The 72,089-nt window shown below is 33.4% G+C and overlaps 4 protein-coding genes and 1 non-coding gene across 6 annotated transcripts; 2 read left to right on the top strand and 3 right to left on the bottom strand.

Moving 5' to 3' along the window:
- The first annotated feature begins 9,244 nt into the window (after positions 1-9,244).
- LOC132033776 (probable cellulose synthase A catalytic subunit 3 [UDP-forming]) lies at positions 9,245-14,415 on the top strand. Of its 2 annotated transcripts, none has more exons than XM_059423853.1 (14): positions 9,245-9,645; positions 9,740-9,935; positions 10,026-10,177; positions 10,286-10,394; positions 10,481-10,631; positions 10,845-11,111; positions 11,196-11,541; positions 11,649-11,786; positions 11,894-12,019; positions 12,114-12,326; positions 12,418-12,685; positions 12,781-12,968; positions 13,049-13,399; positions 13,639-14,415. In XM_059423853.1, the coding sequence occupies exons 1-14, from the start codon at positions 9,565-9,567 to the stop codon at positions 14,221-14,223; spliced, it is 3,171 nt and encodes a 1,056-aa protein (XP_059279836.1). In that variant the 5' UTR covers positions 9,245-9,564; the 3' UTR covers positions 14,224-14,415. The 2 variants fall into 2 exon arrangements, with proteins under 2 accessions (XP_059279836.1, XP_059279835.1); XM_059423852.1 differs by having other exon boundaries at positions 10,026-10,198.
- Positions 14,416-23,274: 8,859 nt separating this feature from the next.
- On the bottom strand, positions 23,275-24,452 carry LOC132033775 (FCS-Like Zinc finger 5-like). The gene is made up of 2 exons (XM_059423851.1): positions 23,948-24,452; positions 23,275-23,636 (listed from the first exon to the last, which is right to left on the bottom strand). The coding sequence occupies exons 1-2, from the start codon at positions 24,280-24,282 to the stop codon at positions 23,462-23,464; spliced, it is 510 nt and encodes a 169-aa protein (XP_059279834.1). The 5' UTR covers positions 24,283-24,452; the 3' UTR covers positions 23,275-23,461.
- Positions 24,453-41,328: 16,876 nt separating this feature from the next.
- Positions 41,329-44,615, top strand: LOC132034884 (non-specific lipid transfer protein GPI-anchored 4-like). Its single transcript, XM_059425222.1, has 4 exons — positions 41,329-41,761; positions 42,569-42,707; positions 42,973-42,999; positions 44,398-44,615. Exons 1-4 carry the CDS (start codon positions 41,534-41,536, stop codon positions 44,613-44,615), a joined length of 612 nt encoding a protein of 203 aa, XP_059281205.1. The 5' UTR covers positions 41,329-41,533.
- A 1,015-nt stretch (positions 44,616-45,630) lies between these two features.
- TRNAR-UCU (transfer RNA arginine (anticodon UCU)) lies at positions 45,631-45,703 on the bottom strand. The gene has a single exon. It is a non-coding gene; the product is annotated as a tRNA-Arg (tRNA).
- Positions 45,704-49,107: 3,404 nt separating this feature from the next.
- Positions 49,108-57,813, bottom strand: LOC132033774 (uncharacterized). Its single transcript, XM_059423849.1, has 10 exons — positions 57,611-57,813; positions 56,573-56,865; positions 54,731-54,869; positions 54,366-54,487; positions 54,018-54,221; positions 53,714-53,773; positions 52,743-52,881; positions 51,858-51,976; positions 50,485-50,709; positions 49,108-49,302 (listed from the first exon to the last, which is right to left on the bottom strand). The coding sequence occupies exons 1-10, from the start codon at positions 57,777-57,779 to the stop codon at positions 49,108-49,110; spliced, it is 1,665 nt and encodes a 554-aa protein (XP_059279832.1). The 5' UTR covers positions 57,780-57,813.
- Between the last annotated feature and the right edge of the window lie 14,276 nt (positions 57,814-72,089).

Below are 72,089 nucleotides of genomic sequence, written 5' to 3'. Positions count from 1 at the left end.
AGGATACAAAGGGTTTTAATAGGTGATGCTCCTCTAGGTCATTTTAGGCCTATAAACAAAATGTTTGTAGTTTTGTTATTGATGTTAATTAGTCCACTCACATTGTTGCTCATATGAATCAAATGATTTCTTCAAAGTGAATGACGGTTATTCAAGGGTTATAGCTTCTGATGTATAACTTGTTTGTGATCCACACCCATTTCTTTTGTCATTGTTCTCTATAAAGTGATTTAGATATGCGCTTTATTATCCAAGTCATAAGCACCTGTTTAGGTGCTCTAAATTTCTTCTTCTGGATAGGAAAAAGGTTTTGTTCATTTGTCAACTGCCACTGATTTCCTGCCTGCACAAGAGTTTTTAATTGTGATTTATGTACTACTGTTGTGAACTTACAAAGAACAGATGAACTTGACTGGTAGGAGTCCTAACAACTCCTATAAAGTTCCGCAAGGAATTCATTAGCTAATTGATGAAGTTAGAATTTCCAACCAACATTTGAAGTGTTTTCTTCTGTTAGTGGATGAGTTCGATATACTAAGGAATTCTTAAGCAGCACTTTTAGAACATACAACTTCGGAGGTGTAGGAATGAATAGTTATGGAAATTAGTAAAGAGCCACAGTTCAATCTATATGCAAAGCGGATGTGTGCCTTTTGCTACTCTATGGATGCTAAAACATTTGCTACGTTGGTGGCTTATTATTACATTTTGTCTTGGACACAATTTGCAGTGAGGCTCTAAATCCAAACCAACTAAGTTCATCAACTGAAATCCATAAACAAAGCAATAAATTATACACCACAATTCAACATATGGTCCTGCTATATTTCAATTTTTGTCTTTTGTTTGCTACTGTATTCTTGTGTTATATAGTCTTGACTAGAACGGGTCTTGCCATGTATGCTTTGATGATGAAACAGGATCAACAACTCCAATCTTATCGAGTGGTTTTGAAGACTTGAGCATTTTACTTACTAGTTTGGTTTTCTTCATAATTTATGTAATGTGTATAAAGTGTCCAACTGTGACATATTCTATGCCCTTATCCGTAAGTTTTTATTGCAATGCATGTTTGACAGTGCTCTTTCTTGCTCCATTTCATGTCACAACTGATTCACAGTTATAAATTGATATGGCAATACCAAGGTTGATATCTTTATAAAATATCTTTACAACAGTCCTTCAAAGACCAATTTTTGCATAAATCTTTGCCCTTGTTCCTTTCTATCCAATTTTTTTGGATAATAGATTATTCCTATGGAAACAGATGGCAATGCAAGCAAAGGATTGTTACCGGTTTACTGAAAAAGTAATAACACTAGTGTCTTTATGAAAGTGTAATCAACTTAGTTGTTTTAGCAAATAAGTGTCCTGCCGTGTATTATTCGTATTAATTTATCAAATCTTCCTTCTCTTACATTAGTTATATTTTTGGTGAACTTCTCTATCTCTACAATCATTAATTTTTTTCACAAAAGTTTTAGTTGCCGCATTTTTTTTATTGCATTGAATCTTTGATCCTAAAATTTCTACCCTCAAGGAAGAAGGTGCAATGCGACTTCAGTTTTCAAATAGAAAGGACACTCAAATTTAAAAAAAAAAAAAAAAGGAATCTTTTGACTTTGTTTCAAAATTTTCGTTCTTCTTTACTTTCTATTTATTTTAGGTTCTTTCACTTCTTTTTTTTCTGAAGAAAATTCTGTAACACTCAATATGACATATGAAAGAGATGGTGTTTCATTAAAAAAAATGGTACAAATAGCAGTTGCAGAGGTATATGAGCTTTTAAATCTTTCTTTAGATGAAAAATTCAGATTTGAGTCTTGTTTTCTAATAAACTAATGTTAGTATCCCATCCATATACCTTCTTCTATATTACGTCTGTTCTCTTTCAAAATGTTTCATTACTCATCTCTTCCTTTCTTGTACCGTTTTCTTCTTTTTGCTATAAAAAAAAAAAAAACGATACCTTCTTGATAGCTTTCTTGTAGAAATGCAGCCCCAATCTCCGCCTAAATTTCAAAATGATAATCAGCCTCCTTGATTTTTTCTTATTCTCCCCCCCCCCCCTCGACCCTCGATCGACAAAAAAGAAACTACAGCATTTACCTTTGAATAAATATAAACTACTAGTACTTGGTCTTTGGATTCAGTTTGTGTTTAAGGTTTTGTATAACGTTCAAAGAAAATGAAGGAGAGAAGAGAGTTATTTACGTTGACTTCCCTCTATAGCATACACATGCACTTTCTTTCTCTACAAAAAAAATTTACAAGACTCAAATTTGCTCATCTCCTCCTTTCTCTGATACAAATATTGTACAAGACTTTGTCTCTTTACATGCTAACACCAAAAATGGCCACAAAGATTTTTGAAGACTCTCAATTTTTTTATTTTTAACTATATTCCAAGTTGAAAAAAAAAAATTGGCTGATATAGTGCTCATTCTGAAAATGGGTGTACTCCATTTTACAGATAAATTTTAATCTTTTTTGTATGTCTTTTTACGGAATTTTTTGTTTCGTTCTAGTTTCTTCACTAATTTTTCATCTTTTTTAAGCTTCATATCGCCATCTAATCTCTTCTACATTTCACTTCCAGAATTCTTGCCTAAACCCTAAGATCAGCGACAATGAGTCTAAATTATCACCTTACTATTGGCTCTCTTCCACCAACAAACCCCCCCTTCCTCCAAAGCTCTTCCACAGCCATACCTCTGAGTTATTTATTTTTGGCTTATTATTGCATTTTTAGATTTTGTTTACACTGTTGTTCAAGTTCTTGCAACATATTCTGTATTTAAAAAAAAAAAAAAAAAATCACAAACATAAGCTAAAGATTTCCAACAAGGCCATTTTTTTGTTTAACTTGGCTATAGAGTCTGGATTTGCCTTAAGGTGTCAATCCCAACAAACTACAATGTACTCCAGATACATAGTATCTTGACTACTTGTACTTCGTTTTTTGTTGTTATTTCTCTATTTTTGGACATTTATTTCAAAATTAAAAACAAAATATCAATTCTACCTCATGCATACAGAGTAATTCATTGTTGTATAGACTTTTCTACATTCATTGATGCATTATCTCATGCTTAATGTATCCAAATTTGGGCTACACTTGTACATTTTGGTTTTCATTTTGGTGAGACCCTAATGAGGTTTCTATGCCGAACGGACGGTCATTCATTCATTTCTTTATGGTTCATCCAAAATGATTTTTCCATCTTGTGCCAAGTTTTCTTTTTTATTTCACGTGAACTAATATAGAAATGCCACGTTACTTTTATAAAGCTCCACCAAGTCAACAGGTAAATCGATAGTCATGAGGATATCTTAAGCTAGAAAATAATAACGAGATATGTAAGTGCCCATAGGTGGATGAACTGTAATTTTAAAACGATTTTCACCCCTCAACTTTGCTTTAAAAATCAGACTCCCCTCTTAACTTTGAACATTAGTCATTCTTCCCCCTTTATCCTAATTGGCTTTTTAAAATTCTTATTTTATCCTTCTTTATCCTAATTGGCTCTTTAAAATTCCTATTTTATCCTTACATTATTAACTTTTTTTTTTCTTTTACTTATTTAAAACCATGATTTTTTTATCTCTTTAATCTATGTAACAAATTTTGTATAAAAAAATATATTTTTTATTTTCGAGAGGGAAAAAGAAAAGTGAGAAACACTAGTTGGGTATATAACTTGATGCTATTCTATAATGAAATAAATGAGAAGAATAAGAATTTTCTTTTACTAATAATCAAAACTCTTATATCTATTTATATTAGTAAAAATAACATGTAATAATAATTTTATAAATAAACTTCAATGAAGGTAATATAAAATAATTAATAAAAATAGAGGTATATTCTATAACAAATTCCTTCCTTAACTTTGAACATTAGTCATTCTCCCCCTTTATCCTAATTGGCTTTTTAAAATTCCTATTTTACCCTTACATTATCAACTTTTTTTTTCTTTTACTTCTTTAAAATCATGATTTTTTATTATCTCTTTAATCTATGTAACAAATTTTGTATAAAAAAATATATATTTTATTTTCGAGACGGAAAAAGAAAAATGAGAAACACTAGTTGAGTATATAACTTGATGCCATTCTATAATGAAATAAATGAGAAGAATAAGAATTTTCTTTTACTAATAATCAAAACTCTTATATCTATTTATACAACTAAAAATAACATGTAATAATAATTTTATAAATATATTTCAATGAAGGTCATATAAAACAATTAATAAAAATAGAGGTATATTTTATAACAAATTCCTAAAAGATTGTCTATTTATATCACAAATGAATTTTAATTCATAATTTAAAATATTCCATTAATGACAACCAAAACTCGTTGATATATTGACAATAGAGAATAAGAGAGAGGTGAAACTTAACTATACATATACACATATATACATACATATATACACACACACATATATGTAAAAATAAACGGTAATGCGTGTGTGTGTATATATACTTAATGCATGTAATATTAAAATATCAATCATAAAAAATAATATTTGACATTGTGATAAATTAATGGATTATTCTCCTTATAATATGAATTTAAATAAAAATGTATTAGTAAATTTTATATAATATAAAAAGGTATTACATAGATGGAGGATTGAAAATACCAAGGTAAAATAGACATTGCCTACGATTTTGGGGGGGGGGGGGGTGTCTATTTTTCATAGTTGATGGGGGAGTTTGATTTTTAAAGAAAAGTTGGGGGTGAAAATCACCATTTTAAAACACATCTAATAGTATATGAGAAGTTTTAACCTTTCTACGATACTCCATCCTTAACAAAGGTCTCGAGTTCGAGCCCCCTTTGGTATGGAGTCACCATTGTTAGGGAGCGCTTTCCCCCCATAGTGGGACTACCCAGCACGAATCCGGATTAGTCGGGCCCAATGCGGGTACCGAATACCTGATGGGAAACAAAAAAAAAACCCTTCTATGATACAAACATAATATAACAATTGTGGTATAAACAATCTTGTAATTGCTAGTTTCCAAAATAAGAAAATTAATCAAACATATGCCACAACTTATCTCAGAATTATAATCCCTTGTTCCACCAATTAAACGATCTAGCTATTCCACCTTCTATATGAGATAACTTATCCCACCATTTTAGTGTAACCATTATTTTGGGATTAGCTAATATTCCAAACCAAACATGGATAAAGCTAATCTAAAATTCTATCTCGAGATTATAATCCTTATTCCATATACCAGAGTTAGAAGCTTCTATGATCACTCAACTTTGGGTAAGTGGCCTCTATAGTCACTCAACTTTGTTTTATCTTCTAAAAGTCACTCAACTTTGGGTAACTTGTTACACTCTGTATCTTGGAACTAAGGTTAGACTCGTACCGTTAGAGTTTTAGTAGAAAAAACTGAAAGTTTGAACCTTTTTCGAAAATGGTTGACAAGCCTACTTCGAGCAACCATAACCCCTTGATTAGTTTGGAATTTGGGAAAGTACCCTAAATAAAAGTTGTAGTACGTAGAAATAACTTTCTAACCATATAAGGACCAGGCCTATCAGAGATTGGAGTAGGGAGATATGATCATCGCAATATGGCTAACAGTAAGGCGCTTAAGATTCGATAGAATTGGCTAAGTTTTCGATACGTCTACCTTCCTGCCCAATTTTGTGAAAATCCGTTGATAATTTGAGAAAACTTAAAACAGGAAAGTTGTATCCCTTTGAAATACCTTTCCAACAGTATATTGTGGAGCCCAAACAGTGCTTTGTACAAAGAGTTATGCCTATTTCTTGAAGGAAGTGTTGCGGCACCCTCGCGTCGCAAGGGTGGGGCGAGCGGAAGCAGTTCATGACCAAAACCTTGCCTTGTGAGGCACCTCTGCATGGAAAGGGTGGCACAGGTATCGTATTTTTCTAGGTTACGTATTTTACCATATATTTAAGGTCGGGGTTTATTTCCTCAACTTCCCGAAACAAGAAAAACGACCTATAAGGAGATAGAACTCGTAACAGTCCTCAAGAACACTTCAAGGTGAGTTCTAGCGATGATTCTAAGTTGATTTCAATTCCCCAATACCTTACTAACATGATTAAACCCTTCAAATCCATAGATAATCGATAGATACTTGGTTTTGGACGAAAGAACTCTGAAACTCGAATTCAAGAGGATTGTACATCAAAAAGGTAAAACTTCTACTATCTAATCAGTTATATATGTGAATTGATGAGTTATTGGGAGAATAATAAATGGGTTTGATAGAGAGTATCATATGAACTATGCTAGGGTTTTGGATTGTTGACTTGAGATTGTTGTAATCATATGGGTGATGGAGAATGATGTTAATTACACCTAATTGAGATTGTAGAATCACCTAGAAGTAATAGAATGAGAATTGGGTTAAGGAAACACTATTAATGAAGGTGGTGAAGTTTTATGCCCACCAAATGTTTGATAAAATGCTTAAATGACCAAGCATGAATATTAGTGCTAATATAGAATCTCTTTGACTTGTATTGTTATAGATTAAAGTTGAAAGGGTTGACGAACGTCGTATTACGCTCAGAAAGCAGGAAGTTAAGGTATGTGAGGCTAACTCTCTATGTTTGGGAATGTTAATGATTCTACCTACGCCACATTCGTTTACAACGTTACTAATTGCCTCAGAAATATAGTTAAGCTTAGTTCCTTGAATAGTTGCAGAACTTCTATTCTCTAGTTTCATAATTCATTCATGACTTTCATTCTAAACGTTGTGAGCTCAGTATGTAATCAATATAGACTTGTGTTTGATACCCATGAGTCTCAGTCTAGAACACTTAGCATGTTTATAAATAGTTAAAGCTTCAGTTCTCATAATCAGTTTATGACTACATGTCTGAGTGAATCATTAGCCAGTATGTCAGAGTTGTATCTTTCAGCATGATTCTCAATTATTTTATGTAAATTGTTTAATGATGCACACCTGTGTTATTGGGCCTAAGGCCGCAGTTATGTATATGTATACTTGGGCCCGAGGCCGCAGCTTGTGCACATACATATTGGGCCTGAGGCCATAGATTATTTACTCAGATAAACATGTGGTTCCTCATTCAGAACAGGGAGTATTCATATCTTTACTTACTTATTTCAGTTCAATTATCAGTTATCAGTTCAGTTTCAGTTTCAGTTTCAGTATTTACAGTTCTTTCTTTCAGTTGCTTTATATACCAGTGCAATTCAAATGTACTGACGTCCCCTTTTATTGCCCGGGAGCCTGCATTTCACGATGTAGGTAACAATTTAAAGGTTGACGATTCAGAGCGCTAGGATTGTCGTACCAGCTATTTGGTGAGCCCTAGTTCCCTCGGGGCGTTATCACACTGTACAGTCTTTTCAGTATTTCTAGTCAATCAGGTATGCCGGTGGCCTTGTCCCGGTAAACAATCAGACATTATTATTCTTAGAGGCTTCATAGACTATAGTTGCAGTCAGTCAGATGTTTAGCAGACTTTTGTGTTAGCCTTGTCGGCCACTTATTCAGACTTTCGAGCTTATTCAGTATTTCCGCATTTATGATATTTCAGAAGACTTTTAGTAGATTAGCATGTGTTAGTATTATTTCCATTTAGTATGTTGTGATGTCACATGTTGATTCAGCCAACCAGTTGGTTCGCTCGGTCATATGCAGTCAGGCACCGAGTGCCGTGTTACGCCCAGGCCATGGTTCGGGGCGTGACATAAGTGGCCTCTATAGTCACTCAACTTTGTTTTGTCTTCCAAAAGTCTCTCAACTATGGGTGAGTGGCTTCTATAGTCACTCAACTTTGAGAAATTGGCCTCCACAGTCATTTTAGCTGAAAATATAATTTCCGGTACATATTGAATGATGTGGCAGTTATAATTTATTTTTAAAATATATCTAAACAAAATTAAAATCAATAATTAAATTTATTTATTTAGGATCCAATTCATCATAATTAGTACATATAATACTAAAATTTAGGATATTATTCATCATTAATACATAAAATTAGACAATATATCGCTAGTAATATTGTAAGGCATAATTAATAAGAAAAGTTATCATAAGAATATAAAATTCTATCAAATTAAGATTTTAGGATCTTAATTTGGGTCTTCCATTTGCAGAAAGTAACAAGGCTAATGTGTTACAATTTGAGAATTTTTTGAGCAAAATGGCTGCTGGAGAATTCACGGATAAAGATTCTACTAGTAATAGCGAAGATAAAATTGAGGCTGGAGGAGGGGATAATGTCGTCGAGATAGAATTTTATATTCTTATAAGAACTTTTTTTTTTATTATTATTTATGTCTTGCAATATTACTTGACATATATTGTCTACGTTCATTAGTTTTATGTATTAATGATGAATAATGAGTATCCTAAACTTTATTATTATATGCATTAATTAATTATGATGAATTGAACCTAAATAAATAAATTTAATTATTGATTTTAATTTTTTACGATATTTTATTTAAATAAATTATAACTGTCACGTCATTGAATATGTACCGAAAATTATATTTTCGGCTAAAATGATTATGGAGGTCAATTACCCAAGTTGAGTGATTATAGGAGCCACTTATCCAAATTTAAGTGACTTTTGGAAGACAAAACACAATCAAGCATTATGATGGCCAATTACCCGAGTTATCATATAAGCTTCTAACTCTGGACCAAACGACCAAGTTATCAGATGCTTACTCCATTTTTTCGGGGCTCACTCTTCAGCCCGTTGAGTCTGCTCTCTGTATTTCCTCAATAATTCCGTATTTATTCATAACCAGTATCAAGCATCAAACACGACCACTATGAGCATAGAAAATAACGAAAATTCACTGTTCACGCCAACACACAGAGATAACGTAAGACGAGAAACACTTTCGAAAAAGATACTCCTTGAATCAAGCGGTACAAAGTAACCAAAAGTAGTGACGACATTGCCCGAGAAGATGATGTAAAATTGAAGTGTCCCTTGTGCCAATGACAACTATACACTTAATAATATGCCAAAATATAACTCAAGAATTTTGATGATAACAAGAGTCGAGGACAAGGAAAAACATAAGAATTCAAAAGAAAAAGAGACGTGAAGAGCGGCACAATACAGTTGGAAATAACGACATAACTTTTTGTCATTACTACTAGTTAACTTTCCATACTTACCATCTTCCTAATATTTGTCACTTTTTTCATAGTATTAAATTTGACTCTAAATGGTTTAAGCACGTTCCTAAAATGCACCATAATGAATGTTGGATAATTTTCATTTCTCAAAATTAGTCAAGTACAATAATATCAAGAAACCTTCAATAGATGAAAGTGAGTAATTCTTCTTAGTTGCAGTAAGTTTCATATAGAGAACAGAAGTAGACACACAAGTACAAAACAAAGGAAGTAAAAGAAAAAGGAGAAGTAGGATCAGCTAGAAACTACTATCTGTAAAATTTGGCTTATACAATAAATATATATATATCCACAGAGCTAACATCTGTTTCAACATTGAATTTTGTGTCAAATCTGTTACACCATTTAAGTCTTTCCATGGAGGTGAGTGCTGGTCTAGTTGCAGGCACTCACAACAAGGATGAAATAGTTATTATTCGTCGCGATAGTGAATTTTCTGTAAGTTGTCTACTTGACCAATTCATTTGTGTAGTTCTTGTTGCTGTGTTATAAATATAGTTATTGGTTAATCATGTTGAGTTATGGTCATCAGGCAAGGCCAATGGAGCAGCTGAGTGGTCAAATTTGCAAAATATGTGGTGATGAAGTCGGGTTCACAATAGATGGAGAGCCCTTTGTAGCTTGCAATGAATGTGCTTTTCCAGTTTGTAGAACTTGTTATGATTATGAGCGGCGTGAAGGTAGCCAAGTTTGTCCACAGTGCAAAACTCGTTTCAATCGTCTAAAAGGTAACATATCCTTTTTTTCTGTACTGAAATGTTGAACTTATTTGCTACTGTATATATTATATATATTCTGATTCTCGAACTTTTTTATAGGGTGTCCTAGAGTACATGGTGATGAGGAAGAAGATAACATTGATGATGTTGACAACGAGTTCAATTTTGAAAATGATCACGTGAAACATGATTTCCAGTGTTATGGTTTCGAGCATTTTGACTCCAGCCACCAAATTCCACGAGTTCCCAGTGTTATGCATATGCCTTATCATGTTATGGTTCATTCAGTTTTTTTAATTTTAGCTATGATAACGTTTTCATGAAGAAGACTAATATAATGTAGGTACATTGTGTTGCAGGTAGATGATGATATCGATCCAGACAAACATGCATTAGTACCGATGAGGTCAGCAGGGCTCTGTGGCAAAGGGGCACTTTCCCTTCCCTACCGATATACCAACAATAGAGGTGATACTCTATAATAACATATTGAATCAAAAATGAGAATAGTCCTAGCTGCATGGACTGTGGATTCTTGAATTTTGTTTCTGCAGTGCAATCGCTGGATCCGTCAAAGGACTTAGCTCTTTATGGCTATGGAAGTATAGCTTGGAAGGAGAGGATGGAAAGTTGGAAACAAAAGATGACGAAAGATAGTGGTGACAAAGACGGGGATAATAATGAAGATGAATTTGATTTATCAGTGTAAGTACTCTGTACTCATATAGTTAATTTTGTTATGAAACTGCCAGGTTATTACTAGCTTTTGATTAATATGGCAGCAGTTAACAGCTGGTATTTAATATGCTTGTGAAAATATTGCTGCATTTTCTATCTATTTGATGTGACAAATAGAGATCCAAGCATTTATGAAATTGTCAAATTTGCTGATCTTTGTATTACTTTTTGTGAAATCAGGTTGAATGAAGCAAGACAACCATTGTCAAGGAGATTGCCAATTCCATCTAGCCAAATCAACCCGTACAGAATTGTCATCATGATTCGGCTGGTTGTTCTTGGTTTTTTCTTTCATTATAGGGTCACTCATCCTGTTACCGAAGCTTATGGATTGTGGCTAGTCTCTGTAATATGTGAAATTTGGTTTGCTGTTTCATGGATCCTTGATCAATTCCCTAAGTGGCTTCCCATTGAAAGGGAAACTTACCTTGACCGATTGTCCCTCAGGTCAGTAGTTAACCAATTTTCCTCTATCATGTTCACACTCCCTTTATTAATAGCTAGGTAAATTACATATATTATGTCTTTCAGATATGAAAAGGAAGGGCAGCCTTCTCAACTTTCTGCAGTGGATATATTCGTGAGTACTGTAGATCCACTTAAAGAACCTCCTCTGGTGACTGCAAACACGGTTTTGTCCATTCTGGCTGTGGACTACCCAGTCAATAAGGTGTCATGCTATGTATCGGATGATGGGGCTTCTATGCTGACCTTTGAAGCATTATCAGAAACAGCTGAGTTTGCTAAGAAATGGATTCCTTTCTGCAAGAAATTTAATATTGAGCCTCGCGCTCCTGAGTCGTATTTTTCTCAGAATATGGATTATCTCCAAGGCAAGGTTTTGACTTCATTTATAAAAGAACGACGAGCAATGAAGGTAAATAATCATGACTCCCCAATCTTGTTCCAAGGTTTTAGTTAAACGTTACTTCCTTTGGTTTTTGGTTGGTGTTTATTTAGAATTGAGCTTTCCTGATGTTGTAGAGAGATTATGAGGTATTTAAAGTACGCGTAAATGCTCTGGTTGCTAAAGCGCAAAATGTACCTGAGGAAGGGTGGACAATGCAGGATGGAACTCCTTGGCCTGGGAATAATGTTAGAGATCATCCTGGCATGATTCAGGTGCTGAAATTTAGATTTCATTATTCATTGTTGGAATTTTTACTTAATCTCTCGCTTTGTTCCATCATCTAGCTTTATTAATTTCTTATTATGGTTGTTATTTCCAGGTCATCCTAGGCCAGAAAGGGGGGCTGGATACAGATGGAAAGGAATTACCTCGACTAGTATATGTATCCAGAGAAAAAAGACCTGGATTCAACCATCACAAGAAGGCTGGTGCAATGAATGCTCTGGTTTGTAATGCATAGAGATTTATTTTCGCGGTAGCTTCTTCAGCTCTACAGATATGGCATGTTATTGTTTATAAGCTTAAAATCTATTTGACAGGTCAGGGTATCTGCTGTGCTCACTAATGCTCCTTACTTGTTGAATTTGGATTGTGATCACTATATCAACAACAGCAAAGCCATTAGGGAAGCTATGTGTTTCATGATGGATCCATCGCTCGGGAACAGTGTTTGCTATGTTCAGTTCCCTCAGAGATTTGATGGCATTGACAGGAATGATCGATATGCTAATAGGAACACGGTGTTCTTTGATGTAAGTTCAAACTTGTAAAATCAACGGCTACATATCTGCTTATTGTTTCTTTGTACTCAAGTGAAATTATAATTGCTTTTACATGAACCAGATTAACATGAAAGGATTAGATGGAATTCAAGGACCTATATACGTTGGAACTGGATGTATGTTCAGACGCCAGGCACTCTATGGACTCGATGCGCCCAAGCAGAAGAAAGCTCCGTCGAGGATATGCAATTGCTGGTTAAACTGGTGCTGCTACAAAAGTTGTTGCTGCAGAAGGAAAAGGAAAAATAAGAAGCCTAATTCAGAGGTCAAGCCTCTTTTAAATGACGAAGACTCCCTTGAATTAGTGGTCTCACAAGAGGGCACCCAAGGTAAAGTCGCATTTTTGATTTCCAAACTAATTCACATTTAATTGAAGTTCCTCAGTAGCTAGTTCAATTGTTTTATGTCAATGTGGCTTGAGCAGGTGACAATCAAGCTCGAATCTCTGACCACAAGTTAGAAAACAAATTTGGCCAATCTCCGGTTTTTGTTGTATCAACACTGCTAGAAAATGGTGGGACTCTTAAAAGTGCTAGTACAGCTTCTCTGCTAAAAGAGGCTATTTATGTAATAAGCTGTTGCTATGAAGATGAAACAGAGTGGGGAAAAGAGGTAATTCAGATCCATCTCTTAAAATTTAATACTTCCTACAAATATCAACCAACTTTTTCCTAACTACTTTGAAAATGCAGATTGGCTGGATATATGGTTCAGTCACTGAGGACATATTAACAGGCTTCAAAATGCATTGTCATGGCTGGAGATCCATATATTGCATTCCTAAAAGGCCTGCATTTAAAGGATCAGCACCGATCAATCTATCAGATCGTCTCCACCAAGTCCTTCGATGGGCTCTTGGTTCTATTGAAATTTTTTTCAGCAGGCATTGTCCTCTCTGGTATGGATGTGGTGGTGGTCTCAATTGGCTCGAACGTTTCTCATACATAAGTTCCACCATTTATCCTTTCACATCTCTTCCCCTTGTCGCTTATTGCACTCTACCTGCTGTATGCTTGCTCACAGGAGACTTCATTACACCCGAGGTACAAAATCTCTAACCATAAAAAAGACTTCCTGAGTTACATTACACTCATCAAGAAAGATATTTCTTTCTGCTTATATACAAAACCTACACACTTATTATGTATATTATATGTATTCAGTATGTATATTATATGTGTATTTATGCTTAATATTCAAAACCTATGTATTTTCTGGCTATTGTTCTTTTGAGTTATCCAAAATGTAGTTATCCCTTTCTTTTTCTTGTTCAATATTGCAGCTTGACAATGCTGCTGCCCTATGGTTTTTGTCGCTTTTCATTTGCATTTTTGCAACAAGCATTCTTGAAATGAGATGGAGTGGAGTAGCGATACATGAATGGTGGAGGAACGAACAATTTTGGGTGATCGGAGGTGTTTCAGCACATCTATTCGCTGTGTTCCAAGGTTTACTAAAGGTGTTAGCCGGTGTGGACACAAACTTCACAGTAACATCAAAATCCGGGGATGATGAAGAATTCTCAGAGCTTTATGCATTCAAATGGACAACTCTTCTCATTCCACCAACCACATTGTTGCTACTAAACATTATAGGATTTGTTGCTGGTATCTCCAATGCTATAAACAATGGGTACGATTCATGGGGGCCGTTATTTGGGAAGCTATTTTTTGCTTTCTGGGTGATTATTCATCTCTATCCATTCCTGAAAGGACTTTTGGGTAGAAAGAATAGAACACCGATGATCATCATTGTCTGGTCAATCTTACTTGCTTCCATATTTTCACTTTTATGGGTAAGGATTGATCCATTTTCGGCGAAAACGGATGGTCCACTTCTTGAAGAGTGTGGATTGGATTGTAACTAGTATGGAAATAAGTTCAAACTCATAAATAGAAGAAGATATTTATGAGTTCCTAAAGTAAATACAGATTCTTGTTCTCTCTTTCCTGGTTTTGGCTACTTGGTTTCACAAGACCCTCCAAACATGTATGTATATATTTGTTTTGGCCTTTTTGGATTGCAAAACAATTTTTTCCTTGGGATTCTAAGGAGTGTATTCCATTGAACTCCAGCAAATGATCTTTTGCACAAAACATAATTAAAACATGATTCCATACTATTTAGCAAATAAACACAGAGGATTTAGTAAATTTGTTATAATATTACAATTATAGTCTAGCTTTTTGAACTCAAGCATCGGTCTGATCTTCGCGTATCACATTATACAAGTATTATGATATCCTACTAGCTCAAGAGGATTTATATTAAACTAGATTACATGCAATATCCTTTCTTTAGATTCAGACACAGGAAATCTATAATCTAATCCAAACAATATCAGAAAGAGAACTCGTGGAGAATTTCCAGCTGACTAATGGCTATGGTTTAGTCACGGCACCAAGTACCACAGAAGTGGTTATGAAGCTGTTTGCACGACAGTTTTTTAATTTGCAGGTGGTAGCCCAAAGGTTCTATCACGGGTAACAACAGAATAATTTCAAATTAAATCAGTAAGAGCCCAAAGGTTCACAAATCACCTGTTTGTTTTGGTGATAACAACAATTGAGAGAATAATTTCAAATTAAATCAGTAAGTCTCTAATTGACAGGAACTGATTATAGCACAAATGTGCAAAGTTCAATTATGCAATTCAATCGAAAGTCAAGGGCTTATGATTAACTTAAAAGCCGATGTACTTGGACCAAGGTATGGACTAGATGAAGGCAAGCTATGTTTAAAATGATCAATAATTCAATACATAAAATCGGGACATGCATTAATGTGCATTACTACAACCTTTTCTCTGAACATTTCAACAATTTGACAGTCCAAGAAAACATCGATTTCATTTATAAAGATCTGTCAGTGCAACTAAACTTTGTGACCACATCAAACGGTCGTGACATATAGAAGTTCATTATTGTCCATTAATTGTGATGAAAAAAATACTGATCAATCAGCTGGAAAAGACCATTCAGTAAATAATATTTTAGGAGAAAGTTCGATTCAGTCATTGCAATATTTATTTGACCTTATAGGTGATTGATGTCTACAATCTTTGAAACAAAACGCTGCGATATGATATGAAGTAAATGGGGAATTGGTGCATCTATTTCCTCGTGAAAACATGACACTAATTAAGGTTATGTTGGTGAATATAGCACAAATTATTACAGTTGAAAATATTAAAATGCTCTAACTCCAACAGGTTACTTAACACCACGTGTCCGGATAAATTTTCTTTTTCTGAAATTATAGAATCATGAGAATACTTGTACTGTGTAAGCTGATCTCAGAGAAGTCCCAAAATGTCATTAATGCAGTTATAATTCCAAGTGGAATGGCATATTGGTCACATGTACAAGAGCCAATATGACCACTTAACTCTCAGTTATACGATTGATAAAGGCATTATCACACAACCCCTAATCAAGAATTTGTATGAGATGAACATATACCAAAGATAAAATTTGTTGTCACATACATAGAAAATTAACCCCTTAATTACGACGTAGAGCAGTGCTTCCATTAGAATTTATTTTTTCATGATTGAGCACTAAGCTGTATTATCAGACAAGTGTAACTTTAATAACTGACCAAAGTGGATTCCAAGGTAGAAGAGAAGATAGAGTACCCTTTCTGGAGGCATAATTACATTGCCAATTAATTCCCATCCCATGTTAGTGGGAAACATATATATATGACCACTATCAACCACCAACACCTTTCAATTGGCAATTTCAAGATCTCATTCATTTAAATTGATCATTAGTAAAATATTACTCTCTTCAGATTGAGCATCAAAGATCCATTACATAATCTCTTTTTACTGGTGAAAAAAATTGAAGAAATTAAAGTCACTTTGTAATGAACGGTTAAATTTTAGGTCCGTGACCAAAGAAGTAAAAGGGTATCATCAATTTTTTTTTTCCTCAGTCTTCTGTGAGCTTAGGTTGTAAATAATATTGAAAGAAAGGTCTTTGATGGGATTAGAACATTACACCTATGTTAAGGCTTACTGAAAGGGCACTTTTAGTAAATCACATGTTTTCTATGTGTTCAATGAAATGTCTAGAAAAAGACTTTTGTGAGCTGGGGTCCATTCAAGTGAGTGCTTAGTTCACCATATTTTTATTCAATACAATATTGTTGGGTGTGCGAATAAAGTCCGACATTAATTCTTTGAAAAGATTGAGAAGCTACATATAAGGTGTATGATCTCTTAATTGTGTGAGGCCTTTTGAGAAAATTGTGCGGGCTTGACCCAAAGCGTATAATATCACACCATGTTAAGAGCCTCTTTGGATTGATTTAGTCCAACAACTAGTATCAGAGTCCAGGTTCAGCAGTACGAGTATAACGAAGACAGGTGGCTTGGGGCTAGGTTTACTTCTCCTTATGAGATTAGAGACACACACACGTACAAAAAGAAGCTAGTTGTAGGATCCAGTATCCATAAATACTCAGATGATATGGGTGACACACAGTGAATCTTAAAAATTGATCCGTGAATTATGGTAATGTGCCCCATAGAATTTACTTTGAGGAAGAGATCCATTTATCATAGGGCCACGTGGAACTTAGTTTAAGGGGGGAGATTAATGGGTGCGCGGACAAAATATGATATTAGCAGTTGAAAAGATTGGGAAGCTACATATAAGGTATTGGATCTCTTAATAGTGTAAGACCTTTTAAGGAAAATTGTGTGGGCTTGGCCCAAAGCGGACAATATCAACCATGTTAAAAATATATGGGCAATTTGCACAACTTCCCTTATTCGGGGATGGTTGGTCTTTAATTTTTGCCCCTCAAATTGCCAGTCTTTAATTTTTTCCCTTCGCCTAAAAATCCAAGAGTTCCGGGTTCGAACTCTGCTCAGTCAAATAACAACAACAACAACATACCCAGTGGAGTCTCACAATGCGGGGTCTGGGAAGGGTAGAGTGTACGCATACCTTACCCCCACCTTAAAAGGTAGGGAGGCTGTTTCTGAGAACTCCGCTCAGTCAAACATTAAAAAAAAAATTCGCAAGGCAGAATTTGCCTGCAAAACTCTACCTTAAGGCAGAGTTTGCTTTCAGGCATAAGGCAAACTCTACGATAGAGTTTGAATCCAAAACTCTGACTTTCGATTTTTTTATTTTTTTTTTAATTTTTAACTGAGCGGAGATTCGAACCCGAAATCTATAAATTCTTAGTGAAAGGCAAAAGTTAAAGACCAACAATTTGAGGGACAAAAATTAAAGACCATGGCCTTTGAAGGACATTCAGCGCAAATAAAATGAAAGTATATTTGGGTTTAGCCCCAACATAACTCCAATCCAAGATTTTGATTTTTTATGGGTAATTTGAACGACTGCCCTTATTCGGGGGTGGTCTTTAACCCTCAAATTGTTAGTATTTAATTTTTGTCCTTCGCCTAAAAACCCATGAATTCGAACTCCCGCTCAATCAAAAAAAATTTTAAAAAAAAAATCGCAAGGCAGAGTTTTGATTTCGCAAGGCAAAATTTGCCTTAAGGTAGCAACTCTACCCTTAAGGCAGAGTTTGCCTTATGCCTCTGCCTTGCAAATCCAACCTGTGCCTTGCAATTTTTTTTAAATTTTTTACTGAGCGGGGTTTGAACTCGAAACCTCAGGATATTTTTGTTACTTTTGTAAGTGAAGGACAAAAATTTGAAAATCAACAATTTGAGGGACAAAAATTAAAGACCAGTGCCTTTGAAGGGCAATCCGCACAAAAAAATGATTTTTTACTCACAAATTAGCTGATAGGGAAGTACATTTTACTAGAGCTTTTTCTCTGGTCATATATTGTTGCCAATATTGATTGATTTTTTTTTATTTTTTCTCTGCCATTGTTGACAAAGTGAAAGGCATTTTTCGAAGGAGACAAATAGCTTTCAAACAAGCTGTTTCTCATGAAGAAGAATCTAAGGGAGGACCACTCACTAATAATAAAGTCCAGAATGCCACAAATAATGGTTCTGCTGGGAGCAAGACCTGACACTGGACATTTCTTTTGGAAACCCAAGAAATATTGAGATGAATAAAAACATGTATATATTGGCCGGGTCTTTAATATTCTCCCCACTGATTTGTTTTTGGCAAGCTAGTTACTGTACGTTTCTACCTGCCTTTTCAAATTACGGATATTCGTGTCAAATGGGTGGATTGGATCGAATTTAGACAATCAAAATGGGCAAAGTTAATAAATAAATGATCATTAACCGGTCAAAAGTTATTTGAGCTGAAATGGTTATAAAGCGGATCATAACTCAACTCGCCCAATTCATACTAAGTTTAAATTTCTTTTTTTGTTCATTTATAATTTTTAAATACCTAATAAAAAATCTTTTTCGTTATTGTGAAATATATATAACATATTAAATAAAAAATATCTTTTTCGGAAATATTTTGACAAGGTTTCTATCAGCACAAGCTAATAAATGCGCAGGTCAATCTTAAATGAGTTGGACGGATCATATTTTTGTGAGCTAATGTTATCACTTGAATATTTTAGATGACATAAGCTAGGATTTTTCTTCATAATTCATTTTTTTTCTCTTATTTACCTTTACTGAAGAAACCAAAAGGAAGTGGATTATCTTTTCTCCCCCTTAAAAGTTGTCCGTAAAGTAAAAAGAAGAAAGAAAAGTAGATATGATGATTCATGAAATTAAGGAATTGCTTTCATGACGTAGTGCACTATAATTATATCAGTGAATGGTGGATTTTGCTTACGCAACTCCACTTTTCAACTTCATTAATTCTTCTGTGATGCATTCTGAAAATTATACTTCTTGTTTAGATGCCACATATGCTGATGAATGGTGTACTTGTTTTGACTAGGATATAAAAGACCGATTTCGGAGTTAATTTCTCAAATGATATGTTAAATTAATAATATTATGTGGAGTAATAAAGTTATATTGCTTTGTTTCGTCACAAACTCACAATACAGTCACAGTCACTTGAGGTGACCGTTTGAAAGAAAATGTTTACCATAGTTTTATATATTTACAGATTTTTTAAAATGAGATATTTAAATTCACCTTCACATCAGAATTAGATATTTAACCGTTGTGTTTTACACCTCGTAATTCCCTTCTAGAAGAAGATAGTAAAACCATGTCTTACGTAATATTTTTGGATGTCATTTTGAAAGAACCTCCATTAATTTACGCTTCTTTAGTAGCTTAGAGCGAGAAGAATCCATCTTTGAAAGAAAACGAAATAAAACTACTTAAGCCGGTATTATATTATTTAATTATAACTAAGTACCCTCTCTGATGCATATTGTATGATGTTTTTAGCTTTTGAATAATTTAAAATAATAATGTTTTACATGAGAATTTTACATGAGAATGTATTATTTTTTTAAAATTTATTTTTATTTAGATAAGTAATTTTTTACATAACTAAAAAATCTCACACTATATTAAAAATGTATTTAGGATAATTTAATAAAAATACCTCTCATTTTTTTTTGGGGTGAGTCAATTTTATAGAAGACGTGTCAAGCTAAAAACATCATACTATTATAGATTTAGGTGGGAGTAATAAATAAGGTGAATTTTTCTTAAAGAAATTAAAGCTGTCAGTTTTACATGTTCCCTTGTGCATGCATCTAATTCAGTAATGATTTTTTTCCTTGGCCAATGGATTGTAAGGAACAATTAAAAGAGGCTTTTGGGTTCAAAAAAGAAGTGAAGTACGAGTTTGTGCGTGAAGTAGTGAGACGTTATTGACTAAACAGTGTGAGTCTGACATAGATAGTACAGCAGAGAGCAGTGTGTCAGCCATTCACCGCACGAGCACATCCACTTAACCATTCATCCTTTCTTTTTTTTTTTTTTTACTGTTTATTCTTCATTTTCCTTATTGGCTTTTGGACCTTACTATGGCAGCTTATACGGTGTTCAAATGAGACCGAAAACCCATCCGAACCGGTAAATCGAATCAAACAGACTTAATAAATCGAAAATCGGCTTGATTTGACTTGATTTGATTTTAAATTTTAAAAAATTGATAATATTTAGTTTGGTTTGGCGTTAAACCAAAAAAATCGAATCAAAACCGAACCGATAGGTACATACATATTTAAAATATTATATATATATATATTCTTCAAAATTTTGGCTCATTCCAAGTCCAATACAAATTCAAATAATTAGAAAGAAAAGTTTAGCCCATTTAAGTTTAAGGTAAAATAAAAACAAATTTGCTAAAGGTAAAATAAAAAATTTCCCCTTATCCAGTTTTAAGGTTTCCTCTTTTACATGCCATCTGAATTACTACTTATAAGCTAGCATTTTATCCGTAACAAATTAAAGGGAAGAAAATGGCAATTGGAATTTAAAATGATTTGGTAGATGACTTTGTCTTTGTGTTTATCATTTTCTGTTTCAACTTCTGTGCTTTCTTCTCAATGCTTCATAAACACAATGAGTCTAGATAACAAAACTCTGGAAGGCTGCGTAATATATAAAGGCTACATGTAGGGAGGTAACTAGAATCATGAAAAGTAAATGTTATATTTTTGTAATTCCTATACCCATAACCATAGGCCTATATCTAAATAAAGTTAATGAATTAATTAAGAAGATTCTTAGATTTGAATGGATCACGGTCAAAGCCGTATTTAGTTACCATTTAATTCAAAGGTTTTTTATATTAATATATTCTTAAAATCCGAAAAAATCGCAAAAACCGAACCAAACTGATAGAACTTATACTATAATGGTTTGGTTTGGTTTAAATATTCAAAAAAATCGACTTAATTGATTTGGTTTAATTTTAACAAAAAATCGAGTCAAATCGGACCATGAACACCCCTAGCAGTCTCTATGGAGTATTTGATTTATGTGCCCGAAGTGAACTCTTTTTTCAATTCATTTTACTTCTTTATTTTCAAAAAGAAAAAATTACCTTGAGATGACGAGGTAAATTTCACAAATACTAGTTCTTTTAACTTTTATTGTTAAGGAAAAAAAAGAAAAAGATTTAACCGAGGGAGGTAGCACTCCTTACTCCCATTTGTTTAACCGAGAGAGAACGCCACTGCGTTAGGGACTCTATTCTACCTTTTATATATATATATATATATATATATATATATATATATATATATATATATATATATATATATATATATATTATTGGAAAAGTGAAATTGATGATTCTTGTATCGTTCATTTACTTTTATATTTTTATTAAAAAGAAAAGCTTATGATTTGGTCTCTTCAATTATTGACAGTTAATTTTCGTGATAGATCATATTTTTTTCCTTCTGCAATCTCCCTATGTGCTAGACTTTTTTTTTTCTATAGAAAATTATTTTTGCACTAATTGAAATCCGTTGTTTGTCTAACCAAGAGAGCTAGCGCCACTGCTTTAGTTATTTAAATATTCTACTTTTTGGTTTTTGAAAAAAAGAAGTAGATGGTTCTTGTATTATTTATTTACTTTTATACTTTTCTTGTAAAAAGAAGTTTTATAGTCTGGTCCCCTCAAATTATTGACATATTCTTATTTTCGTAATATCTCGCTCACCATCCTCTTTTTCTCCTCCCCCCCCCCCCCCTTCCCCACAACCCCAACTTTTTTTTTTTTTCTTTTTCTTTCTGCAATCTCCCAATGTACTAGACAAGAAATTGAAATAAATAAATAAATATATAAACAACTAAAGACAATTTTTAATGACTATTTTAACTTATTAAACTCCCTTATTTGTTCAGCCGAGAGAGTTAGCAGTTAGCACCACTACTTCGGTTACTTAAATATTCTTCTTCTATTTTAATGGAAAAATAAAATTGATGGTTCTTTTATTGTTTATTTACTAATATACTTCATTATTAAAAGAAGTATATGATCATGTCACCCTAATTATTGGTGGATTCTAATAATTGTAATATCTCGTTCACCATCTTCTTTTTCTTTCCTTCTCTTTCCTTTCGCTCCCTATGTACTAGACAAGAAATTCAAATAAAGAAACAATATAAGAAATCCAAACTAACAATAATTATTTTTACGCTAATTGAACTCCGTTATTTGTTAAACGGAGAGAATTAGCACCGCTATTTTGGTTACTTAAGTACATTTTTTTATGTAAAAACCGAAATTGATTGTTCTTATATCGTTCATTTACTTTATACTTCCATTATAAAAATAAAAAAAAAGTTTATGATCTGGTCCCCTCAGTTATTTATAGATTCTAATTTTTGTAATATCTTACTCACCATTCTCTTTTCTCTCCACTTCTTTTTCCTTCTGCAATCTTCCTATGTACTATAGTACCAGACAAGAAATTAAAAATAATAATAATAATAATAATAATAATAATAATAATAATAATAATAAGAAATAAGAAAAGGACCTTATAATACATTATTAAGGCTCAGAAATGACAATTATGAGGGGATTCCATTTTTATATTCCCAAATCCCAACTGGCTTTACTTTAGGTGGGGTTCCCATTGGGGTGCCCCAATCAGAGGGACGAGGTATCACCCAACTTCACAGCCTCACCAGGGAATCTCACTGTAGTTGTGTATTAAACTCAGCAAAATAATTTATTTTTTTGCAAAATATATAACCCACATCTTTTATTGAGAGGTGAAAAACAAAAAACAAAAAAGGGAGAAATAATCATCACATCATGCTCTACTAAGCTCCAACTCCAAAAAAGGGAAGGGAAAAAAAAAAGAGCTTTGGGTACCAACAAATAATAAAAATAAAAAAGAGAACTCATGGTTTTCGTAGAACATGCAGTTTTTGAGATTTCTTCCACTAAAGCAATTGCATACATAATCGTAATTAATAATAATTGCAATTAATTAAAATGGCTGCATACAAAGCATTAATTTGAACCTTGCAAAACTTGTTCACCATCCCAGAGAATTTTGTAGAGAGCGATAGAGAAATATATTTATATTAATCATCATGCAGATCTTACTCCCACAACATGTATATACATACATGATATACATATATAGCAGCTTTGATATGCATTTTTTGTGTGGGTAACGTAGTAATTAACCATATATCAAACAGTTGATATGTTTGATTCATCCATACGGACGGGGCCTAAAATCTCCACTACCTAAACGGCAGCGACGGTCTCGCTTGTGGCGGAGACATCAGATCCCTTTCCGCCGACTATGGCGGTGGAGTTCTTGAAGTCCTTCCTAGACACAACCAAAGAACACTTTTCCTTTTTCTCGTCTAGATTCATTTGCTGCTGTCTACACTCTAGGCTGCAAAAAGCACTATCTCCCCTGCAAAATAATCAACCAAAAAATATTTAGACTTAGTTATACCAGTACATGTATATTAGTGTCTAATAATTGAAATAAATTAACCAGGCATCAATCCTTAGTATAAACAACTAACTATAATTTGTTTGTAGACGATCTGATGATTTTTTAAACTATGAATGCATAAAAATTGAACGTATAGATGACTAGTTATATAGTAGAAGGAGCATGTAATAGCAAAAATTTTGAGGCCTAAAGCAGATGTTTTAGTGGGCTCGATGAAATAGTTAAGACGTATGTAAACTGTTGTGCATAAAGGTGTGTGATAGTACCTGTACATGTAGATATCGCGACCAGGGATCAAGTGACGTTTACAGAGGAAGCAAGCTTTCAAAAAACTGGCAGTTTCTACAAAATCAGCAGATTTTCGGCGGTTTCTGGTGGGTATAGTTTTAGATGTGGTTAATAAACGTTGTTGATCTAGCTGCTGGTTGGTGTTTGAGGGTACTGGGATGGGTGTGAAGGGGTTGTGAGGATCAAAGGGAAGATTATTATAATTATTAGAAATAGCAGAAGAAGGGTCAGGGTTGAGGTTGAGATCTAAGCTGAATTCTGTCATGCTTGTTGTTCTCTTCATGGGTGGCCTTGTCCTCTTCCCTAGCAACATTTTCTCTGCTTTTCTTTTTCTTCTTTTTTTTCAGCTAATGTGTTGTATGAGAGAGTGGTTATGGTAGAAAAGGTGAAAGAAAGAGAGGTTTTAGAGAGAGAGGTAGAGGAAGAAGAAGAAGAAGGGGAAGAGGAGTGAGAGTGGGGAGATGTGTTGGGAAGATAAAGCAGAGAGCCAAAGTGCAAGTAGAGAATCTCCACCCTTGATTGTGTATTATTCATCACCAATTTAATTTTAAATTTTTTTTACTATATTATTTTCTGAGATTCCATCTTTTTCAACCTTTTTATTTATTTATTTATTTCTCCCCTAGTATCTAATATTCGTCTTGGAGCGCGATTAAATTTGGATTCACGCCATGTAGACCAATTTGGGGAAAACGCTTTATGCTAAGATTTTTTCATACTCTAAACTCAACCCCGAAAACTCTAATTAAGGGATAAGCAACCCCATCTGCTACATCACATCCTTTGACGGTATCTCTTTCTACCCTTACTCCTCTATTTTCTCTTTTGTTTTCTCTCACCATATATATATAGAGTACTATTTACTTGTTTATTTATTACATCAAGGAAGAGAAAAGATATATGATAACTACACTATTAATGTAGTTTTAAGTGAGCTAGCCCTCAACCCTTCTACCTTATTCCTCGAATCCTTACCTTAAACTTCGTTTTACATGTTTTTGTCTGACGCACTTTTTTCTAATCTATTAAAATAAAAGAAAATACATTATTATTTTTGGCAACTATTTAGTTTTAACATCTTATTTTAGCGTCAACAACGTTACTTTTTGGTACTCGCTTGTTATTCGTGAGAAAAATAAACAAAATTATGTAACTCTCAGTCTCTCACCATTACTTAAGTAAAAGAATCATTTGATACTTTTGTCTAATATAAATTAAATAATTTTTAAATTATGTGCTCAATGCTTCACCTTATAAAATGAAATGGCGGAAGTACGTAATATTTATTTCCTAAATTTGATTCATTCGGTTAAAGGAAAGGATGAATAGAAAATAATCTCCATTAGTATTTTAGGAACAGAAATCAGAACCAATGGGCTTAGGCCTCCTATATCTGAAGACCTCTACGAGACTACGACAGTCAGATGTGATCCTTAAAAATAAAAGAGAAAATCAACTGTCTTAATTAAGATTGAAACTTCGATTCCGTCATAAATCTCTTCTTTCTTTTTAAAAAAATAAAAAGTATTTAATTAGGGGTCTGAGCAGCACAGTAATTCTTGAATTAAATGAACCCATCAAATATAAATTTTGATTTAACATAATATAAATAGAGAAATAGTCATGATGTGATCGATGTTAAATAGTAAATCTTGTGTTCCGTGGAAAATTTCTATTCATGTTCAAATCATCTCATGAAAACAATCCAAATGTCCATTATATACTTCTACAATGCCTTAATTATCAACCTGGTTTGTTGCAAAAGAAGAAAATATAATGTAATGAAGTTTCTAAATAAAAGGAATTATGACACTCATGAGACTGCGAAACTTCTAATATATGGTCCAATACTATAGTCCGCTTAAAAATTAGAGAGATGAAACAAGATACAAGCAATTAAAAGAGTCATTAAGGAATCAGTTGTTCAACAATATTTGATTACTGGAAGAATCTGATTATAATCTTTTTCAAACTCTTTGAGTATAATTGAAGTTGACTCAAAAGCCAAAACTCTATCTGTACGACATGATTCATGGCTATATATATGTTCGTGTTTTTTTTTCCCACGATCTATTAAAATACTCGTTTTTTTTAAATTGTTATAATTGCAACTTCACATTTTAAAAAAGAAAAAGAAAAAAGAAATCACATTTTACTAAATCCTTGATAAAGTATGAGTAGATCCTATCATCATCGGTAACTATTTTGTTGTTTCTTTCTAAATACTCGAAGTACATTTTTCCCATCATTTTTCTCTACCAATCGACATGATTCATCATTTCTTTTTTGCTTTATTTATTGTTGATAAACTCTTTTTATTGAATCATTCGGTATCAAAAAGCTAAATTTAATTCGCGTCGATTAAGCTTAATAAGAGAATAAAGCTCTGTCTCAAAGACAATCAAATGACGTGGTGCAACGGATAGGGCTATTTCTCTCTTAATTAAAGGTCAGTTCGAGCCCTAAGTATAGAAAAATACTTGATAGGGAGAGCTTCCTCAAAAATGGGCCCTACACGGTGTGAATTCGGATATAGTCGGACTTTAATGCGGGTACCAGACACCAGGTGGTAAGAATTCGGCGATTTCAACCATAACTGTAATTCCTATTTTATCTATTTCAACTTATGTGATTCACTTTTTTTTTAAAAAAAAATAAAAAAAATTCAAAAATATGATACAATCCTATGTATAGAAAAATGTAACATTAAGTTTTTCATTTTACCTTGAACGAGATAATTTATAATCTCACAACATTTATGACTTGTTTTTGAGTATATAACAACAACATACCAAGTGTAATCGCACAAGTAGGGTGTAGGGAGGTAAGAGTTTACGCAAACTTTATCCCTACCTCGTAGAGATAGAGAGGTATTTTCCCATAGACCATCAACTTATAAGTAAAGTATCTCAAAGCAGTTTCAAAAAGGGAAAATAAATTGAAAGCTTGCGAAATTGAAAGCAGTAACAACAATGAAATATGAGATGAAAAGCAGTACATCGCATACGAAAAAAAACAATAACAACAATAAAATAATGCGCTATGAAAAGCAATACATAACATAAAAGAAAGTACAATAACAACTTGATTTAGAGTACGAATTTCGAAATTCTTCCTTTTAAAAACAAAAACTTTGATGTTTCATTAGGATGTATCTCATAAATTAGGATGGAGTAATATTTTCTTGAGTAGCTAGGGGACAGGATCACCAGCTTAGTCAGCTTCCCATGAAATGGGTCCCATAAGTGCATTATAAATAAGGGAGATTCAATGGGTACTTGGTGAAACAGTCCCACTCAATGAATTCGTTTGTCCCCATTCCCAAATCTCAACCACAGAATTTCAGATTCCACTCTTTTACTTCCTTTTTTTTTTCATTCTTTTTTCCCCTTTTCTGTTTTTGTTTTTTTGTTTTTGCCTGTGTTTTCTCCTTATACATAGAGAGTACATAAATCTGATCCCAACATGGAATATTGGAATCACCTATATTTCTAACACTACTTTTGAAGGAAAATTTAAAAAAGAGTTCTGAGATGTGAGAAGGGCAAACAATAATACTTCCACAATACTAAAATATTTGGCGCAAGGAATGGGCCGTATAATTCTCATATATTTAGGGTTATTTAAAAAAAAAACAATTCCTTTTTTTTCTTTTTCTTTTTCTAACTGAAAGCTGTAGCAAGAGAATAATTTTCAACTTTTATCGACTTAATTGAACTAATACCGTTCGGATATTTTTGCTAACGCAGGAACAATAATTTCGTTGAGTCATATTTGATGGTGTGATTTGCACAAGTAGGATGATTTGAGGCCATTGTTGTATATTTTTAGCCATTCAAAGGATGTTTTGCAAAAATAGGATTGGCGCTATACATACAGAAGAGTGGAATAACATTTGTTCAATTGTTTTCAAGTTCGGTCAAATGTGACCATATTTAACCTACGCATCTTGTTAAATTATGCACAAGTTTTGTTGGATGAGCAACTCTTCCTTGTTCACAAGTTATGTCATGCAAGGCATACATAACTTTTACATTATCTTCATTTTATCTATATTATTGTTAATTTATTCACAAGTTTTACCAGACAAATATTAAAATCTTGCCTTGTTCACAAGTTTTATTTGACACGCAGGGGCAGAGCTAGAGGCCACAAATTCGACCGAACCCAATATATAATCCAGTATGTTTACAGAGAATAATCTTGTTAAATTATTCAAAATTTTTACCGTATTAATTAATTACTGGCAAATCTTGCCCGTGTTATTTTATTATTCACCCATTCAGCTGAGAAAGATCCTAGAAGTCCATTAACGCGCATCGACACAAAAAAGAAAAGACAAAACAACATATCACCAGTTTATAAAATTAAATTATTGGTCTGAGATATCTTAGAACACTATATATACCGAAGGAATACATAAAAGATTTGGAAGGCTCAAAGACGGTCACTAGTTGGCCAATTGGAGAAACGAATTTATGAGTTGGAATAAGGGTAATAAGTATTAGTACTCTATTCTTTATTTGATTCCCTCTTTCCTTGAGGATCTTAAACAATTCCCTCTTTCTTTTAATTATTAGCAAAGTGTTCGTATTTTTTAACATAACTTTTCTGCATGTCATGTTCCTTGGTTCAACTAATGGCAGTGTTTGAACTAATTTGCGTGAACCTTTACTGTTCATCAAGTGATTTTGTCTCAAAAACGGTACATGTATTGAATAATTGTGTAGGGATGGGAGATAGGTCTCTTTATATGGATTTGGACAATCACTTGCATTAATTTTTTGGGCACGAGATATATTCTTTAGAATAATCTACCAATTAAAATTTAGATAGATTAGAAAACTGACTTAATTAGCATTCTTTTGTCTCAATTGAGTACTATTATAGTAGGAATCTAGTAACGGTACATGTATTGAATAATTAGGAGATATTCCAATAAATCACCAAATAAATCAGTCCACCTGAAGCCCCTTCCTCCAGCGCCCTCACCTGATCCTGAAGAAGCAAGCGGAAAGTCGTATACTTTTGTTGTAGATGGAAGCGAAGTCATCAACTCAACCATTCGAATGGTCTCCCCTAAGATTGACCTCTTTTCCAAATAAATCGAACCTCGATACCATATTCGTCAAAAAAAGATAATCTCTCTTGGTTGCACAACCCGCCGCGGGCCTCGTAGTATCCGCATACGACGGCTGCGGGAGCTTTTCGGGTCGAAAACCCGTTCGACATCGAACCGATCTCAAAACCCTAATATCACCCTCTCGAAGAGAAAGGATACATCTATATCTATGCAACTAATAATTTAGATAGAATTAGGGTACTCAACAATGGTTTAAGAAAACTTTGACTTAATTAGCATTCTTACCCCTACGAAGTATATTCTTATGTCAGGTTAAGGTACAATACCGAGCTCGAGATGTTAGAAGGTGTAAAATCAATGGGTGCAGGAGCACACAAGGACTGCATAAATCTTTGGTCTGTCTATCATTGCCTATGTTGGGCTGACTCTTTTTTTTAGGCAAGAAGACCACTAGTTGAATTATGAAACTATATATGTTGACTAACTGAAAAAGGGTACTACTCTTCTTCCAGGCGCTGACTCAAAGGCTGATAGGATTGAACTCAAAGGGAAAAGGAAATAGGCCAAGCAAGAGGATTTACCATCGATCGTGTAATAAGCCTTGTGTTTTTTATGTAATAATTTTTTTTTTTAAAAAAAGTACTATTATAAAGTTCAGTTTGCACATCAAAGTTTAATGGAAGCCTTAATCACTTTTTTGATATTGCTTGGAATTTATTGTAATTGTCGCAATTAGTTTGTTGCGCTCATTGTCTCCTTACGTGTAGTTTATTTGTTTCATTATCCTCTTTTTCCCTCCCTTCCCTTTCAAAGTTTCAATTGAAAGGAAAGTTTTGTCGACTTTCGGCTTATACAAAACAATGCAAAAGGAAGGAAAATTATCGTCTAACTCTCCTCAGAAAATAGGTCGATTGACCACTTGATGAGCTTTCTAAAAAATTTATTACATTTTCGAGCGATGTGATGAGATTATCAATTAAATTATTAATTTACACTTCATTTTAGATAATAATTTACACCAGAGTACTTAGGTTGAATTTAATGGAGTTTCTTGATGCATGTGCTGTACTATAATGGATAACTTCTCAATCGACAAGAAGATCGTATTGAAAATTAGATCTGATAATTAAATCCTTGCAAGCGTAAAATTGAAGAAAAGCTGTACAATTAAATGTGGTACGTCACCTTACAACATTACTTAAACAATACTGGCCAGTAAAACGAACTATGTGAGAAGAAAGGGAATATGCCTCTAAATTAAATAAAATCCCACTAATCAAGAAAATAAAAAATAAAAAAAGCATGGTCCTCTAGCATTGGTAAAATCTTAATTTTTTGAAAGTATAATCACCTTGATGAGGTCATTGATGGTGTATCAAAAATAGTAAACTAATGGAGTATATCTAAGTATTAATAATACCTTGGAAATGAAATAAAATGTTAGGTTGCTTCCATAACGGGGTTTTGGGGTGTCTCTGCAGATTACAATCTCATTTTTGCCGTGGATGAGGAAACAATTGCCAAAAATATATGTACTTTTATTGTTGCCTTCGCAAAAATCTACGTACTTCAGGTTAAAGTTACGTCATTTTTACTACTGTAGTAATTGTACTTTGAGGCAAAAAAGAAAAGAAAAGAAAAGAAAAAGAACCAATCAGGCTGGCATCAAGTTGTACAAATGGGCACTTGTCTACTTCCAATGTTAAACTAAAATCATATTTTAGTACGTAGTTTATTAAGGTTTAATTTGATTAGAACAAGTGTGGCATTAAATAAAAATTTAGTCAGGTGAGCCGTGTCACTGACTCGAAAGATTCTTACTTAGTGTGACAGGGTCAGCTCAGCGCCATCAAATACTTAATTTTCTATCTGAATATTAATCTAAACTCTATAGTCTATACGATGTGTTATTTTGTAATGTTGATAGATATAATAATGTTTTCATATAGACTGTATAAAGGTATTTAAACGGGTTGATAAAGACTTCACCCATTGTCTTTGGTTATAGGTGAAAAAAACTGTCTTAGATTTATTATTTACTAGAACAAACTTTTGTAAAGCTTATTCCCGCACTCGTAAGTTCCTGTTTAATCCTTAAAAACCAAATAAGGTAGCATGTGCAACAGGATGTCGAGTTATATTATTGGGGGAAGTTCAAATGTGCTCTTCTATAACATAAAACATCTTAATTTATCCTTCATTTTCATTTTTTGAGTCATTCATATTTTCGTCGTTAGCAAATCGTCTCATATTTGTCTTTAATTTTAACGGAGTTTCAATGTGCATCGTGTGATTACATATCAAAATCATCTGAAAAAGATTTAAATTTGTCCATCTACTCTTGACATGTGATTTTAAATTACTATATTTGTCATACATCACGTTGGAGCGATGCTAGGATTAGTGAATAAAAACGAGACAATTTGCCTATGACTAGGGCGATGAATGACTCCAAAATATAATGAGGGTAAAATTTGAATATTTCATATGGTATCCTTTGGTATATTAAAGTTTTAGCTACTCCATCCACTGTACCTTTTGGCAAGGGCGAGAAAAAAGTCTTTTGTGAAAAAGTTAAAAAAAAAAAAGAAAAAAAAAAAAGAAGAAGAAGAAGAAGAGAGAGTGACTTCATTCATATGGGCAAGGAGTAATTTACGTCACAATTATCTTTCTTTTAATATTATATTAGTTAATTTAATTAACATCTAAATATTATTGGCAATCTTTCATAAAAAACTATCTGATTTACTAATATTATATCTTTAACATATATATACCAACCAACTGATCTTAATAACTTATGTTGTTACATTGTTTATGTCTATGCGTGTCAAATGTCAATCCTTCACTTCGAAACAGAAAGCTCAAGTTACATTGTTACCTATACAGCAAAAAAATAGAAGAAAAAAAAAAACCATAAACATACTTGGAAAGACTAGATCTCAAGCTGCCAATCAGAACTACAATGCTAATAACCATTCCACACAGTTCAATAATGCTTGATGTAACCTGCCTTCCATGGAAAATTAACATAAACACGTCATTAGCAACAACAACATCAATTATATTGTATGTATGCAAAATTAAAGACGTGATCCCTCCAGTAGGTTCAGGGCCAGTACTTTCATTTTCGTTTTGTCTACAAGCAATCAATCTTTTTCATCTTTGTTATTAAAATTAATGAGAAAGACTTCACACAGTATTATTTCCAAACCCAAAGACTGGTACTAATATTGTTTGTTCAATTTGCATAGGCGGATTGATTCGTTTCTCTTCATTTCGGTAAGATCTACGTAAAGATATGTATTTTACTTTTTTAAATCATATAGATGTTAAACTTATTCTAGACATACATTACTCGTAATAAATAAAATAAAAAATCCCCTTTTTCTTTTTCTTTTTTTCCTTTTTTTTTTTTTTTTTTTTTTTTTTGGGAAGAAATGCTATATCAATTTATTCTCAAATTCCACGGTCATATATAGTTTCCTTGTGATTGCTTTAGTTCTTTATTTTTGCAGGTGAGGGGATCCAGTGGGCTATATGGAGGTTGAATTGTCATATTTTTAATTTACTTTCGGTGCCAAAAATTCGTATAATCACATTCACATCTTGACATTTCCCCAAAAAAAAGTCATACATAAAAGAACAAGAGAAAGAAGAACAACATGCTGAATATGTGAAACACCAAAATCATCCATGACCACAAAACCAAATCTTGGAATCTTACTTGGAGAGTTATTGTTCTGCGTCATTTTAAGAACAAAATTTGTAGCTTTCCACTCAATTATTCGAAGTTGTTTATCTTTCTCAAAGGAGAATCTTTTTTGTTCTTTTCAAGTGTCCCATGGTAGTTGAAGGAATGGATTGTTGTGTATGATATGATTTTGAATAATTCTCGCCTCACAAGTTATCTTTTATTTAGAATTAAATTTGGCCCAAGCTAGTTCATTTTTCTTTAACAAAGTATTAGAGTCCGCCCAATCCTAATAACTTTTAGTCTCTCTTAACATAGTGTCAGAGTCTGCCCAATCATAATAATTTTTTGTTATACTTAACATGTTGTTAGAGTCAGCCCTATCCTAAAAATATTTTGTTACCCAATGCTTGACTCCCATCTTATGTTGTCCACGCTTCAAATATCCAAATCAGTAAGTGTAGGGGGCTAGAAGGGCATTAAATGTCTCACATTGATTTAGAAAATGAATTATTGCCTCTAGTATGTCCAAATAATCTTGATTTACGTGATGTTGGCGTTCATGCATGTTACATACACGAAATGTCTATTTTTAGCAGTACGACGGAGAGGGCAGGGGAGGGTGTTAGTGCTATTGAAGGAATGAGTAATCCCTTTACATAACTTTGAGCGATTCTTAATTACTTTCTGAACTAGTTGTTAAAGTTGAATTAGGACTAATGTCCAAACTTTTTACCAAGCAATGACTAGATCAACATAGTAGGGTCATTTGGGAGGCCTCACAAGTCTCAAATAACAATAAAAATGATAATTATAATAACATACTCACTTTTCTAACTTTACACCTAAGCAGCAACCTCTAACAATGCCACATCGCTAGTTTTGTCGTCAATGTCAGCCACTTGTTTCTTCCTTTCATTATATTGTACGTAGTTCTCAGCATTTTTTTTTTTTTTTTTAACAGTTCTCAGCAATTCAATTCCTACTTGTTTGCATATGCCCCACTCATTTTCTCTTTGGCTATTTCTGGTGACCCTTCTAATACTTAAAGGGTTCTTTTCTACTTTTCGTCGCATCACAAACGTACTATAAAATCTCTTTTTAAAAGCAAAATAATATTAACATTATATTTTGCCTTTCGCTTTCCACAAGACTGATATAATTAAGTGGGGAATACTCATTTTTATTTATTTCAGTTTTTTATGTTTAGATTGTCAAGCTTAGGCTTAGCAAACAGGCATCATTTGAAGGCCTTCTCATAATAAATGATGAAGTAGGTGATATATAACCAGTTATCATTTGTGAAAAATACCCTCTTTGAATTGACCAGCGACCTCTTAAGACTCTCAAGGTATACTTCTACTAATAATTAAGAGCGTTGTCCAAGCTTTTATTTTTATCTTTTCGCCAATCGATAACATTATATTGTATATTATAAAGTTGTCCAAGCTTTTATTGATACATTATTTTAAATATATCACTTTTGGTCCCTAAGATCTTGGTAAATCCGGTTTTTGGTCCTTGTGATTTATTGACTCTAATTAATTAAAATGTGTATTTTTGAACTCTTTATGTAAAAAATATGTTATATTTGAAAATTTATAAAACTATATTATGGTCAAATATGAAGTAATAAAACAAACTTAACATAACACTAGGTGGTGGAATTGTTAATAATTGTTATAAATTTGTGAATTTTCACATGAAAATGAATTAAAAGTGCATAATTTAATTAATTAACGATTTAATACGCTTAGCTCGATATTATAGGGATTAAAATTAGAATATACTAACAATTGAGGGACCGAAATGCTGTTAACCCAAAAAATAAAAAGATGAAAAAGAATCTTTCTTTAATAGAAATATAATGGGTAGGTTGATATAGAAAGCTAGTGGCAGTGTGACAAGCAGGGCTGGAGCAGTCCACATATTGGGGGACAAAATTTATGTGAAGTTAGGTGTTTATTTTTAACTTTAGCCAAAAAAATAATAAAAATAGTATATTATATATCTCAAAAAAGTGTGGCATCTGCTTAATATGATTGACATTTGTTCATGTGGCATAAATAAATTAGTTCTCAAACATGCATGTAGTGATGGAACGTAGATTTTTACTACTGATAGTCAAAATATAAAAAAAATAAACACACAAATTCAATATAAGTATATATCATATATGCATAAATTTCGACGTAGGGAAGTCCATAGTTAACACCCCTTGGCCAAAAGATGGATCCGCCACTTCATGTATGTTCCTTTTCTTTTTCTTTTTGTATAACCTAAACTACATGTTTGAGTTAGTTTTCTTTTACCACACTTTTTCAAAAATAAAAACTTACTCACACTCTATAGGTGATAATATGTATACTAATTAACCACGATGATAAAGATTCAATTCGTGTGCTCATTGATTTTGATGTAAATATCGAGTGTTAAATTAGGTGATCTTTTAATTCTCTTTTCCAGATGCCCTCTACTAACCTCTTCACTTGACAAGTTTGGGTTTTTCATATCGTTTATATCAGTGGACATAAAGAAATGAACGAATTTCTACTTAGAAAAAAAATGCAAAGTAATACACCTGGCCATAATTACCATATATAATGTTAAATCTCCTAAAGTAATTGACAGAAACACAATTCTTCTATGTGAGACAGCAATTCCAATTTTTCTTTTTGAAAATGAATATGTAACGAATAAACAAGGGTAGTCCGCACGAATGCCCTATCTTGGGGTGGTCTTTAATTATTTCCCCTCAAATAGCTAGTCTTTAATTTTTGTCCTTCGACACTTTAAGTAACATAAAAGTGGCCGAAAAATATCCCTGACATGAAAAAAATAAAAATAAAAAGTAATTTGGATTTGTGATCTAATTTCACAAGACAAATTTTCATAAAGTAGAAATGAAGTTATTAGGATAATTGACTTTGGACAAAGATATAGTTTCTATGTAACTTTACCCGACAAGGCATAGTTTCTATGAAACTTTATTTTGCGATTTTTTTTTTTCTGACTCTGCTGGGGATTGAACCCAGAATCTTTGGTTTTGTAGACTAGCGAATAAGGATACTTTGATCCACAAATTTTCATTAAATGAGTAGCCCGGACAAAATTTAATGACCAGCAACTTGAAGGACAAAAATTAAAGACCAGTCCGTATGAAGAACAATCCGCGCAAAAAATTGAATAAACAACCATTAAACAAGTAAAATTTACTTGGCATAGGCTTCCATTATTACCTATTTATGGAACATAACTAAACTTTTCAATAATTATATTTAGTAGCTAAAGTATAACATATTTACTCCACATAGCTAATCATCGATAACTTTCCACATTTTTTTAAATTTAAGCCAACAAAAACGTGCCTCTCTCTCCTATCCCACTAACTTCACGCCATTATTCACAATATCCCTAAATTTTCTCCAATTTCAAATCGTTTTATTTTCTACAACTTCCCTTTGTTATCTCTAATTAACTACTCATTAATTTTACTCATGATTCAAATCTAATTCCCAAAAAAGGTAAGATTCTATCTTGATTTTTTAATTTTCACCGTGTATTTAACCTATATTTTTTATATTTTTTTTTTCGTTTGAATCGGTAATGCAACTCTAAATAATTAATTATCAGTGGTTGTTCTTGTTTTTTGCTTAGATTCAAATGAAATGAAAGCTTCTACCTATCAGAAATAGAGGTATAGAACCCGAATTTGATATTCCTAATTTTCTTCGGGAATTTCTGAAACGCCATTGGCTAAACTTATCTTGAGAATCGTTAAAAAGAATTAACGATCCTAGGCGTTCGATTATGTTGATTCGAAAAAATAGTGAAAAATCAAACGGAGAAACAAAAAAGTGACAATTTAATGTTAAGGGAAAAAAATTGCTAAAGCCAAACATAATGTGGATGAGGATGATGATGCAGAGGTATATATTTATCTTATATTTTCAGGTATATTTAGTTCATTTTTTTTTTTCGTACGGTTATTACGTATCCGTTAATTAAAAATCTATTTTTTATGTGCAAAGTATATTTTCTCTTGTTATTTTTTTTCACATGTTTCTTCGTTAAGTCGTGTTTATTGTTCTTCACCATGTAATTTTTAAGATTTTTAAGTATATTCGTGTGTATTTTGTGTGATTATTACGGATACGTAAGTAAAATTTTTGATCATTTTTTTCGGGGATTGTGGTGTGTATGTGGCTTTTGCTTTCGAATACTTAAACTTTTCATCAAATTCGATGTGCAAGTATGAGATACGGTCACTTTTGCGACTATAGGATAAGTCAAACAACAATAAAGTGATAACGAGCAGCCTCCAAGACCAATTAGACCAGCAGTTGATTACGATGCAGTTGATAAACAGGATCTTGATTAGGCCACCAAGTCTTTTGTGTTTTTGATTTTCATGTTGAACAATAGCGTAGTTGGTTGCGACTTTTGTTGCTGTTTTTTAATTTTGGACATATCGTTTCATGTGCAGTAATGTTTTTTAGGATGATTAATGTTGAACACCACCTTATGGTTTTTATATTGTTGTTTCTTTCAAGTATGTTATTTTTTCAATGTATACATTCCATTTTTCATTTTCTGTGAAATGTATTCATTTAACAAAGCAGTATATCTAACCAGTTAAATACAGTCGAAATATACATAAAATATATCTGAGATATATTTCATAAGTCCATTTTTTAATGTACAGTGTGTTACAAAAGTTAAAATTTCATCTAAATACATATCAAATATATGTAAAAAATATATGAAATATAGTTAATTGACAGAAACGTAATAAGATTTATATACCGGATGTGACAAAATGCAACTAAAATATAGCCCAAATATATACGAAAAACAAATATTAAAAAAAATTCACAAGCGAGTTTAAATTTCGCTATCTTTTGAAGGAATTAAAGTTATCTTGGACCGCGATACTTAAACAATGGATACTTGGCATAAAAGATATGCGGTCTTAAATGGTCTTTTTGATAATTCCTTCACAAGTTTATCGCTAGTCGCATAAAAGTTTGTCCATTAAAAGTATGCCCGACACAAATTTGTAAAGGAATTACCAAAGTTATAAGTAATATACTTATGCAAATTAAAAATATAACTTTGACCGGTCCAAATAAAATAAAAAGTATGCCCCCACGCATAACTTGCTTTGTGAAGGAATTATCAAAGTTATCGGTGATCTTTCGCCAAATCCGCCATAAGGCATGGTATCGGGTCCGCATAAAATTTGTAATTCCTTAACTAATCATTGAATCTTTTATTTTTGGTTAAAAATATGAATGTACTTTTTTGAATTCAATTTTTTTGAATTTGTGTGTATTTGTTGAATGAGATATGGGATCGGATATGGAATGGGATGATATTTGCGTGAATCGGGGAACAATAAACCGATTTTAATTTAAATTGGAACGATTTTGTTTCCATAAATATAATTTCGGTTAAGCCGAAAATGGAGATAAAATTTGTAATTCCTTAACTAATCATTGAATCTTTTATTTTTGGTTAAAAATATGAATGTACTTTTTTGAATTCAAATTTTTTTGAATTTGTGTAATTGTTTGAATGAGATATGGGATCAGATATGGAATGGGATGAACAATAAAACCGATTTTAATTTAAATTGATTTTGCCCAAATATTTCCGCTATATTTGCACTATATTTTAGTATACCGTCGACAGCTAAATATAGATACATCCTATTGTAAATATATAACATGTAGTTATAGGTTGTTAGAATGAGCTAAAAAGTAGCTGTTTATGAAAATTTTACATTAAACAATGGAGTCGTTGAACACTCATTAGTATGGGCCCATTATGTGGCCCAACGTATTCACATTCCTATCCTAAAACACTGCTAATGACAATAGGGCCTACAGAGGTGCAGCCAAAAAAGTGGGCCGTGTAATAATTTTGACCCACTAAACAACACATATCATCCAACTCATACATTATCCAATCATCGATGCGAACAAAACATTTGCCAATTTGGAAACTTTCCCAAAATAGTACATAATAGACAAAATGTATCCCATGTGCTTACAATTTTTCATTTGAAGAGAAAAGAAATTGAAACATTATGAGCAACTAACATTTAAATACAACGAGAAAAGCTAGCAATTTAAGTTTCAAAAGAAGTGCTAATTAGAGTTAGCTAATCAGAATAGCACAATTTTATCCGGTCCTTTTTATTTTCTGCTAGAGTTCTTCTCTTTACTAAAAGAGATAAATTCAATGATTTTAGGGACCCAATCCGTATCAATTGCTTAAAAGTGATATAAATGCACAAATAAGAACAAATTTTCGTTGTTTCTATTTTTAACAAAAGAGTGATTTGGAGTTAACATGTATTGCTTATTTTAATTTCCTGAGATTAGTCTTACGACGTGATTACGGAATGTTTTACCTTAAAAATTGCAACTAACGTATAATACTTGCATAGAAGGATAAGCCTTAAGAGGGGATGTTCGTGTGTGCTGATGGTACAATAATCTTTTTATTAATAGTTTGGAATGACTATTCTATTTAAATCCTGGTAGTTAGCACAATAATTTACTTGTCACGCCTGATATGGAATTTTTCCAATTTAATTGAAACTCTGATTTTGTCTTCAATTTTAGTTAAGAGAATTACATGCACATTTTATGACACTTGTGTTTAAATAGCCACGCAACTAAATCGCAACTAATTACCAACCACAGTTGTCACACTTGACACTACAAAGAAGCTAATATTTTAAAATAAAATTAAAAACATGACTACAAATCTGGGAAAGTTTCTATCAGAAAACCATTGATAATTTGGGATCTTCAACAAAGATCGATGAAAAAACAATTTTCATGGATCCCCAGATTCTGTCCGAAGGTGAAGAGATTATTGGGATGAACAAATATCTCAAGTTTGAGTATTGAAAATAGAGAAACTCTTTACAGGATATACTTACCCTTTAATGGATCCTATAGAGTATAATTTGTTGGACTGGTTAATTTCGGGTACTAGATGATTCTGAAAAAATATAACTTTCACAAACTGGAAGAAATTTGGCAAAAGCAAAAGCAAGACTAGCTTCATGGCGTAATAGAATCATAAAATCAATTCACTAATTACCCAATAATAAACGTATAATATAAGATAACTTATTTCATAGGACATACTGTATATGTCTCTTCCCTTTACTGAAAAAGAATTGTAGTTTTTGGTAATTTTAATTTGTGAAATAAATTACTGTTTCCAAACAAGTTTTCATAATTTTGAAACAGCCGCACAGGCATCCAATGGAACCAATTGACAAGTCTCTCTCTAACAGCAAGTTGGTCAATCCTATACTTTTGAACGACATAACCACTTTGTTTCCTTCTCCTTTTCATGTTCTTATGGGTTTTTTTTTTTTTTTTTTTTTTTTTTTCTTTTCCCCCTTGCATTTTTATCAGAGTTTTTTTGCACCATATGGCCTTTTTCCGAGGTCACTCTTTAAATTTATGTCCCCTCTTACCCTTTGGCCAAATAAGACCTATAAGAAACAATTTTTTGGTGCGGATTGTCCTTCCAAGGCATTGGCCTTTAATTTTTGCCCTTCGCTTAAAAAGGTGGCCGAAAATACCTAAGGTTTTGAGTTCGAACCCCTGCTCAGTAAAAAAAAAAAATAATTTCGCAAGGCAAGGCTTTGCAAAAAGTTTATCTTATGCGGCAGAGTTTGCCTTAAGGCATAACTAAACTGTGTCTTATGCGACGGACGTTGCCTTAAGGCATAACTAAAACTCTGCCTTATAAGGCAGAGTCTGTCGTATCCGGCAGACTTTTAGTTATGCCTTAAGGTAAAGTAAAGACAGACTTTTCGCAAAGCCTTGTCTTGAGTATTTATTTTTTATTTTTATGGCTAAGCCAGGGTTCGAAGCAGAACCTCAAGGTATTTTAGGCGAAGGCCAAAAATTAAAGACCACCCCCAGAAAAAGGCAATCGTGCAAATTTCCCTCTAAGAAATAGTTGAACAAATATTTCTTACAGGCAAACTTAGTTCGCGAGGTTAAAGACTCAAAGCGGCACCAAAATTTTAAAGAGTGGCCTTGTAAATATCCAACTTTTTATAAGAAGAAATTATAACCTTGAAAATGGATGGTTTTGAATTATTGAATCCGCTTGCCCCAAGAGCAATTTTTTAAAATCAAAAGTCAAAACTTGTTAAACTTGAAGTTTTCCCATAGAGCAATTGAGGTCAAAAGTTCAAGGCCACCAACCTGTAATGTTATTCTTGTAAATCATCCCTTTTTTACCAAGCTTTTTAAGAGTCATATGGTGGGTCAACGAACAGGCCCAGTAACATCTTCGGTTGGCCCAGCCCAATCTTTTCGTAGCTGATATGGTTTTACAAAAAAATTCAGAATAAAAAGAAGTTGAGTCTTTTTATAAAGACTCAATAATTAGACAATTAGTTATGGAATACTTGCTTGGATTGCTTGACATGAAATTTAACTTAACTTTGTTGTGAAGATACAAATTTTAATATAATCGCACCAAAATTATAGAAAAACACACCAAACTTCGATGGACTTCTATCAAGGCAGAACACTTTTTTATGTTTAAACAACAGAAAGATAAAGTTGCAAAGATCGTGTTTATCTGTTAGCGATTTTTAGGACTGTAATCAACAAATTCAATCTAAAACGTAATAAGCATTGAAGTAGTTACAGTCCTGAATAATTAAGTTCATTCTAACTATTTTCCTCATTTACGTACACTCTTTTCTTTACAAAGAAAAAATTTCTCCTAGTCTCCTTCATGAAGATGTTTTCCATTTTGACGTGTATTTTGGCCACATGGGCTGTGGTGGCTGTAAACGCACAGTCACCGGAGAACGCGCCATCGCCATCACCATCTTTACCTTCTCCCGCGCCAACGGCAGATTGCTTAACGATTATGATGGATATGATGCCTTGTTTGAATTTTTTGGAGGCTGGTAGTGATCTCACAATGCCGGATGCTTCTTGCTGTTCAGGGTTTAAACAGGTTAATTCTTTTTAGTGAAATGTTATAGTACAAGACTTACATTACTAGAAATAGAGAGGTTTTTTTCCATCGAATGATAGGAAATTTGTGTTATAAAATATGATTTTTCTCACCTTATTTCCACTGAACCAGCTCACAAAACACATGGTAGGAAACAGGTTCCACTACTAGAAAAAAGAGGTTTTCCCACCGACATTCAGTGAAAAATTTGTGCTATAAAACATGATTTTCCCACCGAACAATATCACTGGGAAAACGCATGGTGGAAAACAGGTTCTCACTAAAACGGTGGGAAACTTCCTAATCTTTCCATGTGAAAACTCTACTATTTAGGTTTTTCCACCTACATTCAGTGGGAAATAGCCACTGAAAATTTTTCATTGGGAAAATAGTGATTTTTTTAGTAGTGTTCTCATTGAAACACCGGGAAACTTCCTAATTTTCCGTGTGAAAGCACTACTATTTAGGTTTTCCCACGGACATTCAGTTAGAATTGTCACTAAACATTTTTCAGTAGGAAATTTCAGTGGATAAATAGTGATTTTTTAGTAGTGTTAGTATCAATACATACATGTAATAGAGGTTCTACACAATGTATACGAGTTTAAGTTATATACATCATTTGTATAATTTTTTACAAGAATTTTTATTACTATCATGTCATCTTTACCTGCATATTTTAAAGTGGCGTATATATAAATATTCTTTTTGAGCAACTTAATAATGTAAAAATAATTTACACTGACAGTGTATATAACTTGATCTTTGTACTTATGATTTTTAATACGTCTGCCTAAATAAAAACAGGTATTGAATGCGGATCCTGATTGTATATGTGTTGCTTTGGCCAAGAGTGCAAGTTTTGGTATAATTGTTAACATGACTCAAGCTGCCGCTTTGCCTTCTGATTGTGGTGTTTCTGCTCCACCACTCAGCAATTGTAACAGTGAGTCCTAATTCTATATGCCACTTCAAAATTATTTTTTTCTTGCTTTATTTGACCTAGGTGGCTACTTATTTATATAATTGTATTTATTTGTTAATGTAAAGCTATGAGTATTTAACCTTAAAAAAATAGATAGAGAGGAAAAGAACAATAAATTGTGAGAATGTGAATAGTTACTTTTTTTCTTTATGAATTTACATATCAGGGTGGAGATTTATGTATTTGACTCTTTTCCTATGCTTTTGATTTTTCTCTTTGCATGCAGGCACCACCCCTCCTAGTGCCTCTCCTGGTATGTATCTAGTCTCATAGTTATTTTCGTCGTTTAAGTTTTTTTTTTTTCTTTTCATCAGTGTTCTTAATTGTTTGGCTGGATTTCTGTCATTAAATTGATCTTGGTAGCATAAATTATTGTATTGTTAATATTGGAATCTATTACTTTTATACAAGGGTGGACCTATTTGGGGAGTCAAACATCTCTTTTTTTAACTTAATTTCAAACATACATTCTTCGAGTAATTTATAATAAAAGGGAAAAGCTACATGGGCATAAATTACTAATTTGAAAAAGTTCGAAAAAAAAACCGTAATAAAAAAAAAAGAATTATTTGGCTCCACTGCCCAAATAAGTCGATCCTCGTATAAATTGGAGCGGAGGGACTAGTAATTTTAGGGGCCATTAACTATTGATAGCAGTATTACCAAAGAATTTTAGTCATATTTTTGTCAGCTCGTCGACCATGTGATCAATTATATTGTTTGAGTGTGTATATATATATATATATATATATATATATATATATATATATATATATTACTATTATATATAAGAGGGAATGTGAGGACTTTTGTAGTCCTCACAATAAAAATTTTTCTTTTTCATTAATTACTTTTATGTCCTAATTTTATTTATTTAAGTCAATTTTTTTTTTTTTTGTTTTTAAAGTCTCAGCTATCGACACTTTTGTAGTCCTTAAAAATTTTCAAAAAAACTTTTTAATTAAAAAAAAAAAATTTTGTTTTGTTTTTCATTTTTCAAAAAGTATCAAATAAGTTTTTCGATTTTTACGATTGGTGCTCGATATCCGCATTTGAGTATAAATTGGAGGGGAGGGACTAGTAATTTTAGAGGGCTAGCCATTAACTATTGATAGCAGTATTACCAAAGAATTTTAGTCATATTTTTGTCAACTCGTCGACCATGTGATCAATATTATATTGTTTGAGTGCGTATATATATATATATATATATATTGCAATGTCTTTTCTTAGTCCATTAGGCCCTTTGATAAAAATAAAAATAAAAAGTAGTTTCTTCGTCCCACTTCACGTGAGATGGTTCAGAATACAGAGGGCTAAATTAATTTTATGGTGTAAATTTAAATATATAATTTTTTAAGTTTTTTGAAATAAAAATAACATATTTAGAAAGTACATGAAAAATACTATTTTGAGTCACAAAAATTAACAACTCAAAATATTTAGAAGGCATGTGAACTTCTCGCGCTCTCTTCTTTTATCTAAGTGACAAGCCTTTTAGCCACCAGTGTGGTATCATGAACTAACACCCAGCATGGGTGTGTTAGCATTTCAATTTGGAAATCTTGACAAGCTTTTTAACCATCTCAAAAAGATAAATCACTTTAATTTCTTTTCATAATCAATATTTTTTCTTTATCTCTATCACCAGATAATCCTCCATCACCAGTTAATCCTCCAACTGAACAACCAGCTGCATCTCCAACTTCAGAATCGCCTGCTACAGCACCAACTGTTGATGATGAAGCTCCAGTTGAAGCTCCTAATGCAGAGTCCAGTGACTCCACCATTAATTTAACTGCTTCCTTCTTAACGCTTCTTGTTATAACCGCAGCTTCCGTTGCATTCTCTATTATTATGGTAGCATAATAATTACATTCTCAATATTATGTAGCTTAGTTCTAGTGTTTATTCTTTGTTCTATTAGCTAGACATTTTTATTTATTTCAACCACTACCCTTTTCGTAATTAGAGAGATTTATTTTTTCGTAATTAGAGAGATATATTTTAAGTGTCAATTACTAAAATGTTACTAGTACTTAATAATTTGGTAAAGATGAATCTTGATACGGGTAGTCTTGTCCTAAATATTCAAAAGTACTTAGATTTGGGAGAAGTTACTTTTTTCAACTTCTTCAACTGCCCAAAGCACTTGTTGCTTTACTAAAAGCTTAGCCAAAAATCTTTATTATTTCTAAGATTAGTGCAATTTTTAAATAAAAAATACGCACTTTTGACCTTTCAAAAACTTGATCAAACAGTTTATATATGTGTTCCTCGTCCCTGAGTTTATTTACCTGGCTAGGTGTAAATTTTTATTTTTGAAAGTCTAAGAAGAATCAATGTTGGAATCGACAATCAAAAATCAGATCGCTTGAGTGTCATGCTCCTAACCACGTCGTTTTTTGTGGGAAAGAGGACCGACTAATTAAACAATACTAAAAATTAGGAAAAAGGTTCGCAAACAAGATTGAGAGTTACTTCCAGGAGGAATAACAAAAAGAGAAAAGGAATAAATTAAAGTGAAAGAATATAATGACCATAGAAGTTTGTGGATATGACTACTTAGATGTGGTATGAACAAAAATAATTAGGAGTTCCAAACTATCGATTTAACCAGTCTTGAACATTTTGGGCATACAAAAGAGTAGCATGTACGATGCTGATCCACACTCGTTAATGTTCTTGTTATACCATTCTTATTGGGAATATTTGTCGTTGTTTGACATAAAACTAGAAAAAAAGTTGATCTTCTAATAGAACTCTGAAATTTGCTGTATCTATACTTTTAAATGTTAAATTAGTTCACCAAAAAGGAATTCAAACCACTAAGAATTAGTATCAGACCAAAAAAAAAAAAAAAAAAAAAAAAAAAAAATGATCACACGCCCAGTGGGACTCGAACCCACAATCGCTTGATTAGAAGTCAAGCGCCTTATCCATTAGGCCATGGGCGCTGTTGTGCTTGTAGTGGACACAGAGCTTTATAGATCCATTAAATATGTAAATAAGAAAAACTAGCATGCTTAACTCTAGAATGCAGGAAAACTCATACTACTAATTTATTAGACTAACAATTTTCATTTCACTCTTTTGAGTCATATCCCATTTACCTTCTACAATGGGACAACAGATAAATCCCCTCCCTTGAAGTTAGTAATGGCTAAAATGAGCAATGAACACCTTTCCTCTCAAAAATGAAAGTATATCCAATACTTAGTATTGTTTCAAAATGAGTAAATTCCACGTAATTCCTTTAATCTTTTTAGGGAGGAAAAATGTATCCTTCATATTTTGTATGAAAAAAAAGAAGATGAACCCCTTTGATTTAACATTTTTACTGCAGTTTTCAAGATCTTGAACTTGAACTATTATATAATTATATTTGTATCACCTGCAGGCTGCAATTATGGAGAAGGGGGAGGAGGGACCGAGGTGTCTAAACAAAATAGGACCTTGCACCTGTAAAAATAACACTTCTACAGACTACAGGTTACTAGTTAGCTTTTGCTTAATTCTCACTCGTTTATTTGTTTAAATCTGCTATCTTTTTTATTTTTTTTCAAAATTATTTTTATCAGTGATAATACAGTTGCTTACTTACCTTATTGATACAATGTGTTGTCACGATCCAATTCGTGAATCGTGATGGGACCAACACTGTCCCCCTAGGTAGGCGAACCATTCACAAATCATTTTAGTCATTTATAAAAGTTATGCGGAAATAAACAATAATTAAGCTAACAAATTCAAATTATACAAATGATAAGTGCGGAAGTAATAATAACCCCAAAATCTGGTCTGGACTAGTGGACGAGCTACTATTACATAGATACAAGTCTGATAGAAAGTAAATACAAATCTCAAATATCAATACTACTTCAGGAATGTAAAGAAGAGAGTTAATTACAAGGAAGAGTCTCCGGGTTGCGGATCTAGCCAAAGCTCACCCTAGAATCTTTGTCAAGTAGACTCAGATCACTCTCGACGACAGTAGCTGGAACTAGTAAACTCTGCACTCAAAAGAAGAGTACAATAAGAGTAGCATCAGTACAAGCAACACGTACTGAATAAGCATCATAGGCCGACTAAGATTAGTTCGCGCATATAAGCATAATATACATATTATTTTATGATCTCAAGAATAAATATTCAAGTCTTAGTATACGTTTAATTCATGTCTTACTACGTTGAAAAAATCTCCCACATAATTCACGCATGCTATCAAATTGTATAAAAACAAACTGATTTAATCTAATCGACAGAATAACAAAAGCTAACCTTAAAACATATGTAATTTTTAATCACGCATACAATTTCAATTATGCAATATGATATCATCATATCATTAATATCTACCCAATATTAATCAACAAGATAAGCAGGTAAGGACATAATACTCAAACAAAGTCATAAAATATCCCATAACCGAATCACCACCTAAAATGAAGCTTCTAAACCACAAGTCTTATCACAATAATCTCAATCGATAATCACAACCCAAGTTCTAACCTAGGAAGAGTCACTACCCAGCAATCTAACCCAGTTCATAATCAGATCCATGCCACCATAATAACACGAACCGACCATACCACATCAGAAATAAAGAGTCGTATGATGATGCGTATAATATGTAATGATGTGCAATGCAATGAATGCAATGCGCTGGCCAAATACCTCAAACATGTACACACATGCTAATGGTATTATTTGCCCAATAGTCATGACCTGTAGGGGACCCATGGTGTCCATGTACTACTTGTTCCGGAACTGACCTCGGATCACGAGCCCATAACTAGGCCACATCCTCACCCCCTGTCAAATGTGTCTTATATATATATGTCAAGATAGGCCACATCCTCACCCCTTGTCAGATGTGCCTTTTAAACATATACTGTATGCAAGAATGAGTATTCAAATATGGTTCAAGTCTAGAACTCCGAGAAATCAAATGCCAATGAAAATGCAGGTCACAATGCCATAAGCCCATTTATGATTGTTCAAAGCTTCAGATGTGCCAAAGTGCAAACGAAAGTCCAGACGTAAGGAATGATATTTTGACAATTCTAGTACCAATTAAGGGGCGAAAATCTACATTACAGCAAGCTGCCCCCTATTAGACCCAAAACACAAAGTGATCGTCTTCTAACTGCTGGTTTAATTCATCGAGAGAAACCTTTTCCCCTTCATATATTATGCTTTTGAGAAATCCCTAACTTTGATTCAATTCTTTCAAAACTCTTTTCAATTCGTTCACTGCTATACTTGATGTTACTAACACAGTGTATGAACTGAAGATTTGGCCGGAGGTTTTATTTGCTGGCTTTCTTTTTCTTTTTTTCTGGATTTTTTGGATTTTTTTTTTTCCCTCTTTCTGATGCAGTCATGCTTGCCACATCAGTGCGAGTGGTGTTCACACTCTTTAATTTGTGTGGAATTGTCAAGTAAGTGTCCAATAGGCACACTTTTAACTAACATTAAGTGCTCAATATGTTATATCCTTAGTTAAAGTGCCCAAATGGAATTATTCCACAATGAATTTACATCTAGCATGACACATTTCCACATGCATTCATGCCGGAAAAAGAAAAAAAAAACTGGAAACAATTGGCAATTTAATACAAACAACGAATTGCTTCTATCGTAAGCTATAACACTCAAAGGAAAGGAAAAGAACAAGAATTAAGAATTAATCATTTTCCACAGCTCATTTGTTCTTCTTGGCCTTTTGCTTATCTTTTTCTTTCTTTTCCTTGAGCTTTTGTGCTTCACGTTTTTTCTTCTCCTTTTCTTTCCTTTTTCTCTCTTCCTTTTCCTCTTCTTCTTTCCTCTTTTTCTCCCTTTCCTTTTCTTCTTCTTTTCTTTCCCTCTCTTTTTCCTTCTCCTTCCTTCTCTTCTTCCTCTCCTTCAATTCCTCCTTTGTAAACTCTTTCTTCACGTTGAAGCACATCATTACAAAATTATGATGTTAACTACCTACTTCGCCTATGTGATAATTTGGACTTATATATTTTCTGCATGGCTCTTTGTTTTTACCTATTGCCGGCCCCTCCGGCTAATGTCGGCATTTTGTTATCTAATTCTTGTAATTTATAATGTCAGATTATGTCCCTTTCTCCTTAAGGAAAGTTAAAACTATAAAGTTAAGGCTTTCGACAAACTCTGTCATCTCCAAGACAATCTTGTACGACCAACTTTCGAGTTTTACGTGTTGAATGTATTATGTATATAGCCAATTACACCGAAGACGCATTGATAATTATATTGAAACGAATGAATTAGGATTCCTTGAAATAATCATACATGATAGCAAAATTTCAAACGTCAGAAAATGTACATCGTTTTCTAGATGGTTGCAGTACTATTTGCCAATACAAAATTTACCAAATATGTTGGATAATATTTCTTCAGAGATATCTTCTCCGCTTATTTGTCCAAGGGCCAAAGCAGCTTCTCTAAGATCTATTGTCCAGAAATCGAAGGGCATATCTTCCTGAATTGACGACTTCAACCTCATGAAAGCCTCCTTGGTTCGAATAAGCTGCTCGCATTGTCTCTGAAAATAACATAACGAGAAACAGATATCCTTAGCGAAGAATTGCATTTCTTAAAGCCTTGAAATTTTGGATGGACTTTAAACAAAGGATAAGCTGCCTAAACAAAGACTTCGTAGAAGACGATAAAACAAAAAACACAGAACTTATCACAAAGCGCAATACTTTTAGTGAAAGAGCACTAAAATTTTATCACAGTGAAAGATACAATACCCCTTAGTATAGGTCACAGTGAGACCGCCTAGTTCCAACCCAAACAATAACCTATCGACAGTAGACAGAAAGGGGCCAATAGGGACTCAACCTAAAATTTGAAACAGAACAACAGTTCAAGGCTTCTGAAGTTGGCTATATGACACGTCTTCTAGACTAAAAAATAAAAAAAAATCTCAGAGAAACTAGTAATTCAGGTTGAAGGATTTCCCAAGCAATTCCAAGTTTCTTAGTAGGCCAGTTTGGTTGGACATTTGACAAGATGCTTGGAGGCAAACTGACAAATCACCGATTGTTGTGCCAAGAGTTGAACACTGCAAACTAAAAAGGTGACACCAACACCTAATAGTTTCATACTTGGTGGGAGGAAAATGGATCACCATTCACTTGATAACTTTGCAAAGAGAAAGATATACAAATAAGAAATTTCTTCTGAAATGACAGATGAATTTAGATTGATCTTGAGAAATATTAAGTGACGAGCAGTTTGACAACTTTGCAAAGAACCAATGGAAAATACAGCCTATCCATTTGTAACCTCACAAATCCATTTACTTGTGTTTAAGAAAGGATATGGATGAAGATGCAAACAAGAGGATTTTTCAGTCACTAACTCTTATTTCATCATTCACTCGTCCTCTCATTCCTTTTTTTGTTTTTGGGTGTAAAAGCTAGACAGTGGAGTATTACTACAGGAAGGGAGTGAGAACAATTTTATTTCCTTTCAACATCGAGTCTGAAGATTACTTTTACTTTCTCATTGTGATTTCACTCCTGACAGAAGGTTCGGAAATTCTAAGCAGATTCACATCAGAACGATCTAGCAACAAATCAGCAATCTCCTATTTCCTTTTACATAGAATTAAGGCATTGTCTACTGCGTCTTTACTAGCACCAGTCTATGTAATAATGTCACTACATGGCTCTACCTTATGCACTCTGAGAGAGAAAAAGAAGATGAGGAACCTAACCTGGTTGACTGTCCATCTGCGACCACCGACAGGGATCGTATTGAGACCCATAATTTCTATTATTGCTGCCTCAAGTTCTTGAATCCCTTGACCATTGACAGCACATGTTGGAATGTGCTTGTTGAAGGAGAAGCCGCATGTATTAACCCATTCATAAGTGTCGGACGTAGCACAGTCTATTTTGTTGATCACCAGAATCATTGGAGAGCAACATCCCAATGCAGTCTGAAACTATAGAAATAAACTTAATGTCAAATGTTTCTCTTAATACTAGAAAAAAATAAAAGAGCTGCAGAAACAAGAATCTACTGCAGCTCTCTAACGGTAATGGAACATGGAAGCTAAGTCATTACAGAGACTTTCTCCCATAAGTTCCAACATAAAGGAGAAAGAGTACAGTTTTCAATGTCATTCTGTTTTATAGAGAAAGGTGGAGTTCTATAGACGAACCTTTACATAAATCACAAATTTCTGACTTCAAAGAAGCAAATGTTAAATCAACGACATGAAGCTTATCAACACGTTTCTGCTACTAAAACTCTACAATGCATGTGATCTAAGTAAACACAGACTCCTTAAATAGCCTTGGGTCAATCTTACACTGACTGGGGTCCAAGTTGAGTCAAATACATGGAAAGGTGTCTCATTTGCCTAGGCCCTTATTTCAGGTATAGGGAATTGGGACAGAACTGAAACTTGTAGGATATGAAGAACTAGCATATAAAGAACCTCGGCAATTTATTATGAGCACTAAACTGTTCTTGGGGAGCTAAAAAACCTTATCCTTTCAGCTCCTCTACCTGCCTTCTTCTCCCGCAGAGCTCCTATAATTCGTAAAAGACCACATAATCTTCCTTAATATCCTCCTCAATTCCATTTCTTATTTATTTTGTTATTCAATAACGTTTCAAACACAACACAATACCTCCATACGGTCCTGTTTCAGTATTTTCTTATAATAGACTGATACTTCAAAATGCAATACCCACTTGCAGCAACTCAAATACCAAACTGGGCAACTTTCTTTAACTGTACGGACTCTCATTCTCCATGTCCCCTCTTTAGGTGACTCTTTAAGTTTAAGGAGGAGCTTACAGATGATAACTTTTGATCTTTATTGGCTGCATAATATAGAGCACACCAGCTTCCAGCAGTTGAAAAAAAGATTCATATTAGACTTAATTTGACAAACTCCGATTAATGGAAACCATTTATAACAAGACAAAGTAAAGCAAGAATATTTTTGTTCAACTTAACGAATATCAGATTAAAGAAGTTCATAGATCGGGGAAGAAACAAGTAATTCAAACAGATACTATTTCAGTATTTCATATTCAAAGTTAACGATAACATGAATGGAATAGCTTATAAACCTGATTCCTTTGGATTCTCTCAAGGAGCTTTGTATCCTCCAGAGTCCACCTCTCTGCTGCACTTATGGTCATTATTACGACGTCAGCATTTTTGGCAACATCTTCAGATCTTTCCACACCTGTGAACAGAATGCTAAGAGAATCAAATAAATAGAAACTCAACGCAGGTAGTTCATCTCAAATTTCATCGACATAAGAAAAAGAGGTTAGGGAACAATATCATTAATTGGGTTCAATTGAAAAAAGCCCCTCTACCTCCCAAGGTAGGGGTAAGGTCTGCGTACACACTACCTTCCCCAAAGCCGACTTGTGAGATTACACTGGGTATGTTGTTGTTGGTTCAAGAGGTATAGTGCTGAGGTACCATAATAAGGTACCATCATTTGGGTGGCAACTACATCCACCAAGAACTTTGACCGGAGATTCAACAGAAGAATGTTTATGCAAGGAGCGATGATAATTCTGACAGAGTGCTACAGTTTGGACATCTTCAATAATTAAGCGACATATGCAATTCGTTGGAGACACAATCATGCGAACTCTAAAAATGTAGTTACGTTACCGATCTAAATTCTTTAATTCTGCAAGTTAGATGAGAAAACCAATGTAGCAATGGCAGAAATACACTTAGGTTATAAGAAGTATTGAGACATCTGACTCTGGAATAGACCCCCAAATGCAACAAAAAAAAAAAAAGAACCATATTTTTTCAGGAAAAATTTATCTGTATAAGGAGCTGATAAATTGCTTTTCAAGGATAAATAGAATCTGGTTCATTAAAAAATTATCTATTCGATGACCAAAATTTCAACAGATAACAAAAATGGCAAGCTTCAGTAGTAAACATTGGAAAAGATATAAACTTGGCAAACAGAAAGGTCCTACCAATTTTTTCCACAACATCATCAGTCTCCCTGATTCCTGCTGTATCAAGAAGTGTAACAGGAACACCATGAACAGAAACATTGGCTTCTACAACATCCCGTGTGGTGCCAGCAATATTTGTAACTATTGCTCTATCAGTCTGCACGCTAATATAAGGCACGTGATTAGAAATAGATGCCAGTAAGATAATAACACAGGAAGCAGACAGTTCAAACTAGAGAGATTCTAAAGAATAGGGGAGAGTGCTTAATTTTTTAGGAAAATATTTGTCATGAAAAACGTTTTATAAATTTTTTTTTTTTGGTCTTGATACTAGTAGTGGTAGGGCGTTGATAGAGTATAGATCGACAATCATGTTTATATGTTCATAGAAGCAAGTTGAATGCAATAAGAGTTGCAATACTTGTAGAGGAAAATGACTTGCACTCCTAAGGACACAAGTTATTTCAGATTATGCGACAATTTAACGTGGACAATTATAAATCAGGGGATTGAAATGGCTCATTGTTGTTCTTTTGACTGTCCTATCGTTGTAGGTTTGGGAAGAAGTTCTGAACTGTGGCTTGTAGAGAAATTCACCGCCATCAAGTATCAACTGAGTCTAGCACAACCTATTGCTGGCTAAATGTATAGAATTTAAATTGTGAAACTAGCGATTCAGCAACTATATATACTTTCTATACCAAAAGGAATAAATGGTTCAATGGATCCCTGAAAATGTCTTAAGTAGCTATAATGGTGCAAGTCATATCCTACGCAAGAGCTGGCAATTGCAGGAAACTTCTTAGTATATGTTTCCAGTTACAGGTGGGATTTCTATTTACTGGTCAACATTTTGTTTCAGATTCAGTTGCTGATTTAAAAGTCTATGCCACTGTTAAGAAATAAGAGATGTAGTGCGATAACTATTCAGAAAAATAATCAAGTACGAGTATGAGATGGTAAATAATGGGTATATTGTTGGAACATACTTTGCTCCATGCATTAAGAAGGCTTGATTTCCCAACATTTGGTCGACCAATAATAGCAATCTGCAAGATATTCATTGAAAATCATTTTATCTTAATGATTAGGAAAGCAGATAAAAATTAAAAAGGCCATTCTTTGGAAGGCCAGCTAAACAGCTAGATGTGCCTTCAGCTATTCTCAAATCTATGACAAATTTAAGGCATGTATCCTTTGTTTTTCCTCCTTTTCAGGTTAATACTTAATTCTCAGAGACAACATCCACTAGCCTTGTACAAGAACTTGGTTAGTCTTAGTGCAATATAAAACCTGAAGTCCTGACTGCAGAAGCTTGTCATAGTTGGCAGTTTCCAGTGCATTATCCAGATCATGCAGCATCCCATATATTTTGTCCATAATAAAATTCAGATCTAGGGGTGGCATCTCGTCATCGAAGTCAAGACGAGCCTCAATTTCAGTTAGCAACTCCATACACTGAGTTCTTAGTGATTTGACCAAAGAAGAAAAACCACCCTGACAAAAAGAACACATCATTCAGCATAATTCCCCAGCACTAAGAAAGAAGGCGAAAACATAATTTCTAAATTTGTGCTTTATTGATGTATAGAAGGATCAATAACTCCTGTAATAAAAAAGTGATTTTACACAGCTGAACACCTCGATTCCTGCCAAGGCAGCATCTGCAGCCGCCACTGACTTGGCTGATATTAACTTTTCCACATTCTCAGCTTGAGAGAGATCCAAGCGACCATTTAAGAAGGCCCGAAGAGTGAACTCGCCTAGTAAAAGAGAGAACATAAAAAGAGGTGAGTTGAACAGAAAGACTCTCACCTCTTTTATGGTTGCTCAGAAAAAGGTGACAGTTGCAATGTAATCTGGCCTAGTAACTAAAGATTTGACAGGTCAATGCAATGAAACTATAGAATGATGTACAGACAAATGAATCTTCACAATAGTTCTCAAACTATAGAGACCAATTCTCACCAAAACAGTTAATTAAAGCATACAAGGATGAAGCTAACCTGGCTCCGCGAGCCTCGCACCAGCCTCCAGACAAGCCCTCAAAACTCGTTGAAGACACACTTCAGTTCCATGGCACTGAAGCTCTACCACATCTTCTCTAGTGTATGACTTTGGGGCCAGCATAGGAACCACCAGAACCTAAGCAAGAAAAACAAAAGAAAACGGAATTTAGAGAGAGAAAGAAGAAGAAAATTACTGAAACTATAAACCATGAATTCCAAAAAAAATATTCAAGCAAATAGTTTCAGACCATTATTCACAACGGCATTAACTTGGATGTAATTTTTTTTTCTTTCTGGAGTCTGGACATGTATTAGCACATTGATCACCTTTCTATCTACCTATCCCTCCTTTCTTACATCAAAATCTAGAAGACAATGCACCCAACCCATATGTGTATGTGACATCATGTATGAAAGTTCGCATAAATTCCACCATTGGTGCTTTCTTTCCCCATTTTTGTTGTCTCTCAAATAATGCATAAATGATAAACTTGTGAGAATTTGTCACTAACTTTCTCAAACAAAAAATAAAAGATAAAGTTGTGACAATTCAGAAACAAAAATAGGACGATCATACTAGAGCAGTAAAATTTGCATAAATTCTAGAAATTGATGCCTCTTTTTCCTCCATTTGGTCTCTTAAATAATGCACAAACGATAAACTCAAACTAATTTGGAGACAAGCACAGACAGATGATACTATCTCATTTGGGAAAAAGAATGCCAAAAAGTGCACTAAGATACCCTCCAACACCACCCCACACACACACACCCCCCCCCCCCCAAAAAAAAAAGTTCACCAAGCTAGTCCCAAAGTTCAGCAAAGTCTTCCTTGTACCAAAATAAGAGCCAAATGTATTTCATCAGAGGCACTCATTACCAAGCTACTTAACTATGACCAAATTTTCATGATTATTCGTGAATCTTTTTCTGAAGAACTGTTATACATAGAATTCAGATAGTAATATTATGAAAAGGAACTAGAACTAAATATAACATCCAAAAACTTGAATAAGTTCCTATGCGCCAAATTTCTCAATAAGGAAATACTATCTATGATGTGTGATAAACTTTAACAAGCTAAAAGAACATGTATAGGTAGCTAAAATAAACATGTATAGGTATAAGTACTTTATTTGTCACATATAGCCGACAAAAGTTTCCTTTGGAATCTACCTTTGGAATCTATAGTTGGGCATCCAAAATGCGATTTGAAGCCACAAATGAACTTAATTTCACGCAATTTATAATATGCAAGATTATAGGTACAAAAAAAAAAAGTATAGATACAAGTATAGGTACCTAAAAGAACATGTATAAGTACGAGTACTTTATTTGTCAATAAAAAATTCCATTGGAACCTATAGTTAGGCATCCAAAATGCGAGTTGAAGCCACAAACGAACTTAATTCCAAGCAATTTATAAACTAAGCAAGATTATCAACCTGTAGAAAAATTAATTACTTTAGTGTGTCTTTATCTTTTCAAGGTATAGGCATGAAACATATGTTGCCACTAGGACTTATAATAAGAGCTATACAACTGAAAGTTTTACTCTGAAACACACTCTCTTAGTCATTCTATAGACACCTTTCCGTAACCTTAACTAAGGGGTTATAATAGAATCAAAGGAATACCCAATTCCCCACAGGTATAAAACTAATAAGAACAGATAAAAGTACTAGAAATAGTAAGGAGAAGTAGCAAGGGGTAAATTCAGAACTGAAGCAACAAGGGCACCAGACTCTTAAAATCTCCAATGTAGTACAATTTACATGTCAAAACCAAAGAACAAATGCACCAAAATAAGAAGGGGAAAACTAGAGTTTCAAATTATACCTCATCAATCACATTCCCATTAGAGTCAGAAACAACACCATACTCTACAACATGGCTCTTAGGCCTCCACTCAGAGGAGCTCCTTTTCTTCTTTTTCACCTTGGGATGAAATACACGACCAACTATAGGCACTGCAGACGGACCAGATAGCCGAATAATCCCAACTGCAGCTGCTGGACCACCCAAAGAAGTGACAATAGCAGCAATGGTGCTATTATTCACAGCTGGATCAAGAGGACTCACTGTTGCAGACCCCAATAACCTCTCATCTTGCTTCAGAACAAGAGTACTCTCTGCAATTAAAAAGCATCGAAACTTTAGCACTAAAAACCAATTATTTCAGCACCATAGTATTCTCGGCAATAAAAATATCGAAATAGTAGCAGTAAAAACCAATTCTTTCAGCACCACAATATTCTCTTCAACAAAAAGACTGAAATTTTAGCATTAAAAACGAATTCTTTCAGCACTAGAGTACTATATTCAATGAATGGATTGAAACTTCAGCAGTAAAACCAATTCTTCCAGCACCACAATATTCTATACAACAAACAAAGATTGAAACTTTAGCATTACACCCAATTTTTTCAGCACCACAATATTCTATACAGAAAACAAAGATTGAAACTAAACCCAATTCTTTCAGCAACATAACATTCTATAGAGCAAACAAAGATTGAAACTTTGGCATTAACAATCAATTCTTTTAGAACCACAGTATTCTCTGCAACAAAAGATTGAAAATTTAGCATTAAAAAACAATTCTTTCAGCACCCCATTATTGTCTGCAGCAGAAAGATTGAAAATTTAGCAGTAAAAACCAGCTCTTTAAGCACATGCAATAGGAAGATTGAAATTTTAGCACTAAAAACCAATTCTCACAGCAACACAGTAATCTCTGTAATTCAAAGATTGAAATCTTAGCACAAAAAACAAAACAAAACAATTCTTTGAGTACTAGAGTAGTCCCTTGAATAAAAAGATTGAAGGTTCAGCATTAAAAACCAAATGAGTATATAAGAAGATGAAAGGAGTTACGTTTAGCAGTAGTCACATGAGGTTTGTGGGTAGATTGGGAAGAAGAAAGAGGAAACAGAGAAGAGAATCTTGAGTGAATTGGTATTGCCAATTTTGGGACAAAGGAAAAGGCTATGGAAGTGACAGGTAGGTGGTTTAGGAAATGGCGGAATGCAGGTAGCAAAGCCATTATTTGGGTTTTAGGATTTTGGGATGCAGACTGCAGAGAACTGATAAACCCCCCCTCCTTGTGTTTCTTGATCAACCCTTTCGTTGTCAATCACGTGTGTTGCACGTGACAGAGCAACAACAATGCTTGTTTTACTTTCTCCCTAAAATGACTTTCAGCTCTTGTCAAGTGCGAAATTGCAGGTTTCACTTGCTAACTTAATTAAGATTGACGTCTCCCAGTCTTAGATCTTTAAATTTGAATCTAAAATCATACATATTCTTGTATATGGAGCATTAATAGTTCATTATATTTGCATAAGTGGTGCACTTTTTGTAACTCCCAAATATTTAGTTAAAAATTTAACGGAAAAGGGCAAAAATGGCCCTTAACTATTAGAAAATGTCTAAAAAATATCCTTCATTAATTTATTTTGCTACAAATACCTCTCAATTCAACTTTTTGACTCATTTATGCCCTTTGACTAACGGTCAACGCTAAATTTTAAAAAAAAATTATATAAATTACACATGACATTTTATTACTAGTCCGGTACCTCCAACATATATTTACATATGCGGTTTGCAAATAAGACTTCCTACTATCTGTGTCTTTTGTGTGGAAAATCTATATTTTACTGGCTAGCAAGCCGTTCTTTTTCAACTCTCAACAATTATATTAGCTAGGCCAATATTCGAGGACCTGCTTCTCAATTTTCGCTCCTTTGTTTTGGAAGTTTATTTTTCACGAGTAGTCAACCAAGATTTGTGATGTCGTTTGCATAGTGACTTGCAACTAACCACTAAGGGGTTGTGGTAGAACGATAAGTATTCTTCCACTCAGGATCCCGAATTCGAGTTGGGTATGAAATCGCCTTTGAACACTTTCTATTTGGTTAATTATGTTTTTACCTCTACACGATAAGTCTATATTAGCCCCCCAACTTGTATTCTAGTATCTACAACTAATTCAAGATTTTGCATTTAAATATGTAATCTATGAATTACTCCTAATATCTTACCACGATTCAAGATTATATTAGTACCAAATTAATTATATTTGATAATATTGAAGTTTGTTCTTTGCTATTGTAATCAATAAATTTTTTAAGAGTTGCACGCCTAACTTTGTCGCTAGTAATTGGCGTACTAAAGATAATGGTGCCCCCATTGCGCTCAAATCCTGGATCTGCCTCTGACTATTACTAAACCTCCTCTCTTTTCCTGTCTCTTTCCCTGGCTATCTTTTCCAATTCTTATCATAGTCAATAGAACACTTCAAAAATTTAATTCATCCTCCTTTTCTTTTCATTTATGTTTGCGGTGCAAGGAAAATGGCCTTTCATGTTGCTTGTTGGACTAACTTGATAGATGATTGTGGTGGTTGAGCTATATTCTTACATTCTAAATACCTTCGACAAATGAGTAGTGTGCTTTTAGTGAAAAAATAATTGACTTGTTAACAAAGTGAGACTTCAACAAAATACTGAAAAACAAGAGGTAAAAAAGTGTTCTTGCAAGAGAAAAGTTATATAATTGCATGATGATGGTCAAACTTGACAACCTGTTGAACAGTACACCACTTCACAAGTCTAAACCAATGTTTTAAAATGCAGTTTCAGGACTCGCCCTGAGACTTGCCCCGGAGCGAGGCACAGGTAAAACGCCCGGGGCTTAGTTCCTATGAGGCTTACGTCCTAAGCGCCCGATTGTACATCCTAAACACTTCTAACGCCCAATGCTCGGGGCTCGCCTAACAGTTTTTACACAAATTATATGTTAGATTCCTTAATTAAAATAGTTGACCCTCATAATTCTTTAACAAATGAATGATACTTATTTCATCTATATAAATAAGAAGATTGGGTGTAACTCAAATAACAAGTCGTAGTATTGCATATTTACTATTTGAGAACATCATGAGGGTGAATATCACTCAATATTACATAGCCGATTTGTACATTTTCACTTGTCATTGGTCTATTGTCTTGTGTATCAAAATTATCATATTTTATTATTTCGCTATTTGAAAGTAATTTTAATTTTATTCATGAAGGAGTTACGTTTTAATTATAATATTGATAAAGTTTATTGATATAAAATGAACAGTATGATAGTAATATTGTTTTAAGAAATTGTGACTTTTTCATTGTTTGAAAGTTCAGATGTTAGAGTTAATTTGTATTCCATAATAGCTTTTATTTCATTGTATTGTTTATACTTGTAAAATTAGATTATATATAATGACAAGTTGTAAGCATGAATGGCTAGAGGGTGAAGCTAGTAAAGCTTTTGCTTTAGGCCCCAAAACTTTAGAGGCCCAAAAAATGTTGTAGATGAATTTTATAGTTTACGTTTCTCTTAGATAATATTGAAGATTGTAAAAAAAAAAAAGAAAGTACAAAATATATATAACGAAAGAAAGAAAAAACACTATCTATGTTTTAAGAGCAATATTTTAAAACTTTGAACTAAACTACTCAAATCTTCATATTATTAGTAAAGTTTTTACAATAACATCCTAGGTAATGTCTTTAAAACACATGATTAATATCTTATTGACTTGAATTGATCCTCACTAATATAAATACAAATGTTACTATATGAATTAAAAGACAAGAAGTATGAAAAATAAAAAGGCAACATTTTGTATATGTGTCTATACTTAAGGCCTCATATTTAAATTTAGCTTTAGACCACTAATATTATAACTATATATAAGAGGGAATAATGAAAATTTGTAGTCCTCACATACTCTATGATCCAATGAGATTGTGACACGTGGCTATGGCTTTTTCCCTACATTTTTGACCTCATTAATTTTCCTATGACTATTCCACTCAGGCCTTTGTTATTTCACTATATTGACACTATATATAGCATTTTTTTTGTGGATTTCTTACTCCCTCCCGCTTACTCCCTCCTCCGAATAAAAAAAAGAGTCTACTTAGCTATTTGCACACCTTTTAAAAAACTACTCACTCCGAGAAAAAAAATGTGTAAATTGACTAAACTATCCTTAATTAAATCGGCATTGGAATTTGATCACATAACACTTAATAGGGGCAAATCTGGAAAGAAAAGGTTAATTGTTACTTGACTTAATAAGTGGACACTTTTTTTTACCCAAGAAAAAAAAAGGCTAAGTGAATACTTTTTTTGATCCGGAGGGAGTATTAGATTACTCTTTCCGTTTTTTTTTTTACTTATTTCTTATACTAAAAATGATTTTTTTCACTTATTTATTTTAGTAAATCACGAAAGATCTATTAATTTCTTTCTATAGTACTTTTATCATTAAGTAACTACGTAAAGTATTAGTAGTCATGGGCCTTTATTATTTGACTATATTGACACTATATATGGTAATTTTTTGTGGATTTTCTTGTCCATCCCTTATTATATTACTCTTTCCGTTTCTTTTTACATTTTTCTTATACTAAAAATGACTTTTTCTTTTTACTTATTTATTTTAGTAAATCACAAAAGATTTATTAATTTCTTCCTATATCACTCTTATCATTAAGTAACTACATAAAGTATTAGTAGTCAAACTTAAATTTTCAAAGCATAATAAATAAGGGTAATTTAGTATATTTTACTTCTAATGAATAATTTGTTAAGGGAAGTGCAAAGTCAACAAGAGACAAGTAAAAAAGGAATCGAGAGTGTACCTTTTACTCCATCTGTTTCATTTTACTTGGCTCTTATATAAAAAGTAGATTTTCCTTTTTACTCGTCCATTTTAGCAAATCAAGACAAATTCATTGTTTTGTTTGAATATTACCCTTATCATAAGTAACTATGTAGAGTAATAGTAATTGAACTTCTATTTTCAAAGCATAATTAATAAGGACAATTTAATAAAATAAACCCCTAATAAATAGCTTCTTAAGGGAAGTGTCATGTCAACAAGGGCGAAGTAAATAAAACGAAGGAAGTACATTATTTTTTATTATACATTTTGATAAAATTATGCAACTTTGGAATCAGAGTTTCATTCACAATCATATGTTATTAGGTCTTACTAATTAGTATGTCATATTCCTCTCTTTAGGCTTGTTCGGTATGAAGAAAAATATTTTTCACAAATAATTATTATTTTAAAAATATTTTCGAGGAAAATAAGTGTGTTTTTAGCTATTTTCTTTTATTTGATACGTAAGCAAAAAATATTATCCTAAAATCCTTTGTATATAATTTAGACAAGTACTATGGAAGGTGAGTGTGAGGGTGGTGGGGTGGTGAGTGGTGGGGATGGGAGCTATGGGTGGGGATGAAGATGAGGTGTATTGGAGGGCTGGAAGGACATAATGAATGTGGAATGCCACTTGTGGAACTTGAATTTCTTACTTTCACTACAAAATCATTTTTCTTATTTTAAGGAATTTATTTTTCTAAAGAAAATGTTTAACTTGATCAACCAAACATAAGAAAATTGAAAAATATTTTTCAAAAGATGGTTTCCTCCATATTGAACACACCCTTTAGTCGTTTTAAACCTCCAAAGTTGTGCTTCTTATGAATATTGAATCTTGTGTTTCTTTGTATTTTCTAATTCTCCTTCCAAAACTCCCTTCCTCGATCATAAATGAAATTTATTCAATTATGTGATTAAGAAACTTTAATAATTATGAAGACTTACCAACAAAACATGATTAACACTTCACTACATTAACTTAATTACGCAATAGAAAGATGTGACATAAGTCATATTTTCTAAATTAAATTTTAATATTTTTGTATCATGAATTTGGGCCCGGGCTTAGCATGGGCCTCATGCAACTAGTATATAGATATATTTATTTACAGTTTTCTTTTACTTTACCTATTTACAAATATTTATTGTAATTATATTATTTTATGAATACTAAAAATTAAATACCCATGGGGCTTATGCCCCGTACCTCGGAGCTTACGCCTTGCCGAGACAAATGTAAAACGCTTCGCCTTACGTTCCCGTCTTTTAAAACACTGGTCTAAACTGTAAGCAAAAGACATAAGCATAGCATCCTGTTAATGTAACAACAACATTTACTTCCAATTGGATCAGAACAATTAAGAAAATAAGTAATAACTACACCAAACTATATGTGCTACTTGGAAACCTTAAAATTGCTAGTTAACAATTGTCTAGCCATATCCCTTCTAACTTCAGGCTTGATGTGCTCCACTTGTATTCTTCCTTCATATGTGGAGAAATGTGGAGTAAAACAGCAATATCCTTCATACTTTCAACGGTCACAGTCTTCTGTTCATTAACCCATTCTTCAATCTCTTTCATCAGTGATTGAAGAATGGGTTATGGAACGAAGGCGTCATTGAAAGTATAAAAGATATTCTTGTTCAATTTCTCCAATCGGAAACTGGAGGTACGGCGGCAGGAGGCTGAGGAGTAATTTTTTTGGGGGAAGAAAGTTGTTTCATGAGCTTTCTGTACGTTTTAAACATTCTCTGATCGGTTATCATAGTTGAAATTGATAAGTAGTGAAATGAATGAAGTCGTAATGTTGAATAAGTTGGTTTTATAAGCTCACCCAAATACAATTTGTCTCGGATCGAGTGTTCAATCAACGGCTGACATATGGTTTTAAAAATTAAAAGGCTGAGATATCTTTCCACAGCAAATTATTTTGTTTGACACAGATCCAGTAAAGTCTCACATATCTCACTCTAGCAAATTATGAGTGACACGGAGTATCATTTTAATCAAGGGCTCTCACATATGGTCAAAAAAATCAAACACTCTACTTTAAACATAGACATTCTCCCTCCCCCCAAATATTAATACCTTCACATAATTAGATGAAAAAAAGAATATACTTTTTATCTTTAAAAAAAATAAAATCAAACCACATACTGCACTATATCATAATAAATCTACATACTAAGACATATTACACGTTGCATATTATTCACTGCTTCATATTTCATCTTGTGAATTGGGTATCACTAACACAAATATTTACAAGTCTACTAAAGATTTTATTCTTCTATCCTAAGCTAAAAAAATATAAATTCATTGGCCTTGTTTGTGGAACTCCTTCGAAAATTTTAGAGTTCAGGCATTACCATAAATATTTTGTTGAGTTATTAGTTGAAGAGCTTGCAATTGAAAACAATGACTTTGAGGCAGCCACTAAAATTAGTGAATGTACTTTTGTGTTGTTTATTAATTGTAGCTTAAACTCGACCTTAGTATGTCTTCGTTTTCCTTGGAATATCTAGCAAAAAGAATGGATCGATCTATTTGATTTTGAATTTCAAAGTTAGTTGGAAAAAAATGTTAATAAATGTTGAAACATCCAATGCAATAAAGCAAAATAAAAAATAAAATTTGTAAATAAATAATTAGCTTTGTCAGCAAAATGCTACTTTATGATGCATCATACCATTACACATTCTGCATAGATAACGTCACTTATCCACTATTAATAAATCATAATGTCCTTACTTATTTGATGTTGAAAACCGTATCAACGTTTCTTGAACTTGCAATAGTTGGCTTGCCAAAATTGATTTAATTCAGGGAAAAAAAAAAGGAGTGGAATTAATCCTAACATATGGTAAAGCTTAATTTAGATTATTGGGCACCATATTATACAAAACTTTCAATGAAGAAAAAAATTTGAGCCAATCTCCTTTAATTTTCAATCAAATGAGCTTAAATTTGAGATGCAATTTCCTCAAAATTCAATGATATTTTGATCTAATTTCATTTCGCGAAATCACATCACAACCTCGTTTTCATCGTTTTCTTGGACAATGTTGGGCTGCACTGTTAATGGGTCTGAATATTTGATTAATTCATTGTCCCCAAATGCAGGAACTTTTTAGTGGTTTGATTTGTGTTGCTGAATTCTCATCTCCATGCTCGTGGAACGAGATATGGCCTTCGGGAGCTTTGACACTGAATTCCCCATTATATGCATTATTTATATAATGCATTTTTTTGAAAACAAAGAAAGTGTAAAATTAAAAAAAAAAATACTTAACTTCAAGTACTTTTGTGCTATATTTAAATTTTAGGAATTCACAGAAAATGTCAAACTACTCTTTCAATTACTTAGTGTCATAAAGAGTAGGAAAATAAAAAATAATTATTAACTTAATTTTAATGTTAGTTTCAGGCCGGGGCTTAGCACGTGCTAAATAACACTAGTTATTCTACACATAAAAAACTTTTGGTATATTGCATATAATAATAGAATCTATATATATATATATATATATATATATATATATATATATAGAGAGAGAGAGAGAGAGAGAGAGAGAGAATAATTAATCAAAACATTGTAATATTTAAAAGGCAATTTTTTCATTTTTTATTAGTTTGTATTTTTGATAAATTCTTTAAAAGATATTTTTAAGGAAAAAAATAAAACAAGGGAGGTTAGCGCAATATCATAAATCACAAGGGAGGCTAGTGTGATACTCTCATAGAGCAAAATCTGGGGGAAGGTCTCCGAAATTATCCGTAAAAATAAATTATGCAATGTAATTAAGCCATACCCAATGGATTATTGGACCCATATGAATGCAGTGCGGCAAGATGAAGAAGACTGACGCTTACTAAATAAAGGGGAGCAAATGGTGAAAACTCAAAAAACGATTTAAGGTGGCAATGTCCAAGTGGCAAGTTATTACAAAGTCCAGGAAAATTGTAAGACAACATTTAAAATATTTTGTAATTATATCAACTTAAATTGAAAGATATGATGTCAGTGTCATGTCCAGTGTCCTCCACGCTGAGGTGTCATGCCATGTGACGTTCACCTCATCAAAATATCAGTGTCACAGGGGATTTGGCGTCCATCTAGGAGCGACCCCAACAGAGGTAACAATATGAGTATTTTTGAACGGATAGTATAATGGAGAGTGAAATTAATCTTTTCCGATTAATAGAAGGACAAATTTGATTCTTTTTCCATATTAAATGGTATAGCCTTTCTGAATTTGTAAATTTGTTGGCAAAAAATGATAAATTACTGATTTGCAGGAAGAAAAATTACAAACTATACTCCAAATTTCTTCATGAATCAAGGTAATTCTACTTATTTTGTCCTACCCCCTCGAGCTGGATTTGGTATTTCATAAAAATCTCTGAAATTTACACTAGAACTTATAGATAACAGATTTTTTTGATGCCTCCTTATTAGAATCTTTTTCCTTAAATATAGTAAGTACTAGTTTTTGAGTTCTGCTTTACTGATTTTTCTTTATAAAATTAGGTGAGACTAAAAGATGACTAGTATTTGCTATCGGACTTCTTACTTTGCAAAAGTCTGTTTCTCTATAGAACCATAAAAGTAACTTCCCGGCCGAGTGGAAAATTTAAAAAAAAAAAAAAAAAAACTTACTGTATTTATAGCCATAGAAAAGCCTTAGGCATTGCTGAAAAAAGATGTATTACTGCTACTCACCCATTCTTCTAGACTTGGGTTCCTCCTCTTCGTTTAGTTTCTTATATGTACAAAATTATTTAAGCATTTTTTCCTTTGATCTAAGGCATGTAAAATATCCGTAATACTTGTGAGAAGGCATGTAGTAGGTAGTATTAGCATCAAAAACTATATAATTATGATATCTAGTTTCATCTAAACGTTATTCGATGACTGTATCTATATGATTTGTTTCTTTTGGTTTTATAAAGTTTTTGTTATTAAATATACATTGCATTGATAAATAAGATGGCAGTTAGATTTTTTACAAGTAAGATCACAATTTGATATAATTAATATTCTTTAATAGTGTCCGTCAAAAGCCCTGAGGTACTAATACTGGTATAAAATGATAACATCTAATTCGTCATGGCTTTATAAATTAAAAAAGAAAATCAACTATAAGTTGGAAAGCACAAAGAAAGCGAGACTTTGCTGCCAGAAAGCAAAAATCGAAAACATTATAGTGGAGATTGTGAGGAAAAAAATAAGTTGTTGGAAAACAATTTCAGAAGCTTAGATCAATACGCTCATTCTTTGCAATAATAGCCACAGATTACCAAGGATGTGTTTGTTGTGGAGGAAATTTTCTAATTTTTCCACGTTTAGTTGGTTAAAATTTTTGAAAATATTTTCTGTAAAAAAACAAGTTCCTTATGTTAGGAAAAATAGCACAATATTGATATTGAACTTGGAATTAAAAAAATGGTAACCAAATTATCACAAACAACGTGTTGTGTCGTAAGCGGCATCGCTTTTTGAAACATTTTCGCCCGACACCGTACAAATCGTTCACGGTAGAACGTCGCTCCCTAAGGTTTCCAGCTTCTTGTAAACGTGTACTCGTGGCTGGAAGTTGGAGTATTTTGCACAAAATACAATTGCCCAGATTTTTAGAGGAAACAAAAAGGATAAAGAAAAAGGATATTTTTTTGGTGTGTTGATATGTTCTCAAAGGTCTTCAATTTATAGGGAAATGCTAATGCGTAGCATTTACAGACAATACGTTATTACAAAAATCAATACATCAGTTATTGATGTTTAATAGCATGAGTTATCGTGAATGAGTTATTCATCAATTTAACGAAAAACGCATTGAAAGATCAGGAGTTTGTCATGAATGAAAGGAATTCATTCATTCAAAGAAGTTACATTACTCCAACAATTAAAGACTTTGCATTAATCTCAACGGAGTCTCCCCACTAATGCAAAGATAAAGATTAAGAACAAATTCTAGGCGAAAGGAAGGAACATGTACTTAAGTGTCAACGAATATCTTTCGATTTGAAATTAACACATAATGAAAACGAGGCAACAACTAATATCCACAAAGTGAAGTACTCTTGAATCGAAAAATGGACATAAGTTGAGACCCCATAACACATAACGATATCCTTAATTTTCAGGCAACCTCCGCGATACTAACAAAGTGCCTTTATGGTCATGCACACACCTTGGGTCTAATGAGTGCTTTAGAAAGATGGCCTAAGTCTTTCATAAAAGGCGACCACACCTTTACACTCACGTAGGTGATTCCATCAAGTCTATCTCATAGACCACCTTAAGGCTATGGAATCATTAAGAGTAAAAAGAGCTCAACCTTATAAACACTACTATGCCCAGTGATTGGAAATTTAGTGTTTATTGATGGCCTATGTAAGCTTCGTTTGATCACAAACGGCATCCACAATATTACCTCAATCCATAGGCTTTAACCCCATCCCCCTTGACGTTTCAAGGATCATTTTCCTTGCTAAACCCTTGGTTAAAGGATCCGCCAAATTTCTTTCTTACCTTACATATTCTAAGGAGATAACACCATGTTTCAACAACTGTTTAACTGCACCATGTCTAATGCGGATATGTCTCTTTTTTCCATTGTATATAATGTTCTTAGCAATCCCAATTGCCGCCTGTGAGTCACAATGTATGAGATAGCGACTTGTCTTCCACAATGGCAATATCCGCTAAAAAGGTTTCTCAACCACTCGGCTTCTGGCCCCGCCAACTCAAGAGCAATAAACTCGAATCCATAGTAGAACGTGCTATACGTGTCCGTTTTGGAGGACTTTCGGAAACCTTTTCGCACCCAAAGTAAACACATAGCCACTAGTGGAGCTAACTTCATCATTGTCGGCTTACCCGGTAGCATCACAAAAACCTTCTAAAACAGCAGGAAATTTATTAAAATGCAAACACCAATCCATAGTACCTCTCAAATACCTTAACAAACGATGAAGAGCATTCCAATGTTCACTACTGGGATTATGAGTATATCTACTCAATCTACTAACAACATAAGCTATATTAGGCCTACACTCCCAATTATTTTAGCATATTCAGTTTGAGAAACACTGGATTCTTTATTCTTTTTCAAGTTTATGCTAGGATCATAAGGAGTTCTTACTGTAGCAACATCAAAACAATCAAACTTCTTTAACATCTTCTCAATGTAATGAGACTGACACAAAGAAAAGCCATTAACGCTTCTTTGATTTTAATGCCTAAAATCACATCTCGCTTCTCCAAGGTCTTTCATTTCAAACTTAGAACACAAAAAATTCTTAGTTTCATTAACAACATTCACATTAGGGCCAAAGATTAACATGTCATCCACATATAAACATGTAATCACACAATCTGATCCTATCATTTTAGAATAAACATGTATCGAAGTTACATTAACAATAAAACCATCAGCCACAATGTGCCATTGAACTTTTCATACCATCGCTTTAGGTGCTCGCTTTTAGGCCATGCAAGGACTTTCTCAATTTGCATACTCTATCTTCCCCGTCCCGGGGACCACAAAACCTTCGAAGTTGAGTCATATAGATCTCTTCCTCTAAGTCACCATTTAGAAAAGCCGTTTTAATATCCATTTGGTGTACCACTAAATTATGAATAGCAGCTAAGGCAAAAAGAGTTCTAATGGTCGCTATTTTAGTCATAGGAGAATAAGTATCAAAGTAATCAACACCTTGCTTTTGGGTAAAGCCCCTAATTACAAGTCTAACCTTATATTTATCAATTGTACCATCGAGTCTCAATTTCTTTTTAAATATCCACTTACCACTTACGGGTCTAGAACCCGAAGGCAAATCATGCAAGTCCCAAGTGTGATTAGAAACTATGTAGTCTAATTCACTTTTAATGGCCTCTTTCCAAAACATAGCATCTATTGACCTCATAGCTTCATCATAAGTTTTTAGTGGTCTTCCTCTATTAAGGCACAAATACGAGAATTAACGAGATATAGTATATAGAAGCATTATTTTGCATATCACTAGGCACATCATCAGCTATTTTTCAACGGAAAACATGCTAAAAATTCGCATCTCTAGATTCACAAATAGAATAATCATTCAAAGACATAAATCTATAAGCGAGACCATTTTGAGCATAACCAATAAAAATAGTATCAAAAGTTTTAGATCCTACATTTACCCGTTTGAAATCAGGTAGACCAACCTTAGCCAAACACCCCACACTTTCAGAAATTTCAAGTTAGGGGAAAACCCTTTCCACAACTCTGAGTCTTGTCTAACTTCTTACAGAGGGACTCTATTAAGAATATAACATGTAGACAAACAGCCTTCCCCCACATGTCATGTCGAACCAGGACCCGAACTTAAAAGCATAGAGTTCATCATTTTTTAAGGGTTCGATTTTTCGTTCGTCCCACACCATCTTGTTGGGGAGTATAAGAGCACTAACTTCATGTATAATACCATTTTTCTCACAAAAATCCTCTACAGTATTGATACTATATTCACCGCCCCTATCAGATCTAAGTCTCTTGATTTTTCTGTTTAATTAATTTTCTACTTCCGCTTTGAATTTCAAAAACATGCTTTCTGCCTCATCTTTAGACTTAAGAAGATATACCTTAGTGTATCTAGAAAAGTCATCAACAAAAGTAATGTAATACTTCTTTCCACCTTTACTAATCGTGTTCTTGAAATCAGCTAAGTCTGAATGTACCAGTTCAAGCAACTTTGTCTTCCTACTAGTAACAGATTTAAATGGTTTCTTAGCATGTTTTGCTTTTGCACACACAGGACACTTAGAAAATTCATCAATTTTTACCGCAGGGATTAACTCCATTTTTCTAAGTCTTTTTATAGCAACAATATTAACATGACCTAGTCTACTATGCCATAAATCAACGGACTCGCAATATAATATGTGAACCGGAAACATTTTCATTATCGATAATCTCTTTGAACAATGTTCACACAAATAAACCCCCACTAAGATACGCCTTCCCAACAAAGTCTCCTCCACGAGAAATAATAATTTTATCGCATTCAAAAATAAGTTTAAGGCCGCTTTGTTGAGAAGTGCTCCAAACTAAGTTTCTACGAAGGGAGGGTACATGGGCGGCAATTGTTCAAGGCTAAAGTTTTTCAGTTAATTTAAGTAGATTTTCCTTTACCCATAACTCCGAGCGTAGCTGAGTTACCCGTATGAACACACTCACCATCAGTAGACTTCTCAAAGTTATGGAACAACTCCTTATTAGCGCAAAGATGCCTTGAAGCGCCCGTGTCTAGAACCCAATCGGTCTTGTTAACTACCGATTCGCCTCAATGACCACAGCCAACTTCATTCCCCGGCAAGATTGGCTTGGCAGCACCTTATTCTCCCCGCTTCGAGTTTTGCTTGTCTTTGATTACATTGTTCCCCGTGACCAAGTTTCCACGACGAAACAAGGTCCCCGAATCTAGATTTGGCCTCCGCTTGTCAGTTGATTCTTCTTCTTCCCATTTCCCTTTTCGGACTTTCTTCTCGCTTGCCATTGAACCCGTCTTTCACAACAAGCATTCCGGTGTAAGTTTCCACAAGGTTAGCTTTAGAGAGTTAAAGGAAAGAGCTTCATCTTATCTTTGGCACGGTTTGCCTCTTCGGTCCTCATGTGATCGATCGGGCTCTCGAAGGGTCAAGTCCTTGCTTATTATGCTTCGATTGGTTTCGTAATCACTCCAAGAAGGCGGGAATTTCTCAAGCGTAGAACATTGGCTTGAAAAACTCCTCACACATCTTCATGCCTCGGTCGAATGTACCGCACTCAAGTTCTCATACTCATGAACCCGTTCCATAATTGGCTTATTGTTAACCATCCGGGAACTTAATCCACGGCCAACAACATACTTTTTCTTCCTCGCATCATCGCACCATATTTCTTTTCCAACCGTCCCATATTTCCTTGGCGCATTTATAAGTAACAAATAAATCAAATAATAGGATTAGTCATATGGTTCGTACAAATGCCCTCTAGTCGCTTTGTTATCTTTTTCAAACTTCTTTTTTAGTTGCGCATCATCAACAACCATAGCAATGCTAGAACCAGTAGTAGCGTTAGCAACATCAACAACAGTGTTAGAACCAAAAGTAAGAGGTTCGTTAAACAACACATAATCAACTTCTAATTGTTCAAAGAAAATGGGAAGTTTCTGTGACCAACGTTTAAAATTATTTCTGTCCAAAGGCTCGAGCTTTGACAGATCATGAAGAGTTTTGTTCAAGGAAATAGCCATTTGTTCAATATTGTATGTGTAAAATCGCTTTCAAATTGTTAGGAAAAATAGCACAATATTGATATTGAACTTGGAATTAAGAAAATAGTAACCAAATTATCACAAACACTATGTCATGGGCAAGCCACCGGCCAGCGATTTTCGGCCCTACACCGTACAAATCGTTCACGCGAGTCGCTCCTACGCTCTTCCGTAAACGTGTACTCGTGGTCGGGAAGTTGGAGTATTTTGCACAAAATACAATTGCCCAGATTTTTAGAGGAAACAAAAAGGATAAAGAAAAAGGATATTTTTTTGGTGTGTTGATATGTTCTCAAAGGTCTTCAATTTATAGGGAAATGCTAATGC

This window comes from Lycium ferocissimum, chromosome 10 (assembly GCF_029784015.1).
Source record: "Lycium ferocissimum isolate CSIRO_LF1 chromosome 10, AGI_CSIRO_Lferr_CH_V1, whole genome shotgun sequence".
NCBI lineage: Eukaryota > Viridiplantae > Streptophyta > Magnoliopsida > Solanales > Solanaceae > Lycium > Lycium ferocissimum.
The sequence above is the reverse complement of the archived record's forward strand: the minus strand, read 5'-3'. Positions and strand labels throughout refer to the sequence as shown.

Bases quoted from the DNA above. Each gene is read 5' to 3' on its own strand.
- LOC132033774 (XM_059423849.1), bottom strand. From the start codon at position 57,779: ATGGCTTTGCTACCTGCATTCCGCCATTTCCTAAACCACCTACCTGTC. The intron at 56,866-57,610 runs GTAACTCCTTTC...TTTTAATTGCAG, and splicing joins TCATGTGACTACTGCTAAAC to AGAGTACTCTTGTTCTGAAG. The intron at 54,870-56,572 runs GTATAATTTGAA...TTTCTTGCTTAG, and splicing joins ATGGGAATGTGATTGATGAG to GTTCTGGTGGTTCCTATGCT.
- LOC132034884 (XM_059425222.1), top strand. From the start codon at position 41,534: ATGAAGATGTTTTCCATTTTGACGTGTATTTTGGCCACATGGGCTGTG. The intron at 41,762-42,568 runs GTTAATTCTTTT...AAATAAAAACAG, and splicing joins GCTGTTCAGGGTTTAAACAG to GTATTGAATGCGGATCCTGA. The intron at 42,708-42,972 runs GTGAGTCCTAAT...CTTTGCATGCAG, and splicing joins ACCACTCAGCAATTGTAACA to GCACCACCCCTCCTAGTGCC.
- LOC132033775 (XM_059423851.1), bottom strand. From the start codon at position 24,282: ATGTTGCTAGGGAAGAGGACAAGGCCACCCATGAAGAGAACAACAAGC. The intron at 23,637-23,947 runs GTACTATCACAC...ATTATTTTGCAG, and splicing joins CGCGATATCTACATGTACAG to GGGAGATAGTGCTTTTTGCA.
- LOC132033776 (XM_059423852.1), top strand. From the start codon at position 9,565: ATGGAGGTGAGTGCTGGTCTAGTTGCAGGCACTCACAACAAGGATGAA. The intron at 10,395-10,480 runs GTGATACTCTAT...TTGTTTCTGCAG, and splicing joins CCGATATACCAACAATAGAG to TGCAATCGCTGGATCCGTCA. The intron at 12,327-12,417 runs GTAAGTTCAAAC...TACATGAACCAG, and splicing joins GGAACACGGTGTTCTTTGAT to ATTAACATGAAAGGATTAGA.